Source organism: Aegilops tauschii, chromosome 1 (assembly GCF_002575655.3).
Source record: "Aegilops tauschii subsp. strangulata cultivar AL8/78 chromosome 1, Aet v6.0, whole genome shotgun sequence".
In the NCBI taxonomy this organism is placed as follows: domain Eukaryota; kingdom Viridiplantae; phylum Streptophyta; class Magnoliopsida; order Poales; family Poaceae; genus Aegilops; species Aegilops tauschii.
The window spans coordinates 213852118-213923211 of record NC_053035.3 but is presented as its reverse complement, the minus strand read 5'-3'; the positions used below and the strand labels follow the sequence as shown (position 1 = coordinate 213923211).

General features: G+C 47.0%; 4 protein-coding genes across 11 annotated transcripts; 2 read left to right on the top strand and 2 right to left on the bottom strand.

Annotated features, from left to right (window-relative positions):
* The first annotated feature begins 12113 nt into the window (after positions 1–12113).
* LOC109772400 (uncharacterized) lies at positions 12114–13963 on the top strand. Its single transcript, XM_020331085.4, has one exon. The coding sequence runs from the start codon at positions 12127–12129 to the stop codon at positions 13639–13641; it is 1515 nt and encodes a 504-aa protein (XP_020186674.2). The 5' UTR covers positions 12114–12126; the 3' UTR covers positions 13642–13963.
* Positions 13964–20328: 6365 nt separating this feature from the next.
* On the top strand, positions 20329–38922 carry LOC109772401 (uncharacterized). 8 transcript variants are annotated; one of them, XM_020331087.2, is made up of 4 exons: positions 20329–20353; positions 20405–20417; positions 20450–20594; positions 38399–38922. In XM_020331087.2, the coding sequence occupies exons 1-4, from the start codon at positions 20329–20331 to the stop codon at positions 38663–38665; spliced, it is 450 nt and encodes a 149-aa protein (XP_020186676.1). In that variant the 3' UTR covers positions 38666–38922. The 8 variants fall into 8 exon arrangements, 1 of the variants encoding a protein (XP_020186676.1); XR_012205449.1 differs by lacking the exons at positions 20329–20353; positions 20405–20417; positions 20450–20594; positions 38399–38922 and adding exons at positions 34324–34817; positions 34926–35063; positions 35685–35881; positions 36256–36404; XR_012205448.1 differs by lacking the exons at positions 20329–20353; positions 20405–20417; positions 20450–20594 and adding exons at positions 34549–34817; positions 34926–35063 and having other exon boundaries at positions 38399–38683.
* A 753-nt stretch (positions 38923–39675) lies between these two features.
* Positions 39676–47863, bottom strand: LOC109772402 (phytyl ester synthase 1, chloroplastic). Its single transcript, XM_020331088.4, has 13 exons — positions 47398–47863; positions 47170–47221; positions 46626–46681; positions 45390–45548; positions 45194–45298; positions 44817–44923; positions 42694–42815; positions 42480–42588; positions 42228–42361; positions 41783–42152; positions 41256–41369; positions 40263–40348; positions 39676–40157 (listed from the first exon to the last, which is right to left on the bottom strand). Exons 1-13 carry the CDS (start codon positions 47750–47752, stop codon positions 39857–39859), a joined length of 2070 nt encoding a protein of 689 aa, XP_020186677.1. The 5' UTR covers positions 47753–47863; the 3' UTR covers positions 39676–39856.
* A 6095-nt stretch (positions 47864–53958) lies between these two features.
* LOC109772403 (uncharacterized) lies at positions 53959–58540 on the bottom strand. Its single transcript, XM_020331089.4, has 2 exons — positions 55097–58540; positions 53959–54705 (listed from the first exon to the last, which is right to left on the bottom strand). Exons 1-2 carry the CDS (start codon positions 58383–58385, stop codon positions 54338–54340), a joined length of 3657 nt encoding a protein of 1218 aa, XP_020186678.1. The 5' UTR covers positions 58386–58540; the 3' UTR covers positions 53959–54337.
* Positions 58541–71094: the final 12554 nt, after the last annotated feature.

Genomic DNA, 71094 nt, shown 5'->3' with positions numbered 1-71094 from the left:
GCATATATGGTGGCTAACTTGCGCAAAAGAGAGCGAGAAGAGAAGCAACGGAACGGACGTCATCTAGCAATGACCAAGAAGTGATCCTGAACACCTACTTACGTCATACATAACTCAGACCGTGTTCACTTCCCGGACTCCGCCGAGAAGAGACCATCACGGCTACACACGCAGTTGATGTATTTTAATTGGGTCAAGTGACAAGTCATCTACAACCGGACATTAACAAATTCCCATCTGCCTCATAACCGCGGGCACGGCTTTCGAAAGATAATACCCTGCAGGGGTGTCCCAACTTAGCCCATCATAAGCTCTCACGGTCAACGAAGGATAAACCTTCTCACGGAAAGACCCGATCAGTCTCGGAATCCCGGTTTACAAGACATCTCGACAATGGTAAAACAAGACCAGCAAAGCCACCCGAATGTGCCGACAAATCCCGATAGGAGCTGCACATATCTCGTTCTCAGGGCACACCGGATGAGACATCCTACGAGTAAAACCAGACCTCGAGTTTCCAGGAGGGGGCCCCGCAGTCTGCTCAGTTCGGACCAACACTCGAAGGAGCACTGGCCCGGGGGGGGGGTAAAAATAAGATGACCCTCGGGCTCGCGAAAACCCGGGGGAAAAGGCTTAGGTAGCAAATAGTAAAACCAAGGTTGGGCCTTGCTGGAGGAGTTTTATTCAAGGCGAACTGTCAAGGGGGTCCCATAAATCACCCGACCGCGTAAGGAACGCAAACTCAAGGAACATAATCCCGGTATAACAGTAACTAGGGCGGCAAGAGTGGAACAAAACACCAGGCATAAGGCCGAGCCTTCCACCCTTTACCAAAATATATAGATGCATTAATTAAATAAGAGATATTGTGATATCCCAACATATCCATGTTCCGACATGGAACAAACTTCAACTTCACCTGCAACTAGCAACGCTATAAGAGGGGCTGAGCAAAAGCGGTAACTTAGCCAAACAACGGTTTGCTAGGAAAGGATGGTTAGGGCTGACATGGATAAAATGGGAGACATGATATAGCAAGTGATAGGTAGCGAGCATGGCAATAGAGCGAACAACTAGCATAGCAAAGACAGAAGTGATTTCGAGGGGTGGTCATCTTGCCTGCAAGATTCTCAGAGTTGTCGAAACCTTGATCCTCGTAAGCGTACTCGACAGGTTCCTCGTTCACGAACTCGTCTCCCGGCTCTACCCAAGACAAGAACACAACAAACGGAACCACAATCAACAACGAGAAATGCGCAAGCAACATGATGCAAAACATGTATGATATGCAAGATATGATATGCGATGCATATGCGTGCTCCGGAAGGAAAAAGATGAACATGGCAGTAACTTGGCAAACCAAGCATGCCACTGGAAAGATGAGGTGATTTCGGTCGAAATCGATATAAAGATCACCGGAATCGGATGCACGGTTTGCAAATGGCAAGCAAAACGAGAATGACACTAAGCTGCGATAAACAGCAAGATAGCACTTAAAATGCAACAAACAACAATGCTACAGCACCCCAACATAGCAACAAAGCACATGGCAGTAATCTACAGGAGATTCTTGACAAAAGATGAACACTGAGCTACGGCTAGTTCACAACAAATCAAGCTCAAACAAGCATGCCAAAAGTGCAAAAGATTACAGGTTCACAGACTTAGTGAAAAACTGGACATGGCAGAAATCATCATCAGGTAGCAATGTTTAGAGCACGAAATCAACATGCTACAGGAACTTCACATAGCAAAACAAGGCATGGTAGTGTTCTACTAGATGCACATGACAAAAGTCCCTTACTGACCATAAGCCAAAAAGGACCAGAAGATATGATGGCAAGCATGTAAACATAGCAAGTTTCGTTATCAGGTTTCAGACTTGGCAGAAAACAGAGCATGGCAGAAATAATAATATGTAGGCCTCTTTGTGAGCTTGATGCACTCACTACAGAGAAATGCATGACAAACCAAGCATACCTACAGTAATATGGCATGTTTATGAAGCTAAAAATGGCAAGAACAATTGCATAGCATGTATGGATCAACTACAATAAGCTTGGCCAAAAATGCATATCATGTTAAGAATCTGCCAGAAATATTTTATAGCAACAGTAGAGCAAGATGTAGTCATGCTATGGCACCCCATAATTGCAAACTATTGCAGGAATGGATCAAATACAACTATAGCTACAAAACATCCTTACTGAACATCTCCAAAATATGCATGGATCTCTCTGTAGCATCAAGTTTACATGGCAACAAAATTACAGCAGACAAGGACTTGGAGAAATCACTAAGTCCCTGAAATCAGAATTATTATGGGACCTACTTTGCATGCTTGTGCTAGTCACCACAGAGATCACAAAAATACATGGACTACACCACTGGAAAGATGGAATGGCATACTTCAAAACACATGTAGAGCTCATGCTCAAAAGATGCACAGAATAAATGATAGAAAAATGACAAATCTCCAAGTTCTGATAAGAACCAGAGAATAACAGCAACTAGCCCTCTTCCAACGAAGATTTGGGCATCAAGATGACCTCTAATGAACATGGTGCAATTGAACAAAATGAAGAGCATCACGAGACGAACAATTTGACATATTACACGCGCGAATCGGAGCTACATACACAGAGTTATAGCATCGGGAACAGAAGCACATGCGGATAAAATTTCAACACTTAGAGAAATTTTGAGGCGAGAAAAGTCAACGGGCTCATACGTTCAGATCGGATTGAGGCCGTGCTCCGGGCCGGCGAAGGGGAAGGAGGCGAGGGAGATGGCCGGCGGGGGAGCGGCCGGAGGAGGGGCCGGAGCGGCGCCGGCGGAGGGGCGCCGGAGGTGGGGGTCGCCGGCGGGGGCGGCGAGCGCCGGCGGAGGCGCGGCGGCGGGGGCCAGTGGCGGCGGCGGCGGCCGGCCGGCGAGGAGGCCGCGGCGGCGCGGGCCCGATGCGGCGGACGGGGCGCGGGGAGGCGGCGCGGTGGAGCGGGCCGAGGGGGGCGGAGACGGGCCTGCGGGCCGGCGGCGGCGGGAGGACCCGGCGGCGACACGTGGCGGCGGGGGGCAGTTGGACGTGTCCGGCTCCGCCCGGACGTGTCCGGCGGCGGAGTGGGACGAGGGCTAGGGTTAGACTGCGGTTGTAATTCGGGATGCCCACATATAAATAGGTAGAGGGAGCTAGGAGACTCCAAATGAGGTGCGGTTTTCGCCCACACGATCATGATCGAACGACCTAGAGCATGGAAGAGAGTTTGGTGGGTTTTGGGCTGGTTTTGGAGGGGGTTTTGCTGGACACTCAAATGGACTTTGCGGATGCCCGGTTAACCGTTGGAGTACCAAACGACCTCCGAATGAAACGAAACTTGACCGGTAGTCTCCGGGTGGTATATAAAGACCACTTGACAAGCCTCGGTCCATTCCGAGAAAGTTTGACACACGCACACGAAAGAAAACAAGAGGGGTGCACCGGAGGAGATAGGAGCGCCGGATTGCAAAACGGACAACGGGGAAAATGCTCGGATGCATGAGACGAACACGTATGCGAATGCAATGCACATGATGACATGATATGAAAATGCATGACATGACAAAATACAAAACGAAAGACAAAACCCGACAACGGAGGGAAAATCATAACACATAGCCGGAAATGGCAAGAGTCGGAGTTACAAATATGGCAAGTTACATGCGGGGTGTTACACAAACACTCTGATTAAGGACGGATAAATTGAATAGACTTAGGGGTACAATCGATGGTAATTTGATTGGTCGAGAATCAGCTCATGTCACAAGTGACGTCTGAGCCAAAGGGGCGAATTCTAGTTTCAAATGACGATTGCGATCATTCACAAATATATCGAATCAAAGGCTCAGAATGACGATGACAAAGGATACTAATGAATAGTGTTGGACATATGGGAAGTAACCATAATGCAAGCACGCAAGAATTTCAAGAGCAATAGGTTGTAGAGGATTTTTGGGAGATCAGATAGCAGTTCAATGTGTTCTGGAAAGTACTTGAATAACTGGGAATGAACGGACCCCGTGTAAGTATGAGGAATTATTCGTAGGTGTGTTCAGGCGGAAAGGAACTGCAAGGCAGTAGGTTCAGAGAATTCTCGAAATGTTGGATAGTATTTCGATATGTGGGATGAAACCCGAGAGTAACTGAAATGAATATATTTGACGAGTGTAAGTAGTTATCCATCGGAGTTTATCGGTGGTCAGGAACTGCAAAACAGTGGGCACAAGGGTCTCGGGAAACATCGAGGAGTATCTGTAGAATCTTCTGGCAAAGCAAGCGATCAACTGTAGTGAAGGGGCTCTCCGGCATGAAGTGGTTACGAGAACTTAATGTCAGAGTTACTAAAATCTTTAACCCGAGTAGAAGAGAGATCAGAATCCCAGAGTAAGGAAGAGGAATAAAAGATCCTAATACCACCCGATTGTGATGTGGGCCCGTAAGCCACACAACAATGTTAGAAAAATAGTTTTCAAAGACTAGACTCAACTTCGGCCAAGGAGTTGGAAATGGGGCTACCTACAGGCAGTCAGCTCTGATATCAACTTGTGACGCCCCCAATTCAAACATACACTAATCATACACGCAGATGTGTATGATCAAGATCAGGGACTCATGGGAAGATATCACAACACAACTCTAGACACAAATTAAAATAATACAAGCTTTATATTACAAGCCAGGGGCCTCGAGGGCTCGAATACATCAGCTCGAATACACAAGAGTCAACGTAAGAAACTATATCTGAGCACAGACATAAGTTGAACAAGTATGCCTTAAGAAGGCTAGCACAAAAGCAGCAACGATCGAAAAGGCAAGGCCTCCTGCCTGGGAGCCTCCTAACTGCTCCTGGTCGTCGGTGGCCTCCACGTAGTAGTAGGCACCCTCAGTGTAGTAGCAGTCGTCGTCGAAGGTGGCGTCTGGATCATGGGCTCCACCATCTGGTTGCATCATCCGAGAAGAAAGGAAAGAGGTGGAAAAAGGGGAGCAAAGCGACCGTGAGTACTCATCCAAAGTACTCGCAAGCAAGGATCTACACTACATATGCATCGGTGTCAATGAAATGGGTAGTATCTGTGGACTGAACTGCAGAATGCCAGACGAGAAGGGGAAAGCCTAGTCCTATCGAAGACTAGCATCTTCAAGCGGCTCCAAGCATCTTGCAGCACCAGAAAAGATAAGAGTAGCATAAAGTAAAGTAGTAGTAGTGTTATCAACCTCGGCCAGAGATCCTTTCTCGACTCCCTGCGAGAAAGCAATCCCAGAGCCATACTATCCAGTTATCACCTCAATGATCCAGTTCTAGTTATATCGATCGGGATACAATTCCAAGTGTCCGTTACCGTAGGACAGGCTATTGATAGATGTTTTCTTCCCTGCAAGGGTGCACCAACTTACCCACCACGCTCGATTAACTCTGGCCGGACACACTTTCCTGGGTCATGCCCGGCCTCGACCAAATGATACGCCGCAACCTGACCTAGGCCAAATAGAGAGGTCAGCACGCCGGACTAAACCTATGCCCCCAGGGGTCATGGGCCATTGCCCCGGGAACTCCTGCACGTTGCGTGGGCGGCCGGTGAGCAGACCTAGCTACCTCCTTAAAAGGGCAGGTGCTTACCAGTCCAACCCGGCGCGCGCCGCTCAGTCGCATGACGTCTACTAAGCTTCGGCTGATGCATACGACGCAGAACGCCCCACGTGATTGTTAGTGCTATCAGGCCAGAGGCCCCTCGGATCAAATATCCAAACCGTTAGTGTGTTGGTAGTGTGGTCACGAGCAGAGACTCACGAAAGATGTGACCCCGTCGCCCCGTCTCGAGGACTTGTGGCAAGGGCTAAGAATGCCCGGCCACGCCTCGTATTCAACTCTCGGGTACCCTCCAGGTCAACCCGTCTCCACATCACTCACGGGTACCCCTCAGGGTCGACCGCCTCTCCAAGTAACAGTTGTAAAGTCCAAGTAACCATGGTAACTGTGTGTCTAACACCAAGGGGAACCCTGAGGAACCACCCTCGGTGGATTCCACTCGATGTAATCATCAAGGTGAACGTAAGAGGAACCACCCTCGAGGTTCACACTTGAGGGGTTGCATGACAGAGTCGTATCGGAAGTGCTTAAGGAGGAAATCACCCTCGATGACCACGACCGAATAGCTACACTACAGAGATCTCATCAGGAGTGATGTATGAGGTTCCACCCTCGGTACTCGATGGTAACTCTGCAGAGTCGAGCAACAAAAGGGGCGTGATGTGATGTGAGGTGTCGGGCTCTGGTCGTCGATCACGTTGATCGAGTCGTTGATGATGAATCAGGGGCAACAAGGACCAGGTGGGGGTCACTGATGGATCACTAACCAACCTATACTAAGCAGTTTAAGATAAGCAGGTAGGTAACAATAAGCAGGTTACAAAAGCAAGCTATGCATCAGAATAGGAGCAATCAATTACAGTAGCAAAATCTAATGCAAGCATGAGAGAATGGAATGGGCGATATCGGGATGATCAAAGGGGGGGCTTGCCTGGAAGCTCTGCTGAAAAGGAAGAAGGGTCGTCGGAGACGTAGTCGATCACAGGGGCAGCATCGGTCTCGGGGTGTACCAGAGAGAAGAGGGGGAAGAAACAATAAATATAAAGCAAACAAGTGCAATACTATGCATGACAAGACAAAAGCAGTGCTAGGGGTGAACTAACGCAAGGTTACACGATACCGGCGAAGGGGAAAAACATCCGGGAAGGTTTTCCCGAAGTTTGGCATTTTCGGACAGTTGGAACGGAGGGGGACGGTTGCAGGTTCGCTATGCTAAGGGCGTGTGGCAGATGAACGGATTGCATATTTGGATTCATTCGATTTTTCTGAGCAACTTTCATATATAAAACTTTTTCACCTGACTTACGGATTATTTTCTATGAATTTGTTAAGTTTAAACAATAATATGAAATTATCTGTAATTACTAAATTCGATAGAAAAAGAATAATGATGTCAGCATGAGGTCAGAGTGATGTCAGTAGTCAACTTTGACCTATTGACCAGTCAAACTGACAGAGGGGTCCCACTGTCATTGACTGTTAGCTAATTAACTTAGTTAGCTAGTTAATTAGACAGGTTAATTAAGTTAAGTTAATTAACCTAAAACAATTAAGTTAATTAATTCGTTAATTAATTAATTAACCTATTTAATTAGTTTTAGTTCTCTTTGTTTTGGGGCTGGGCCCACATGTCATAGGCCCAGCCGGGAGCGGGTTAATGGGCGTGCGGGCATAGGCGAAAGGAGCCCTGGGGGCGCTGAACCCGGGCATCGCCGTGGGGCAGCGGCTGGACGGCGAGACGCCGGTGGGCGGCGAACGGCGCGAGGGAGGGCGGCTGGAGCCGCGACAACGGCCAGCGGGCGCGCGGGCTTGGCGGTGTGCGGCGAACCGACGAAGGGGCGGCGGCGGCGCGCGGGCAGGCGGGGAAAAGCGGCAGCAACAGCAACAGCAGCAGTCGCTGCGGGCTCGGCGGGGCGCAGCTGCTGCTGCAGCGACAGCAGCAGGCAGCGGGCGAAGTAGGTGGGGGCCGGGGAGGGGCCGCGCTCCGAATGCAGAGGTGGGAGGGCGAGCGGCAGCGGCGGGGCCGACGAGCTACGGCGAGGAGTACGAGACAGCGCGGGCACACGCAGCGTGGTGTTCAGCGGCGCGGCAACAGAGCAAGAGCAGCAGGCAGACGAGGGCGCAGGAGGGCGGCCATGCACGGGCGGAAAGCGCGGCTGTGCGCGCCGGAGTTCAGGCGGCGTAGTACAGAAGCAGGACGGGCACGGGCCCCGGTGGGCGCGGCCAAACTACGACGAAATCGAGGGGGAAAGGCGGGGAAACGTGGAGAGGAGCTCACAGTGAGCCTGTAGATGCACTTAGAGGGCTCGGGGGAGACGGTGAGGTAGGGACAGCCGGGGATCGACGGTGGAGGCCTCGGTGGCCGCAGGTGAAGAAGATGACGCGGTTGATGGCGGTGATTTCGAGCCTCCGAGCTCGAACGGTTACGCGTAGGCGACGTAGAGGACGACGGTGATCCATCCCGGACATCAGCTGGCGGCACGGGACGACGAAGAGCGCGGGAACGATGACGGCGGCGGCGGGTGCGTGCTGTCGAGAAGGGGGCGACCGAGAGAGAGGGGATAAGGCAGCTAGGGTTCGTCCAGGATCAAGGGGGGAGTCTTGTTGATGCCAGGGAGATCCGGATGGCCACCGCGTGGAGGATCCGCGGCGTGGACGCGACAAGTGAGGCCACCGAGCTCCCTGTGAGCAGTAGGAAGGAGAAGAGGGATAGGTGGGCTGGGCTGTGCACTGTGGACTTAGAGCCCAGATGTACAGTGTCAGTTTTCTTTTGATGCATTTCTTTAAACCTCTTCGTTTTGCATTTCCTTTTAGTAACAAATGAGTTTTGTTTTCAACAAAACTTGGCACATAATTCTAACACAATATAATGCGATGGAACAAAAAGTATGGGGGTCAAAAGGAGTTGTATAGCCATTTTTAGAAATTGAAAAGGCCAATTTCAAATGATGCTGGACCACTAAATAATTTCCAGGGGCACTTTCGAAAATCCAAAAGAGGTTGGTTCCAACATGACAAATACCCAGGGATTATTTGCCACACTTTGAACATTTTAGTTTTCATGTTTGGCAAATTTGAATGTTAACTTTAAATTTGAGTTTGAATATGAATAGTGATTTGGATCAAGTGAGGATTAGCAACAGTAATGTGATGATGTGGCACCATTAGCAGGGATTTACTGTAGCTTAATTATCCGGGCGTCACAATTCACAAAGTGGACAAGCGACTGTCTGGCTGGCTTGCAACCTTTCTGTCTTGGGGGGGACGCCTCACTTTGGTTAATGCAGTCCTGGCAGCGATCCCCAGTTACTTCACGGGCTGTTTTCTATGACCACAACAATCACTACACAAGGTTGAACAAATCCTAAGGGGCTTCTTATGGCAAGGGAAGAACCAGACCAAGGGAGGACAATGCCTTGTCGCTTGGGAAGTGGTCACATTGCCAAAAGAGCATGGAGGGTTGGGGGTAAGAGACATTGCAGCACACAATAGGGCCCTCGTCTGCAAGTTCATGGCAAAGATCTTGCAACAGCGTGACGCTCCATGCTACAGTTGGTTTGCACACACATACTTTCACAAGGAAATTTCCTGGTCTCCTCACAATCGGGACACCGCTATCTGGAGAGGCTTCAGGTCCACCTTGCGTCTGGTCATGGAGGCTACCAAATGCAGGGTTGGGGACGGACAGGGTACTGCCTTCTGGCACGACCACTGGCTCGAGTGTGGTCGACTCGTGACATGCTTCCCGACTCTTTTCTCCTTCTCCGCGTCCAAGTTCTGCACATTTGCGTCCCAATTTAGAGATGGCCAATGGAACATTCAACTTCATCCAAACCTCTCTTCCATAGCAACACAGGAGCTCGAGGACATGTCTGCGTGCTTGAGCAATGTTCAGCTACACGAAGGTACACCAGACATCATAGTGCCTCTTTTGGGAGACAAATCTGCTACCACCGCATACTTCTACAAACTGCTCACTTTTAGAGGGAAGTTTTGTCCGTCAGCTAAATACATCTGGGACAGGATCATATCGCACAAGCACCGTATTTTCTTGTGGATTGCCCTCCAGGACAGACACAACACTAGAGACAATATGCTAAAAAAGCATTGGGACAGACTTGTGTCACATAACGGGTGTGATCTATGCCCGGCCGCAGAGACAATGAATCACATCTTGCTAAGATGCAAGCTAGCTCAAGCCATATGGTCCAAGCTTGGAGTACAAGACCTTGCCTCATCTTCTATTGGAGCAGGTGATCTCTTGTGTTCGCAGCACTCGCGGGCTCGACACGGCACCAAGTGGCATGTCCTCTTCACAGCATGCGCAGTCGCCCTTTGGAACGCAAGGAATGCTCAGGTGTTTGATGGGTCCTTTTGGAATGAGAGGTAGTTATACAACAAGGTTGCCGATCTCGTCAGGCTATGGAGCCTACGCGCTAAACCACATGATAGACATAGCCTTTTTCTCTGGGCAAATGCTCTCGCTACTAATTAGCCTTTCCAGAAATCGCCCCTCCTTCTCCCACCCTCTGCTTTGTATCATTTTCAGGTCTGGTGATGGCCTGCTGCACACAATGTGCGGCGCTAACATCACCTTCATGTAAATGACTCCGGTCATCCGGGTACTTTTACCCGTTTTGAATGCATAAGGTAGAAAATGCTCTACCTTTTTATTCAAAAAAAAAGATTAATATTGAATTCATTTCAAGTAACTTTATTTCACCGATTACAAAAAACATATTTCACTCAACTAAAAGATATATTTTTACAATTAATGTGAGATTGAAATATGAAATTGGAATGCAACTAGTATATATAATGTGACACTGAAATATAAAATTGAAATCGCATTCATTTCAATGTTCAGACAATTTCAGTACCACATTGGTTACAATTAATTTGAGATTGAAATGTGAAATTGGAATGCAACTAATATATTTATAATCTGACACTGATATGAAATAAAAAATTGAAATTTTCAGATTGTATCCATTTCAATATTCAGACCAGTTTTAGTAACGCATCCATTTCAATTAATGTGAGATTGAAATATGAAATCAGAATGTAACTAGTATATATAATGTGACACTAAAATATGAAATTGAATTTTCCAGACCGCACGCAATTCAGTTTCCAGACCAGTTTCAGTACCGCATCCATTTCAATTAATGTTTCGAGACATATTTCACTCTATTGAAATAATTGTCACACATTTCTAAATAATCAGTTTCACAAGTTGACATCTTCAGTTTCATATTATATTACACTTTGAGAACCTACATTTCATTTTCCACTAGTTTGTTTCACAAAAAACACATATATTTCAATTGCGCATTTTTGAAATAACACATTTCACTCTTTGAAAATAAATTATTACACATTTTAAATAATCAGGTGCACAAGTTGACATTTCAGTTTCGTATTTGGGTTAAATAGGGAAAGGAAACTATCTCTACCTCTGTAAGCTTTATTCAAAACTACTGGGGGTCCTTCTCGTCCTGTCATACCAATAGGAAGATGGAGGTTACCAACAAAGGTAAGGAAAGGGTCGATGGGTTTTATGATACCATTGAAGTGAAAGAAAAAGTTGTGAATTGGCAGCCACCTGACCCGGAGTCCATTAAGATTCATGTTGATGCAAGCTTTGTGGAGGCCATTAGCTCTGCGAGTGTGGGTGTGGTTGCCAGGAATCATTTAGGAGAAGTGATCATTTTTTCATGGGATTATATTGGGGTTTGCAATAGCGTGGATGAAGCGGAACTTAGAGCGACCCTCGCAGGGCTTTACATTGGTATTACTCTATACAAGCCCATCATCTTAGAAACTGATTGTTCTTTTGTGGCTCCTTTCTAGGAAACGATTATTTGGACGGGTCTTCCCTAGTTGATCTGAAGATGAAAGCATTGAGCATTTTCTGGTTGATGACAAGTTTCAAGATTTCCAAGATTAACAGAAGGGCCAATAAGGTGGCGCATGAAATTGCTAAATTCAGTTTTGTTAATAGGTATGATGGTGTGAGTCTTAATAGTGTTCCGCCATGCATGGCTGAAGTTGTAATAGACGATTGTATGAACAATTTTAATTAATTAATATATGGGAGGGGTTTTCAAAAAAAAAAGGTTTACAGTGAAATAGGTTGGTTTCACATGTTTCTATTGAAAAAGAGATTATTTTTTTCTTCTTCACATTTTTCTAGTGAAATAGTTTGTGAAGCAATCGAGCGATCTCGTTCGCCGAGTTTCTGGTTCGATCGTTTTGGTTTTCGTCTGCTTCTCGTTCACCACAAACTCGGCGAACAGGCATTGGGAAGAATTATTGGGCGGGCCCACAACGCGGATACAGTCCACTGGTATCAACGACGAGCGGGCGCATGGCAGCGTCTCCCGTCAAAAAAAAGAAAGAAAAAGCAAGCATCAGAGTCTCGTCGTCCCCACGTGTAACTATCCCGAGTCTTTTACTCTTCCCGTCGGTCAGTCAGTCCACTGGTATGCCGTGTGGAAAACGCATGCCGCGCTCCAGAATTCCACAGAGTCGGCGTCGCTCGGTCGCTGTCGTCGACGTTTCGCTGCCGGTCGGCCCGGTCCTGCCACCGCCACCACATACAAGTGGGCGTCGTGCAGACCAAACAACTCGCTCCACTCGAATTCCAACCATGGCAGGGCACGCCCAAGCTTCAACAACACCTCTGCTGTGCCTCCCCCTCTGCCTCCTAGTACTGCTATCCTCTGCCCAACGGGCAACGGGCATGTACCTCGACGCCGGCGGAAACCACGAGACCTTCTCCGGCGGCACCGTGCCTGAGAGCTTCAGCGTACGGAGCCGCAACTCCTCCAACAGCTCCGGCGCCGGCGCGGCCTTCTGCAGGCTCCTCTCCCTCCAGATCCTCGACCTGTCCAACAACCAGCTCACGGGCGAGCTCCCCGACTGCTGGTGGAATCTGCAGGCGCTGCAGTTCATGGACCTCTCCAACAACTCCTTCTCGGGTCAAATCCCCGCTGCCGAGGCAAGTCACAACTGCTCCCTCGAGTCGCTCCATCTCGCCGGCAATGACTTCACCGGCACCTTCCCGCGGGTCTTGGATCATTGCGATTCGCTGACCACCCTCGACATCGGGAATAATAAGTTCTTCGGCGCCATCCCTCCATGGATAGGGACCCGTGTTCCATCGTTGAGAATCCTTAGCCTTAGATCAAACAATTTCACAGGAGAAATCCCTTCGAAGTTGTCGCGGCTTTCTAAACTCCAGCTGCTCGACCTTGCCAACAACAGACTGACAGGACCAATCCCTGTAGCATTCGGCAACATGGCCTCCATGAGGCATCCAGAAATTGTGTCGAGTCAGGCATCAGCGCTGGATGGGTCGAATTATCAGGATAGAATCGATATAATCTGGAAGGGCCAGGAGCTCATCTTCCAAAGAACGATCCGGTTATTAACCGGCATCGATCTGTCAGGCAATATGTTGTCTCGGTGCATCCCTGAAGAGTTAACTAGGCTGGAAGGCCTCCGATTTCTAAACCTGTCAAGAAACCATCTGTCATGCGGCATCCCTAAAGATATTGGTAGTTTGAGGAATCTCGAGTCTCTTGATCTATCATGTAATGAGCTTTATGGAAACATTCCACAGAGCATCTCGATCTTGTCCGGGCTCAGCACATTCAACATCTCGAACAATCATTTGTCAGGCAAGATACCTACTGGGAGCCAGATGCAGACGTTGACCGACCCTTCGATTTACCGGAACAATTCCGGCCTTTGCGGATTTCCTCTAGAGGATTGTCCAAATACTTCGCCTGCTTCGGATGAGAAAACCGGTGAAGGGGAGGACCAGTGGCTGTACTACTGTGTGACTGCTGGGGTTGTTTTTGGGTTTTGGCTATGGTTTGGACTGCTCTTTTCAGTTGAGACCTGGAGATGTGCTCTTCTCTTCTCTGTCGATGGCATGCAATCCAAGATTATGCAGAAGGTGTCGCATATTGACCAGTTTATTTCAAAAAGTAGTAATGATCAATATATGTAATTGTTTCTTGCTTTGCTGTAAAACACAAGAATGTATGTATGCTATGTTAGGCCTTGTACCATGGGAGATGCTTAGTAAAATAAGCCGAGTTCTTCTTAAGCACCGGTGCTTATTTCTATAGGACAGACGCTTAATTAAGCGTCTACCCTCTACAAATAAGCACCGATACTTAGAGAAAAACTGGTTTATTTCTCTAAGCACCTATCCCAAGCACCTTGCATTGTGCATGGCCTTATGAACTTTGTTTTGTAACAGGCAACTTTTCGTCCCATTTTCTCATGTAGTGGGGAGGGGAAATAATATCATACATATTTGGGCTTCACTTGGCGTCCTTTTACTTTAAATGTCATAGTTTTACTTTGTTCTACAAGTTTGCTAATTTTGTTCCACTAGTACCTTTGCAAAGTTCTTTTTTCACATAAACAACAGCCGCTCTACCATTTGCATGCAACAGCTCAAGGTGAACTAAATTACCATGTACTACTTGTTTTCGTTTATTGGACAAGTAAAACGTCGATCTAGGAGAGGGCGCTCTAGCAGGACCTTTTTGTTGATCATGTCATTGAAAAGGTTAGCATCTATCTGGTGGAGGTCATTTTCTCCACAAGCGAAACGAATTAGGTTGAAATCACCTAGAATGAGCCAAGATCGTAGGGAGGAGCAATTCATTTTCTTAGACAAGATAATGTTTTTTCTTTTATTAGTTAGAACACAATATTTACTTATAGCTTGGCTTGAAAGGAAGAAGAACAATAAAAGAAAGGAAAATTACAACAGTTTAGCTAGCCATGTGTTGAAAGCAATCTCGACTGTGAGCAATTGATTTGAGTTCATTACTCCTTTAAAGGATGTTGGAGTACCCACCTCCTGGGGTCATCCGTGCCCTCCGATCCGGCCACGACGCGCCCGATGCCGGCTTGCCGTCATATCGTGTAATCTCGTGCCTCACCGGTCCATGGCACGTGGTCGCGGACGCGCGCGGGGCCCACGCGTCTGGCGTTTTTACGTCGATCCGTCGTGTGTCGTCTCGTGCACTGTTTGTGTGGGTTGGGTGCCGGTGATTGTACGGTGTTTCTCTGGCTGCCTGCCCTGCCCTCTTTGTGCTCGCCTGGCTATTTGGTGCTGCCGGGGCTGCCCGGTGTTGTGGCTGTAAGCTGTATGTTTGGTGGTGTCTAATCGATCCACCCGACTGATAGACTCTCCGAGGGTTGCCCGGTTGGTCGAGTCTGCTAGATGGATGTTTCATGATCGGGTGGCGCAACTTGTTTGGTCAAGTCCATTGGCCATTTTATGATCAGGCGGCGCTTGCTTGGCACTGTTGTGCCCACACCCGAAGATGGGGCGCTGGCGAGGCTGCCAGTTTTGAGCAGGTCCCGCATGGCGGTGTGTTGGGTGTGCGAAAGGGTGTGGTCTCGTTTGACTCAGTCGATAAAAAGCATGGCTTATGCTCTTGGTTCGTATGGGGTGGGCGAGCGTGGGATTGGATGGGTAACATTCCTCTTTGTCACATCTTGCTCCGTACTCGGTGGGTTCACATGGGTTGGGACAAGTAACTTCACTCTCGTTGCTCACGCTGGAGCTCCAATGCTCATTCAATCATTCCGCGCCTACCGGGCTGCTTGTTGGGGCCGGGCTATGGTTTGGGTCCACCTGCTAGTGTGTTGGGTCGACGTCTTGAACAGGTTAACGTTTAGCTGGATTGGTGAAAACATGTCCTGTAATCGCTCGATTGGTTTTTTGATCTTGTTTTCCCCGTGCGCGGTGGGTGGCCGTGGGATGGTTCATGTAACGTCCCTCGTGATTGCCCACGCTAGTGTTTGGATACTCGTTTTCGGTCTACCTAGGTGCATGTTTGCATCGGGTTGGCATTTTGGTCCACATGCTAGTTTGTTGGGTTGATGGCTTGGATGGGTTAACCCAATGGTCGGAGTGTTTACCGTTTGTCTGGTTGGGTAAAAGCATGTCGCTTTCCTGGTCGTTTGGTGTTGCCTTGCTCTGCGAGTGTTTAGTGTTATCCTTCTAGTGGCGTGTGTCGATGTTTGTCTGGGTTTTATTTTTGGTTGGTTGCAGCACGCAGGGAGTGATTGTGGCATGAAGCCCTAGGCTCTCTTGTGGTACGCCGAGAAGGGTTGTGTCAGGCGGGGGTGGTCCTTCATGCTTTATCTTTCTGTGCCGACGGTGCCCTCGTTGTTCGTTCGACGTCCTTTCTGTGTTCTTTTTGGCTTCGTCTTGCTTACATGCAAGGAGGGGTACCTATTGGTGCTTCTTTCCCTGGTACTTGGTTCGCGTCCACGTGTGCGACTGCGTGTGGTCAGTTTTATCATTTCACTTGCTTATGTGGTGTCAGACTACTTTGCCTTGCCTCCTTCCCCATATCCTTTTCTTCCTCCTGCGACATTGTTCTTCACGCCCACCATTTCACATCTAACAAAGCACGGTAGGTTCCCTTCCCTTCGCTCCTCGCCAATGGAAGGGGTTATGTAAGCTTCTCATCGGTCCTCCTGCACGACTGCCTTCTATTTTCTTCCCTGGCTAACATGGTGTTCATAGCTTAGTCTAGATGAGGTTCGGCTTTCATTTCCTTGCTCAATGTGCGTGATTTCTTCTTCTCGCTGACCGTACATTCTCTTTGCCCTTGCGGCTGTAGATCCAGTGGGCTTCTTCGTAAAGTTTGATTATGGATGTTCTTGGATCCCTGCTTTTCCACGTGAGCTATCTCATCAGTCATCTCCGTGTACTCTGCCTGATGAAATGGTTGTATTCTAATCTCTAATGGTTGAGAAGGTTTGTTTGCTTTATGGCTCCCGACGGGCTCAATTGGCCACTGTTGCTATTCGATTAGGTGGACTACCATTCTCCTCGCCCACGTCTGCTTGCTTGTTTGATTTCTTTGTGGATGTCTCGCTGCCCTTTGCATGTCTAAAATGGTTGATTCTCTTCATGTTGCTCTACCCGTGCGTCGTGTTTCTACGTGTGATTTCTTACTGCAGCTTTTTGCATTTCTTTGTTAATTCATGCGTACAAAATGAGTTTTGTTGTGTTTTCTATAATCCCTATTTTGGAGAACATGAAGATGTGGTTTGCTTTGACGCGCTTTTCTATGTGTGTGAGCTTGCAGACTAACGGGTTGTGATGGCCGAAATAAAAACCGAGTTGCCTCGATATGGCGTCTTACCCTCGCCGAAGAGATTTTTTTCTGGAGCGTTGCTTGGCAAGGTGCCTTGATGCGTATGACTAGACTGCCTTGCAAGCCATTGGGTTTTGCAGGGACGTTTTGGCTTTGTGCTAAGGGAATATAACTACGATTCAATGTTGGTGTATAAGAAGTGGATCAGTCTGTTGTCATGCGTTATAGCATGCTTGGAGAGAGCGGTTGATTCCATGCGGCTTTCATCCGGGCACCAATGCATTGATTAGCTCCTTGACATGTGCTTCCTCTAATCTAGGAAGGTGTTGGGCCTCGACTGCAGAGGTTTGTAGTAAGCAGCAATTTTTCTCAAGTGAATGATCTTAAAGGTTTATCGAACACACATGAGCCCTGAATTGCTGCTAATGATCGGTCCTTGCACCCAAAAATACAGAATTTGCCTTGGCCCCAAGCGAAACTAGCCTTGCTAGTTACAAGAATTAATGCAGCTTATGTTTAGAAGTATTGATTACAACAAGAGAAATAAATTCAAATTGTAAAATTAACTGAAAGTACGTTGAGTGAGGTTGAAAGCAATAGGGATGAATGAATTGGGATCCATAGTTTCACCAGTGGCGTTTCTTTAACTAAAAAATAATATGATGAATTAATTACAGTTGTGTATCAATTAAATTGCAGTTAGGGTCTAGTTTGCTAGGACTATCAAATGAATAGGGATTGAAGATTTTGAGAGAAGCTGGGAAGAGGTTCGATTCTACGAGAATCGGCCAATAGAACTGGCCCTAAAAGGAGAAAGAATAGTTTGATGACTAGAAAGAAACAATGCTAGACACACATACCTAGGCGGGAACACAATTTAGAGTCTGCAACTGATTAAATGCATGAAGCTTAGCAACAAAAAGCTCTGAATCTATGCATTTATGAGTTTAGTTGTTAAGCCCTTTCATGCACTTAGCGCATTGTTTAAGCGCACACGCATTGGATGAGGCCTTTAACATTTGGACACACACAAGTTAAGAAGCTGCATATTAGGCACACATGTAATTCTCCCCAAGAAGTAACTCTGAGGTGACTAGGGTTTTCCCTCCTCCCGTTGGCATTGTCGCCGGTCTGCCCCGCTTTCGATGTCCTTTGAGTCATGGAGATGCGAAGGACCTCCAACCCCTCACCAGGCGGGAGGGACATAACTCCCGGTCTTGTTTGGTTCAACGTCTCAGTAAGGGTTGTGTGGCGGCGACAATGTCTCCAATGTCTGATCCCCGTCTGGATGGCGCGTCTAGCATCGTCAGAGGGTATGTGACAGTGTGTGTTCGTCGGATCTCGTGAAATTCGATCGGTGCTGGTCTTTGGTGGATCTGTTTGGATCCAGTCTTCGGTCATGTGTCTACATGTTTGATCTTTTTGATCTATGCTTTTCTTTATTAGACGCTGGTGTAGCACGACGACTTCACAACAGGTTTTGTCCAGCTCTGGCGAGGAGGAAAGGGTGATGACAGCGGTGCATCTTCGACTCGCTACAATATTTGATCATCACTAGTTAGTCTACGGACCTGCACATAAGTTTTGTTACTTTAATATATTTGTTGTACTACTGCCATATGACAAGTGTTAACTGATCGAAAGTTTTGTCAAAAAAAAAAGACACGAAGGTAAGCGTCACGTTACACAAGACCATCCAATCTTGCGGGTCAGCGAGGCAGCCCTCCTGGTCACGGACTCACGGGCCCTTGTGAGCTGCTTCTCTCTCCTTTGCTCTCCCTCTAACCCTAGCATTTCCATCTCCGGTACCGTATTTTGCTCAAAAAAAATAGAGTAAAATGCACTGGCGGTCATCGAACTTGTCGTGATAGCTTACTTTGATCACTGTACTTAAGAATACGGTCAATATGATCATTATATACGACTTAGGTTCGTTGTATGGTCGCTGGCTCAGCGTATAGCTTTGTATTTTGTCTAGTTGACCGGTCAAAGATTGCACATGCGCCTGGACAGCCCGAGGCTCTCTGTACCTATGCGGCCCCACCTGTCAATTGGTGAAACAAATAAATTAGAGAAACTAAAATTATGCATGGGCGAGGTTGAACCTGGAACCTGCCGTGTAAAAAGCCCCACAAGCGACCCAGTTGAGAGCGAACTTCTTCGTGTTAGAAGTGTAGAATGATACGAGTAGTTTATTACTGCAAAGAAGAAACGCGACGCACACTACGCGGGCACACCCAACATGTGACGCACACAACGCGAACAAAGCATGCACGCACGCGGCGGGCACGCACACGGACCCGACACGCACGCACACACTAGCACACAACGCACACGCGTAGACAGCACACAATACACACTAGCACCCACACGCACACACACACTCACGCTTATGATTGTGCTAAAATATGTTGTGTGAACTCATGGACATCAAGTCTTTGAATCGTATACGGCACGTACAGACAGCCGGGCATCCATGCAACCGTTCTCGTCGCTAGCTAGCCTTCGACAATCATCATGAGAGGCACACACAACCATGCATACATGTTCTTTCCATCATGGGTTGTCGGTTAGATATACGTATGAATAATGGATGGATCGATCAAACGCAATGGGTACAAAGGGTGGTATACATGAGTAAGTTACCGAGCCATGTTGTCGCGTCGTGTGCGGAGCCGTGGCTAATGTCGAGCAGCTCGGCGCACAACCATGAGTATGATGTTGGTGTTGAGCTAGGCGAATATATATATGATTGGCGTTAGCAGAGGCCGCGGACAAGCGTCCGGCGCAGTAATGTCAAACACCGCCTTAGGTGACGGGCTCGCCGCTGGGGCCATGAGCAGGACTCTGGCTGAGAGACGATGTGCATGCATTACCTAGAGGAGAGCGGTCATGTGTGACTGCATGAGCATGAGTGTGTGCACGCTTGCAACAAGTGCTAGTGTGTGTTCTGTGCACTGTGCATGCTGTGTGCCAATGCGGGCATCACAGGAGTAGGAGTATATAAATGGAGTTTGTGTTCAATTAGCTAGCTCGTGCACGCATAGATTGGTCCGTGGTTTGATTCCAACCGATACGAGTTAGCCTACTAAACACAAGCTGACAGATGGGTCTGCATAGATAGATAGAGACAAAACACAAGCTGATGAGGCGTATGTGGACTGTTTGACCTGTCAACTAGACAAAATACGAAGCTATACGCTAAGCCAGTGACTGTACAATCACCCTAAGTCATATACAGTGACCGTATTGACCGTATTCTTGAGTACAGTGACCAAAGTGAACTATCGAGATAAGTTCAATGACCGCTAGTGCATTTTACTCAACAAAAAAAATCTCCGGTACCGTATGTTAGGTGAATTATCCTTCCTAACTTGTTTCCTCTTCTATTCTAGTACTACTGTCTCAGTCTCTGAGTAAAACGATACTAGTTCTGTTAATTACAGTGATTCAAATCGCTTCACCGGCGGGCATACGCTATCTGTTCGACGAAATGCCGCACTAAAACCCTCTTGTCTTCACTTTTCTCCTATATATGTCCCGCAGCCGCAGGTGACGCGATGCTGCGCAGCTTCCCTCAGGCCCGTCCACTCCTCATGATACCTGGCTTTCCCTCTCCCTCTACGCACGGATTAGGTAAACTATTGATGTCGTCTTTGTTCTTGTTGCTTTGGGGATCAGGAGGATGGGGTTCGAGAAGAGGGATGCCTACTTCTTTAAGCAGATGGGCAAGGGCATGCTCTGCACCTACGCGCTTTTCGGCGCAGCATGGCTCTGGAATGACACGTCGCCGCTTGGTTGGTGGACGCTCAAGCCACGCCCCAAGGTAGGTACTATCAACTATGGCTGGTGCCTGGTGACCCTTGGTTGAGGCAGAAATGAATTGGTGCCACCTTTTGTTTTACTAGTACAACGAAGTGCATCTAGCTGAATGCTCATTTTTTGGAACTATGGTTCAGAACTGCCAGTAGATAATGTCAATGCATTCCACACTGTATCTTACAGTAAGGCACTTTCCGTGCCACAGTTTTTCTTTTTTCTTTTTAAGATCCGGTTTGTGCCGGCTTCATTGATTTAGCAGAGAGCATGCGGAAAATAGTGTGATCAAGTGATCATGGGGTACATAGAGCTGCGGAGAAAAGGAAAGAAAAACAAACTACCAGGATCATAGTTTGCTATCTCGCGGTCATCTCCCCAAAGGGGGTCTCAAACTCTCAATGTCTTTAGCACCCGCTAGCCTCCATTGTTCCATGTTGCTTTTGATTGCAGCAATGACATCAGAGGCCCTTGGAATGTTATCTCTGAAAACACTTGCATTCCTCTCCTTCCATAATTCCCAAGAGATCATCATGATTATGATCTTAATGCCGTTCTTGTGCTCTGCTGCAGTTCTCCTGATTATGGACTGACAAACTTTAATGGAAGACGAATGCACTCGGTCCATCGGTTGCAATGGAGAGCATCCTATCCAGGTTGCAGCCTCGCGCCAAATTTATCGGGAGAAGGGGCGGTACCATATGAGATGCATGGATGTCTCCAGGTTACGCAGACATAGTGGGCAAAAATATCCATTGGGCCAACCTCTCCGCTGAAGCCGATCGTTGCACCAGAGTCTATTGTAATGCAGCAACCATGCGAACATCTTCACCTTGACAGGGGCCCATGCCTTCCAGATCAGGGGTTTAAAACCGCTCGACGCTGTCGACTGAAACTGCATTTTGCAGGCCGAGCCTGCAGAACAGCAGCCGTCCTTTCCCCCCATCCATCTTATCTTGTCACTCTCATTTTCATTGATACGAAGCTCAGTGTTGTGCAGCAGGCGCCACGGTCTCAGGAAATCATTGGCGATGGTCGTGGTGTTCCCATGCCGCAGATCAAGTACCCACTGATCATTATTCAGGGCTTCAGCAACAGTTCTGTTTTTGCGCCGTGCATGACTGAAAAGGGCAGGGAAGGCCATGTTGGGAATCGTAGCATAATTTTAAAATTTTCCTACGCTCACCAAGATGCATCTATGGAGTCTACTAGCAACGAGAGGAAAGGAGTGCATCTACATACCCTTGTAGATCGCGAGCGGAAGCGTTCCAATGAACGTGGATGACGGAGTCGTACTCGCCGTGATCCAAATCACCGATGACTGAGTGCCGAACGGACGGCACCTCCGCGTTCAACACACGTACGGTGCAGCGACGTCTCCTCCTTCTTGATCCAGCAAGGGGGAAGGAGAGGTTGATGGAGATCCAACAGCACGACGGCGTGGTGGTGGATGTAGCGGTTCTCCGGCAGGGCTTCGCCGAGCTTCTGCGAGAGAGAGAGGTGTTGCAGGGGAGGAGGGAGGCGCCCAAGGCTGTGTTGCTGCCCTCCCTCCCCCCCTTTATATAGGCCCCCTTGGGAGGGGGGGGCGGCCAAAACCCATCTAGGGTTGGGGGGGGGGGGGGCGGCGGCCAAGGGGTGGAAAGGGGTTGCTTGCCCCCCAAGGCAAGGGGGAAGTCCCCCCACCCTAGGGTTCCCAACCCTAGGCGCATGGGGGGAGGCCCAAGGGGGGTGCCCCAGCCCACTAAGGGCTGGTTCCCTTCCACTTTCAGCCCACGGGGCCCTCCGGGATAGGTGGCCCCACCCGGTGGACCCCCGGGACCCTTCCGGTGGTCCCGGTACAATACCGGTAACCCCCGAAACTTTCCCGGTGGCCGAAACTTGACTTCCTATATATAATTCTTCACCTCCGGACCATTCCGGAACCTCTCGTGACGTGCGGGGTCTCATCCGAGACTCCGAACAACTTTCGGCTTTCCGCATACATATATCTCTACAACCCTAGCGTCACCGGACCTTAAGTGTGTAGACCCTACGGGTTCGGGAAACATGCAGACATGACCGAGACGCCTCTCCGGTCAATAACCAATAGCGGGATCTGGATACCCATGTTGGCTCCCACATGTTCCACGATGATATCATCGGATGAACCACGGTGTCGAGGATTCAATCAATCAGTATGCAATTCCCTTTGTCAAACGGTATGTTACTTGCCCGAGATTCGATCGTCGGTATCCCAATACCTTGTTCAATCTCGTTACCGGCAAGTCTCTTTACTCGTACCACAATGCATGATCCCGTGACTAACGCCTTAGTCACATTGAGCTCATTATGATGATGCATTACCGAGTGGGCCCAGAGATACCTCTCCGTCACACGGAGTGACAAATCCCAGTCTCGATCCGTGCCAACCCAACAGACACTTTCGGAGATACCCGTAATGCACCTTTATAGTCACCCAGTTACGTTGTGACGTTTGGCACACCCAAAGCACTCCTACGGTATCCGGGAGTTGCACGATCTCATGGTCTAAGGAAAAGATACTTGACATTGGAAAAGCTCTAGCAAACGAAACTACACGATCTTTTATGCTATGCTTAAGTTGGGTCTTGTCCATCACATCATTCTCCTATTGATGTGATCCCGTTATCAATGACATCCTATGTCCATAGTCAGGAAACCATGACTATCTGTTGATCAACGAGCTAGTCAAATAGAGGCTTACTAGGGACAGGTTGTGGTCTATGTATTCACACATGTATTACGATTTCCGGACAATACACTTATAGCATGAATAATAGACTATTATCATGAACACAGAAATATAATAATAACCATTTATTATTGCCTCTAGGGCATATTTCCAACAGTCTCCCACTTGCACTAGAGTCAATAATCTAGTTACATTGTGATGAATCGAACACCCATTGCGTCCCGGTGTTGATCATGTTTTGCCCTAGGGAGAGGTTTAGTCAACGGATCTGCTACATTCAGGTCCGTGTGTACTTTACAAATATCTATGTCTCCATTTTGAACACTTTCACGAATGGAGTTGAAGCGACGCTTGATATGCCTGGTCTTCCTGTGAAACCTGGGCTCCTTCGCAAGGGCAATAGCTCCAGTGTTGTCACAGAAGAGAGTCATCGGGCCCGACGCATTGGGAATCACCCCTAGGTCGGTAATGAACTCCTTCATCCAGACTGCTTCCTGTGCTGCCTCCGAGGCTGCCATGTATTCCGCTTCACATGTAGATCCCGCCACGACGCTTTGCTTGCAACTGCACCAGCTTACTGCTCCTCTATTTAAAATATACACGTATTCGGTCTGTGACTTCGAGTCATCCGGATCTGTGTCGAAGCTAGCGTCGACGTAACCCTTTACGACGAGCTCTTCGTCACCTCCATAAACGAGAAACATATCCTTAGTCCTTTTCAGGTACTTCAGGATATTCTTGACCGCTGTCCAGTGTTCCTTGCCGGGATTACTTTGGTACCTTCCTACCAAACTTACGGCAAGGTTTATATCAGGTCTGGTACACAGCATGGCATACATAATAGACCCTATGGCCGAGGCATAGGGGATGACACTCATCTCTTCTATATCTTCTGCCGTGGTCGGGCATTGAGCCGTGCTCAATTGCACACCTTGCAATACAGGCAAGAACCCCTTCTTGGACTGATCCATACTGAACTTCTTCAATATCTTATCAAGGTATGTACTCAGTGAAAGACCAATGAGGCGTCTTGATCTATCTCTATAGATCTTGATGCCTAATATATAAGCAGCTTCTCCAAGGTCCTTCATTGAAAAACACTTATTCAAATAGGCCTTTATACTTTCCAAGAATTCTATATCATTTCCCATCAATAATATGTCATCCACATATAATATGAGAAATGCTACAGAGCTCCCACTCACTTTCTTGTAAACACAGGCTTCTCCATAAGTCTGTGTAAACCCAAACGCTTTGATCATCTCATCAAAGCGAATGTTCCAACTCCGAGATGCTTGCACCAGCCCATAGATTGAGCGCTGGAGCTTGCACACTTTGTTAGCATTCTTAGGATCGACAAAACCTTCCGGCTGCATCATATACAACTCTTCCTTAAGGAAGCCGTTAAGGAATGCCGTTTTGACGTCCATCTGCCATATCTCATAATCATAGTATGCGGCAATTGCTAACATTATTCGGACGGACTTCAGCTTCGCTACGGGTGAGAAAGTCTCATCGTAGTCAACCCCTTGAACTTGTCGATAACCCTTAGCGACAAGTCGAGCTTTGTAGATGGTCACATTACCATCCGCGTCCGTCTTCTTCTTAAAGATCCATTTGTTTTCTATGGCTCGCCGCTCATCGGGCAAGTCAGTCATAGTCCATACTTTATTTTCATACATGGATTCTATCTCGGATTTCATGGCTTCTAGCCATTTATCGGAATCCGGGCCCGCCATCGCTTCTTCATAGTTCGAAGGTTCACTGTTGTCTAACAACATGATTTCCAGGACAGGGTTGCCGTACCACTCTGGTGCGGAACGTGTCCTTGTGGACCTACGAAGTTCAGTGGCAACTTGATCCGAAGCTTCATGATCATCATCATTAACTTCCTCTCCAGTCGGTGTAGGCACCACAGGAACATTTTCCCGCGCTGCGCTACTTTCCGGTTCGGAAGGGGTGACTATCACCTCATCAAGTTCCACTTTCCTCCCACTCAATTCTTTCAAGAGAAACTCCTTCTCCAGAAAGGACCCGTTCTTGGCAACGAAGATCTTGCCTTCGGATCTGAGGTAGAAGGTATACCCAATAGTTTCCTTAGGGTATCCTATGAAGACGCATTTTTCCGATTTGGGTTCGAGCTTTTCAGTTTGAAGTTTCTTGACATAAGCATCGCATCCCCAAACTTTTAGAAACGACAGCTTAGGTTTCTTCCCAAACCATAATTCATACGGTGTCGTCTCAACGGATTTCGACGGAGCCCTATTTAAAGTGAATGCGGCAGTCTCTAAAGCATAACCCCAAAATGAGAGCGGTAAATCGGTAAGAGACATCATAGATCGCACCATATCCAATAGAGTGCGATTACGACGTTCGGACACACCATTTCTCTGAGGTGTTCCAGGCGGCGTGAGTTGTGAAACTATTCCACATTTCCTTAAGTGTGTACCAAATTCGTGACTTAAATATTCTCCACCACGATCTAATCGTAGGAATTTTATTCTCCTGTCACGTTGATTCTCAACCTCACTCTGAAATTCCTTGAACTTTTCAAAGGTTTCAGACTTGTGTTTCATCAGGTAGACATATCCATATCTACTTAAATCATCAGTGAGAGTGAGAACATAACGATATCCTCCGCGAGCCTCAACACTCATTGGACCACACACATCGGTATGTATGATTTCCAATAAGTTGGTTGCTCGCTCCATTGTTCCGGAGAACGGAGTCTTGGTCATCTTACCCATGAGGCATGGTTCGCACGTGTCAAATGATTCGTAATCAAGAGACTCCAAAAGTCCATCTGCATGGAGCTTCTTCATGCGCTTGACACCAATGTGACCAAGGCGGCAGTGCCACAAGTATGTGGGACTATCGTTATCAACTTTACATCTTTTGGTATTCACACTATGAACATGTGTAACATCACGTTCGAGATTCATCAAAAATAAACCATTGACCAGCGGGGCATGACCATAAAACATATCTCTCAAATAAATAGAACAACCATTATTCTCAGATTTAAATGAGTAGCCATCTCGAATTAAACGAGATCCAGACACAATGTTCATGCTCAAAGCTGGCACTAAATAACAATTATTGAGGTTTATAACTAATCCCGTGGGTAGATGCAGAGGTAGCGTGCCGACGGCGATCACATCGACCTTGGAACCATTCCCGACGCGAATCGTCACCTTGTCCTTTGCCAGTCTCCGTTTATTCCGTAGTTCCTGATTTGAGTTACAAATATGAGCAACCGCACCGGTATCAAATACCCAGGAGCTACTACGAGTACTGGTAAGGTACACATCAATTACTTGTATATCACATATACCTTGGGTGTTGCCGGCCTTCTTCTTGTCCGCTAAATATTTGGGGCAGTTCCGCTTCCAGTGACCACTTCCCTTGGAATAAAAGCACTCAGTCCCGGGCTTGGGTCCATTCTTTGACTTCTTCCCAGTAACTGGTTTACCGGGCGCGGCAACTCCCTTGCCGTCCTTTTTGAAGTTCTTCTTACCCTTGCCCTTCTTGAACTTGGTGGTTTTATTCACCATCAACACTTGATGTTCTTTTCTGATCTCCCCTTCCGCTGATTTCAGCATTGAATATACCTCGGGAATGGTCTTTTCCATCCCTTGCATATTGTAGTTCATCACAAAGCTCTTGTAGCTTGGTGGAAGCGACTGGAGGATTCTGTCAATGACCGCGTCATCCGGGAGATTAACTCCCAGCTGAGACAAGCGGTTGTGCAACCCAGATATTCTGAGTATGTGCTCACTAACAAAACTGTTCTCCTCAATTTTACAGCTGAAGAACTTGTCGGAGACATCATATCTCTCGACCCGGGCATGAGCTTGAAAAACTAGTTTCAGCTCCTCGAACATCTCATATGCTCCATGTTTCTCAAAACGCTTTTGGAGACCCGGTTCTAGGCTGTAAAGCATGCCACACTGAACGAGGGAGTAATCATCAGCACGTGATTGCCAAGCGTTCATAACGTCTTGGTTCTGTGGGATCGGTGCATCACCTAGCGGTGCTTCTAAGACATAATCTTTCTTGGCTACTATGAGGATGAGCCTCAGGTTCCGGACCCAGTCCGTATAGTTGCTGCCATCATCTTTCAGCTTGGTTTTCTCTAGGAACGCGTTGAAATTGAGGACAACGTTGGCCATTTGATCTACAAGACATAGTGTAAAGATTTTAGACTAAGTTCATGATAATTGAGTTCATCTAATCAAATTATTAATGAACTCCCATTCAGACAGACATCCCTCTAGTCATCTAAGTGAAACATGATCCGAGCTCAACTAGGCCGTGTCCGATCATCACGTGAGACGGACTAGTCAAGATCGGTGAACATCTCCATGTTGATCGTATCTTCTATACGACTCATGCTCGACCTTTCGGTCCTCCGTGTTCCGAGGCCATGTCTGTACATGCTAGGCTCGTCAAGTCAACCTAAGTGTATTGCGTGTGTTCCGAGGCCATGTCTGTACATGCTAGGCTCGTCAACACCCGTTGTATTCGAACATAAGAATCTATCACACCCGATCATCACGTGGTGCTTCGAAACGACGAACCTTCGCAACGGTGCACAGTTAGGGTGAACACTTTCTTGAAATTATTATAAGGGATCATCCTACTTGCTACCGTCGTTCTAAGCAAATAAGATGCAAAAACATGATAAACATCACATGCAATCAAATAGTGACATGATATGGCCAATATCATCATGCTCCTTTGATCTCCATCTTCGGGGCACCATGATCATCTTCGTCACCGGCATGACACCATGATCTCCATCATCATGATCTCCATCATTGTGTCTTCATGAAGTCGTCACGCCAACGATTACTTCTACTTCTATGGCTAACGCGTTTAGCAACAAAGTAAAGTAATTTACATGGCGTTATTCAATGACACGCAGGTCATACAAAATAATAAAGACAACTCCTATGACTCCTGCCGGTTGTCATAATCATCGACATGCAAGTCGTGATTCCTATTACAAGAATATGATCAATCTCATACATCACATATATCATTCATCACATCTTCTGGCCATATCACATCACATAGCACTTGCTGCAAAAACAAGTTAGACGTCCTCTAATTGTTGTTGCAAGTTTTTACGTGGTTTGTAGGTTTCTAGCAAGAACGTTTCTTACCTACGTATGACCACAACGTGATTTGCCAATTTCTATTTACCCTTCATAAGGACCCTTTTCATCGAATCTGTTCTGACTAAAGTAGGAGAGGCAGACACCCGCTAGCCACCTTATGCATCTTGTGCATGTTAGTCGGTGGAACCTGTCTCACGTAAGAGTACGTGTAAGGTCGGTCCGGGCCGCTTCATCCTACAATGCCGCCGAAACAAGAAAAGACTAGTAGCGGCAAGAAGAATTGGCAAACTCAACGCCCACAACTACTTTGTGTTCTACTCGTGCATAGTAACTACGCATAGACCTGGCTCATGATGCCACTGTTGGGAATCGTAGCATAATTTTAAAATTTTCCTACGCTCACCAAGATGCATCTATGGAGTCTACTAGCAACGAGAGGAAAGGAGTGCATCTACATACCCTTGTAGATCGCGAGCGGAAGCGTTCCAATGAACGTGGATGACGGAGTCGTACTCGCCGTGATCCAAATCACCGATGACTGAGTGCCGAACGGACGGCACCTCCGCATTCAACACACGTACGGTGCAGCGACGTCTCCTCCTTCTTGATCCAGCAAGGGGGAAGGAGAGGTTGATGGAGATCCAACAGCACGACGGCGTGGTGGTGGATGTAGCGGTTCTCCGGCAGGGCTTCGCCGAGCTTCTGCGAGAGAGAGAGGTGTTGCAGGGGAGGAGGGAGGCGCCCAAGGCTGTGTTGCTGCCCTCCCTCCCCCCCTTTATATAGGCCCCCTTGGGAGGGGGCGGGGCGGCCAAAACCCATCTAGGGTTGGGGGGGGCGGCGGCCAAGGGGTGGAAAGGGGTTGCTTGCCCCCCAAGGCAAGGGGGAAGTCCCCCCACCCTAGGGTTCCCAACCCTAGGCGCATGGGGGGAGGCCCAAGGGGGGCGCCCCAGCCCACTAAGGGCTGGTTCCCTTCCACTTTCAGCCCACGGGGCCCTCCGGGATAGGTGGCCCCACCCGGTGGACCCCCGGGACCCTTCCGGTGGTCCCGGTACAATACCGGTAACCCCCGAAACTTTCCCGGTGGCCGAAACTTGACTTCCTATATATAATTCTTCACCTCCGGACCATTCCGGAACCTCTCGTGACGTGCGGGATCTCATCCGGGACTCCGAACAACTTTCGGGTTTCCGCATACATATATCTCTACAACCCTAGCGTCACCGGACCTTAAGTGTGTAGACCCTACGGGTTCGGGAGACATGCAGACATGACCGAGACGCCTCTCCGGTCAATAACCAACAGCGGGATCTGGATACCCATGTTGGCTCCCACATGTTCCACGATGATATCATCGGATGAACCACGGTGTCGAGGATTCAATCAATCCGTATGCAATTCCCTTTGTCAAACGGTATGTTACTTGCCCGAGATTCGATCGTCGGTATCCCAATACCTTGTTCAATCTCGTTACCGGCAAGTCTCTTTACTCGTACCGCAATGCATGATCCCGTGACTAACGCCTTAGTCACATTGAGCTCATTATGATGATGCATTACCGAGTGGGCCCAGAGATACCTCTCCGTCACACGGAGTGACAAATCCCAGTCTCGATCCGTGCCAACCCAACAGACACTTTCGGAGATACCCGTAATGCACCTTTATAGTCACCCAGTTACGTTGTGACGTTTGGCACACCCAAAGCACTCCTACGGTATCCGGGAGTTGCACGATCTCATGGTCTAAGGAAAAGATACTTGACATTGGAAAAGCTCTAGCAAACGAAACTACACGATCTTTTATGCTATGCTTAAGTTGGGTCTTGTCCATCACATCATTCTCCTAATGATGTGATCCCGTTATCAATGACATCCTATGTCCATAGTCAGGAAACCATGACTATCTGTTGATCAACGAGCTAGTCAAATAGAGGCTTACTAGGGACGGGTTGTGGTCTATGTATTCACACATGTATTACGATTTCCGGACAATACACTTATAGCATGAATAATAGACTATTATCATGAACACAGAAATATAATAATAACCATTTATTATTGCCTCTAGGGCATATTTCCAACAGGCCATGCGCAGCGGCGCGCCTTCGATACACGAGCTCTTCCAGAATTTGGTTGTCTTTCCATCGCCTACAGTCACCGCCGTTGCATTAGCGAATATGGCCTGATCCTGCTCGTCACACGGCGTTTGGAAACCCACCCAGGGCCGTAGTGGTCGCTGCCATGCAATCCAGAGCCATCTTAACCTGAGAGCTCGACTGAAACGATGAATGTCGAGGACGCTCAGCCCCCCTCTCTCCAATGGTGAGCAAACCTTGTCCCAGTCCACCTTGCACTTACCGCCGGCGATGTCTTCGTCTTTTGCCCAGAGAAAACGGCGCCTCGCCTTGTCAGTTTCCCTGAGAATTTTCTTCGGGACTTCCAGAACTGTTAAAGCAAAGGTTGGTAGAGCAGTGAGCACACATCTGACGAGGACCCTTCTGCCTGCTATGTTCATTAGCTTCCCTTTCCAACCGGCCAAGCGAGCTCTTATTCCGTCGATGATGAACTGAAGATGCACAATCCTTAGACATGTTGTCGAGATGAGCAGCGCAAGATAAGTCACCGGGAAACTGACTAATTTGCCCCCAAAGTTCTGTACCACTTCCGACAATAGCAACTCCTCACATCTGATGGGCGCCACCGAGGATTTTTACGGGCTTAGTTTCAGGCCTATTGCATCTCCGAAGAAACGAAGATGTTCCATCAGAGTGTCAACCTCTTGCTTGATCGGGTTGGCAAATAAAACCGCATCGTTCGCGTATAAACTGATCCGCATGCTTGTTCCCCCGCCAGGAAGGGGAGCTAGAGTCCCATGTTCAGTAGCCGCGGCAAGCAGCCGATGCAGTGGGTAGATTGCTAAAATAAAAAACAACAACGACAAAGGGCCGCCTTGCCTCAGACCAGGGATGTGCCAAATTTGGTCCACTGGAGTCCCATTGAGCAGACAAGCATAGGAGGCTGAGGAAAATAATATGGCGATCCAATCACGTCATCGTGCACTGAAACCCAATCTCTGCAGAAGCTCCACAGTATATTCCCATGAAACTGAATCAAAAGCTCTTGCGATATCTAATTTGAATAGCAGAGCAGGCTTTTCTCTCGATGAAGTGCCTTTTTTCCGAAAAGGAGGTTATCCCCCGGCCTCTGCATCAGAACGATGCATACGGCCATATTATTAATAAGCAAAAGGTTCAACAAAGTCTTCAAGTCTCATAATAGAAGAAATGCTCACACAGAGCAAAAACATAAAAGATCAGGATAGCCACAACCTGCAGGCAAAAAGAAGATAGGAAACTAAACACCTATCCTATTACATGACCGTCATCCAAACCAGTTGAAGATAGCCCGTGCTACCGTCTCCCACCGGATAGACCCAGTAACCATACGCTCCCTGGCATCCGTCGGAGTGAGTAGCGACCACATACGGATCAATGCAGTGACCCGGAAAATAACTTGCAAGAAATAAAAGTTTGTTGTTCTGTTAAAAACCATATCGTTCCTGCAGTTCCATACTGCCCATAATAAAGCACATACTCCTACACGGATATGTCTCGCCGTTTCTGAATCTATTCCATCTAACCACGTCCCAAATAATGTGTTGATAGTATTCGGAGGAGTAATATTAAATGCTATGTGGACAGACCTCCATAGTATTTTTGCCATTGGGCAGAGTATCTATTCTCGATGAAGTGCCTTGACACAACTTTGCATGTATAGATAACCGTCATGGATGCATTTCCCTTTCTGAAAAGCCGTGGCAAGCCTCATCGACAGCACCTTTGCAATGAGCTTTGCAATTGAATGAATCAGGTTGATCGGCCGATAGTGGTTAAGCTCCGTGGCTCCATCCTACTTTGGTAGCAGGGCAATGAACGCCTTGTTGATTTGAGCAAAATTCTCACCGGCAAGCTGATAAAACTTGTGAAAAACACCCATTACATCCCCCTTGATTGGACTCCAGCATGACCTGAAGAATTTCCCGATGAACCCGTCTGGTCCGGGCACCTTCTCAACTGGCAAGGCCATGATCGCAGCCTAGACCTCTGGTTTAGTGAATGGAATATCCAGACCCTGCAAATTGACCGATGGTAGTTGCAGCTCCTCCCAATTGAGGGTGCATTGCCGCAGTTGCTTCTCGCCCAGCACACTGACAAAATGGTCATGCATAGCCTTGGCCTTCTCAGAATGTCCAGTTACTTCTCTGTTCGCAACCTTGAGAGAGTGTATGAATTTTTTCCTTCTTCATGAGTAAATTTTTTGTGTTTGCATCGCTAGCCCGCAGTCATGTGATCCTGGAAGCTTGCCACTTCCTCGCTCTCTCTATAGCAGCCAAGCCTCTGACCTTCAGTTTCAGCTGCTTCCTCAGTCTGAATTCCTTGTCAGACAGTTTTCTGAATTCTTGCGCCGCGTCAAGCCTGAGAATCACCTCATTTGCTATATGAAATTGTAGCTTTGCCCCCTCCCCCCCAAAAAAAGAGTGTTTTTCTCCATGTCTTTTAAGTCCACTGCCACCCTATACGTCTTCTTAATTCTAACAAAGGGACAATCATGCTGCACTGGTCTTTCCCAAGCATGCTGAACCGTTTTATAGAAATGAGGGAACCAAGGCCAAAAAATTTCAAAACAGAACCTGGCCTGCCTAATTGGAGCTGCTGCATTTGCTAGCACAAGGGGGCAACAATCCAAAAAAGATGTCGATGCTGCAGCAAGCATGAACGCCAGATGCATTGCCTCCCAGGCATTGTTGCCGTCGAACTTATCAATGCTGCGTAAGGTAGGATCTTCTCTCTCGCCGCTCTAGGTGAATATTCTATTCTTGCACTTAATTTCTCTTAAGCCAGCAACATCAATTGCCTTGCGGAATCGCCCCATCATTCTTCTATTTAAATTTGTGTTGTTTTTGTCCCTCGCTTCGTAAATCATGTTGAAATCGCCGTTCAACATCCATGGTTCAATCGGAGGAGGAGCCACCGCAGCCAGCTCTGTCAGAAAGTTCTCCTTTTGCTCATCATCAGACGGGCCGTAGACAGTTGTCATCCAGAAAAACTCGCTACTTCCAATGAGCTCTACTCTAACCGTGATTGAGAAACTGCCTAACACGTGGGAGACTACATTCACTAACTGCTTGTCGAAATCCACATTTTTGTTGTATGACATCCATCCATAACTGCATAATGATAGCCAAGGCTGCAACTACGTGGTGATTTTGGCTACGCAATTAATAAAAGGCATGCCGTTTTCTTGACGAGATGCAATTGATACAACTTTTTGTGTGGTTGATCATGCATGGGTCGTATCTTGCACATGCCTTGGGTTTTACTGAAACAGTATATTGTGGTCGTTGATTATCATTCGACGGGTTCTCCTTATATGTCACCTTCAACACTCAAACATGAAATTATAATGAAAAGGACCTTCTATGGGATGCACTAGATTATATATCTTACGTGGCACCAAAATTATCTCGTGGAGAAGTATGATTATCTATAACAACCGCTGAAGGTGAATATGTCTACTCCTATAAAAATGCGAGTTGGTGATGATAGTATGTCTGCCTTTGGGCGATATGTACCGTCGGATCTGTAATCTAAGGCTGAGATTGTGACTGAGATGTGCAACAGCCGAAACACCCTGGTCTCTGCCTCTCTGGAGGTTTCTCTTTCCCTCGTGAAACAGATTCTTCTAGAACCCCTTCCAATTTTCACGTTGTTGGCCCTTCCGCTCTCCTCCCCGGCGACCGCTGGAGTTGAGTTGGACGGAGTGTCACGTCCCAGTTACGGTCTCAATAAAGCAGATTTGGATTTGATATTTCCCCGGCGTCACTCCTTCGTTCTAGATCTGGCGTGCAGCGGTGCAGGCTGTTGGAGAAGGAGACATGGAGGTGGTTGCTGCCGTATCCAAGTTTGACCTCGACGCGGGCGCGAAGACCCGGTTGGCCATGGGGCACGCGGATCGGGATGACAAGGTTCGGCGGCTCCGGGCGCTCAGACATGGGCACCGGTCGCTCTTGCTGCGCGCACGCTCCGATGTTCAAGTTGTTGTCCTCCGTCTTGTCTGGTAGCACGGCTGGTGCGGGACGAAGGAATACGACAGCCTTCTGGCGGGTCGCTCATCCAGTACAACACCCCGCCGACGCAGGCGAGCAGCGTGTCGTCCGCCACTGGCAGGGGCGGCGGCGGCACCGCGTACTCCCGGGAGTGGTACCTGAAGTCGTCGCACTGCAGCACCGCGCACAACTGCACACCGCGAAGTACTCGCGAGCAGGGCCGGTCCTGAGGGCACTCCGCGCGCGCAGTCTCCTCGGCCTCTACTCCTTCTCTTCCCCGAGATTGGCGGAAAATCAGGCAGGTCCACGGCGCCTCGTCTGCTTAGTCTAATTGTGATTTTTGGCTGTTGGCGTGATTAATGGAAGAATCTAATGCAGTTTGCAAATCCCGTCTCTCCCTTTACAGGCTTTTCTGATTGTTCATTTGTTCGTGAAGGCAAGGTCTTGCGTGAAGGTCATCCTCCTACATCGCTGTGTCAAGCACTCTGATTGCTCGTGTTGATTGGAGTTAGAAAAGAGGAACCCAGATTTTTGTCCGTGAACTGTAAGCAGCAACAAGATCTTGCAATTTCTAATTTTCTTTTCTAGCCATCTACGTGATTCAGGTGCCTGGTTCCATGCCCTCCTTTGCATTTTTTTAGTTTAATCAGCAGCGTTTTTAGTTTCTTCTATCATATGTTTGTGTGCTAATTCCATGCCTTGCTCCAGTAACTAACAAGACTGCTCTTAATTTACCAAGATGTCATCTAGAATGTATCCATCTGCTAATGACTTGATGGAGTCATAGAAATGAACTATTGACACTTTTTTAGAACAGATGCAACTGCTTATAATTCTGAATAATTAGCTTTAGTTACTGTTAAAAACAACCTGTGAAAAATTAAGGATGATAATAACTTGAGTGGGTACGAAAGTGTACCGAATTTACCTAATATTCCGCATATAAGTGTCGATGGACAAGAACGAACAACTTTTACCTTCAATGTTCATGATCTCGTTTTTTCGTACTCTAGATCAGAATGCAACATAGATTATAGTGTACTGACTTTTTTTTTTGCAAAAAATAGTAATATGAATACTCAATGCAACATAGATTATAGTGTACTGAGTTTTTTTTTTTGCAAAAAATAGTAATATGAATACTCATATGTTTATGTGGTGTCAGGGCCCCTCTGTGTTACTTGCCCCGGGCCCCCGAAATTTCTTGACCGGCCCTGCTCACGAGAGCCGAAATCCCTGGAGGCTGGAGTGGTAGATGATCTAACGCGACAGTGGGTCGAAAGTGAGGTAGACGCTCGTGCCGCCGGTTTCGAACGCGTGCTGCCGGTCGGCTCCTTGTGTCCTCCAGTGGCTTCCATTGAGGTAGGCTTTGTGGAGGCATGTGTATGGGTTGTAGTCTGTAGAGTTAGTCGTGCGTCGGTGCTCACCAGGTTCATCCTGTGGCATTTCTTGGAGGAGATGCGGTCGACATGTATGCTGGGAGCACGCTAATGGGGGCACCTAAAGTGTTCGACGGAATGGCTATCACATTGGTGCTTTCCCATCTCACCTCACCACCACGTGAGCAAAACCACCTACCAGAGCATCGGGGTTGATTTGTCTGGTTTTAGAAAGTAGAGGGGATTAAGATCCCTGTTTTAGAGGTCAGGGCCTCAGGGGGGCTATGTGGCCAAAATGTAATACTTATGGGGTCATATACACTTTTTTTTCTTAAATCTAATAGGTTTCTTCCTCAGTGATATCCCAAATTATCCCACCAAGAAAGATGGCCGCGTCGTCCTGGCCTGCGCTCCCGGCCACCCGGCGGGATGTCCAGGCTGTCGTTGCCAAGGACGTGGAGCTGTACTGGCCTCCATTGGTGCACCGTGCCCAATGTCAGTGCTGGTGTGTACGCACATATATTTCATCCCCAATATTGCTTATTTGATCAACTTCGGGTCTGCAATAGTTTAATCAGCTCTTTTTAGAGATATAGACTAATCAATACAGTAGCTTAATAACTTGTAATCACTAGGGCCAATTAGCTGATGGGAGACAGGGAGAATGATGGTTGAAGAGGCTTAGGCAGTCTGCTGACAAGGAAATGCAATAGTGATTTCGCAAGAGAAATGGAGGTGATGGCTAGGCTCGGGCACGACAATGTTGTCCGCCTCCTTGCTTACTTCAGTGAATGCGATGAGCGGATACTCATCTGTAGCTATATGTCGAACAACAGCATGGATCTCTGCTTATACTTCTATATTTTTTCTTGCCTATGCTCAGAATTTGGATCACAATAGTAAATAGATCATTAGGTTCTCTTCTATAATTGTTGGTTGTTGTTGTTGTGTGCTCCAACACATATGAGCAGCTCATTGTTGCACGGAGAAAAGTTTCATGCACATAATTAAAGTTCCGGATAATCGAAGTACAAATCTGTAAATACCTTTAGAGGAAGCTTGTATGCTTGACATGCTTGACCATGTAAAAGCTCATGCATGAGTAATTATATCGTCAGGTTATTCTTTTTATCTGCAAGGTGAGCTTCAAAATTCTGTAAACTAGCGTTTCCAATAGTTCAGAGCTGCCACTTTACTTTCAGTATTTAGGTGGATGATCTCTGTTTAAATTCCTAATACAAGTAACGCACTCCGGCAAGTTCTATTTATTTGTGTCCTTGCTGCCAATAGATGTAATTTCATCACGAGCACCCAAGTACAGCAGCACTATTGTCGTTCATTATTGTTGGCTTATGCCCTAGAGATAAAATAATTAGCATTTGCCTCTGTGTGCCGGACTGTAGTGGTACCATATGCCTATTGTATCATTTTCATCCTTGATAGATGCAGCGAGTAAATTGTCACTGAAAAATGTTGTGGTTGCAGCGTTTGTTTTGTTAATTCTGCATTCCTTCCTTTATGAGAAAAGTGTTACTTCTGCGTTAGTTATATGTTATGTTTCTCTATGTCCATTGCTTGTATTGACTTCAGATTGTGCATATGTGGAGAAGCATGTCTGCTCCCAGTGGAGAGGACTTTCAGAAAGACAACTAGGCACTTGCTTTAGCATTCACGATTACTATTTTTGTAAAAGTATTCATACGTGTGTTTGAATTGTTTCTAATAGCTGTCTTTATTACTCTCTCTGATTGAAAAAAAATCGGAGGCTGCCTACAGCAAGTCTCTTTGTCATCAGCGCCTTTCTTTGCTTGGTAGCTCCACATCCAATCTTTCAAGCTACATCCAGATGTAAGAAAGTTACAATTAATCCTGTACTAATAGTTTTGTACGTACGTATATGCGCACTCACTCCTATATACATATGATTCAGGAGCAACTTTTACTAGCATTTTGTTTCATTGCCCCATACAAAATGTATGTAAGTGACGTCTATTTTTTTTTCCTTTGTCTAAATATACTACAAAAGCATGTGTTAAATAAAAGCTGGTTGGCGTCGTCGCAATTGCCAAATGTGTGTGGACATATTTTTCATCTTCCGCATGTTCTCTGTCGAGAGCAATGAGAAAGCTAGGTAGGGAGAACAACAAGTCTTCTGCAAGGTGAAAATTGAGAAGAAAATATTTGGGTTGGACGACAGGGTTCATCGGCCGGAAACCATATGTTTGATTTTGCTCGATATGTACTTAGCAACAATATGGCATCACTTTGATTGATATCTTGGTGCATCTTTTATTGTTCAGTAGGCTCCACTTATTGAGTAAACATTGTCCACCCGATCTTTTGTGACTCCCTCCGTAGCGTAGCACGGGCATCTTGCTAGTCTCTTCTACAAAACCGTGATAGATTTTCTTGGATGTTCTATTTGCTAATGTTCATCCTTCCACTGATTCACGCCCTTCCAGTTTATAGTTTTCTAAAAACTATCTTTAATATTTTCCAGGAAGAAAAAAAAATGGCACATCTTTATGAGCGCAGGGAGTTTCCCTACCCTGGTGATGAAGAGGCAGTTGAGGAGTTCATAAAAAGTGGGGGTGCTCTAGGTACCACGATCGGGCCCAAAGGTTTTGCGGATACAAACGTGGACTCTGATAACATGCAGAAGCAACTGCAGTCGAAAAAGTTCGACCAGGAGGCACAAAAGCTCTGGTTCCGAATGAGGAATGAGGTTGCACATGAACTACAAGAGAAGGGATTTGATGTTGAATGAAGTTTTATTCTTATAAAGGAGGAAATGGTGTCATGCTAGAGTTATCTTTGGACCGGTTCAGCTCTGCTGATTGACACAATAGCTAGTAACTTAGAATAAAATGCAAATATTAAACATGGAGCTTATGATACGATTATCCTCTTTCTTTCTTTTTTCCCGCTGCCTGCCTGGGCTATATCTTACTCCGTGGCAAATGTCTTTGCAGAGCATCTACGTTATGTTGTGTCCATGTCAATATAAATCTTGTTGGCTTGTTCCATTTCTTCTGTTACTGATTTATGATCTTTAAGACATGTTATCAACCAGTCGTTGAGCCCTTATTTTCCTGTTTTCACAAACTTAGAGTTATTTTCTGGTGTTTACAAACAAGCCGTTGTGCCCTTATTTTCCAGTGGCTTTCTGTCAAACATTTAAGTTTTATTTATTTTTGACGGTGTTACGGCGGGCTTACGCTGGCCTGAACCATTTCATTAACATTTAAGTTTTATCATTCACCAGTGAAGAAATAATGGTGGCGCTCTTGTTTTCTCGGGCTGCTGAGACCACAGCTTTTGCCATCTTTTTGATAAATCATAAACAGGTCCATGTAGTGTATAAATGTTGAAGTGTGGAACAGTGGAAGTCCCAAGGAGTTCTCTAAAGTTATTGCAGTAACTTGCATGTTTTTTTCCTTTTGAAATCTATGGTATCTTACTGTGTGTCAAACCACCTTTTTTCGATAAAGGTGTGTCAGACCACGTACATGTGAAATCTTTTCAAAACATGCCAGGTAGCCAGCAGGTTCAGGAAAGCCCTAGGTCTAAATTCCTATTTTGCCTCTGCCTAGTGCTTTTTTTTAATAAATAAAATCGTTGGTAGCCAGTATAACATCTTCTCCTAAAAGAAGTTGTCACAAAGGTGAACACATCTGATGCACCTGTCACTTTAGGTGGTGTGCTTTCACATTGACTACATAGTAGAGAGATAAAAGAGACCCTTTATTGTGAACAAGTATCAAATAATCAGTAACATTTTGGTGTTAATTAATCACTATTAACGAGTAAGTAACATGTACATTCAGAACATAATGCAAATATTCAGATACATCTGTTAGCTACACATTATGTACTGTGTTATACTCTGCTATAATGGATACCTACTATCTGCCAATGTGCAGTCACACTATCACAGGAATATATTTGCACCTAGTCTTCATGGTTCAAAAGTTGGGACTCGAGCAGAAACACCCTGAGTTGCCTGGTACACAGCACGCTGAGCTATACTCCTGTAAGGGTCTTCCTCCCTCTTCCTCTGCAAGTATGCCATTGCGTCCTCGACTTCTGATTTGATATGTAAATACACTTCATTTGCGCTCTCCCTATCCGTCAGAACATTGTTCATCCCTTCCATTTTGATTGGTTTGCCAAAAAGGTAGTAGAATCGTCCGGGTACTTTGGGAACAATAGCAGGTATGTGCATGTCCTGATTCCCTTCCTCTCCTTTGACGCTATCTCTGAAATGACAAATATTCACAGCAGAATGAAAAAGAGTCCAAGTAGCAATTCCACAAAGGTAAGATCAGAACACTTGATTCATTTGTTTGGAAATTAAATCTGACCTCACTCTCTGGCCATCTTTGTTGATTGACTCTATCCACTCCCGAAGGTACGGAATGTTCTTTTGATCATTGTAATCCAGAACCAACTGCAGAAAGAAAACACAAATACACTTGCTATAGCTTTCCCCAAAATCTGCTACTCAACCTTGGTTACAAATGTTTTATCACCACACATGTCCTGCGGAGATCTCGAGTTTGTGTCTTGTAAATCTTCGAAGTCATTTTCTGTGCCATGCTTTCATGTTATTTTTCCTTGAATAAAACATGCTTTCATCTTTATGTAATCGGTAAGTTGACTTCTGAAGACTACAAAACTTCAACTTGGTTGGGGCTATAGCAGTATTTTGGTCTATTTGGCTATGCATAAATGATGCTTTTTAAAGCAACCAGCAGGAGCGCTGCCTTTTCATTACGATGTTTGTGACAGCAAAAAGTTCAATCATGTATGCAGGTGTTACTCTCGTGTACGAGTTGGATGTAGTCATGAGCGTTGTTACAGAAGGCACAGCACAAGGAGTCTATGGAGCTTGGCGCCAAGTGGCTCAAATGTATTACCGAGGGGTTTATGTCCCGGTTTGGATGGCATGCCATTGATAGGTTTCTTAGTCTTTGCCTTGGTCGGTATGTTACTACCTACTTTCATTTGATTGTATTGATATTTTCGTCTCCCCCTTTTCTCAGCGAAGTCAATTTTTTTTGTCTCTGTATCTATGATGGAGAGGCCGGGGGTAATAAGGCTTCCATTATCTAAAAGGGCAGCCTAGTGCACGTAGCTCCCGCCTGCGCGGGTCCGGGGAAGGGTCTGACCACTTTGGGTCTTTTTGGCCAAAAACTGGCTCCACTGAGAAAAGGCTTCCATTATTATCTAATAAATAAATAAAAGTTCAACTGGTCAAGATTTCAAATGATATGTTTTCAATGATATTTTTAGAAATAGAGATTTAACAGTGTTGATTTCTCCTATAGAAACAAAAGAAGGATTAGGAAAGCTACCTCTAAAATATCATCTTCTCCGACAAACCCAAATGGAACGACTGTAACACCAAACCTTGCCGCCATCCTTACAAATTCTGGCTGATCTGGCCAAAACAACTTGTATTCTTCACCCTGCCAAATCCAGCTCAATTATTACATTAGAAAAAAAAGGTAAAATCTACTATAACTCTGAGATACCATTTTTTTGTCTGTATTTTAACTTTTAAGTCGTGGTCCTTGTGGAATACTTGTTAGACACTAGCCTTGATCATACTATTTTTGTACATGTGAGCACACTCCTAATAACAAAAGCTGATGTGCTAAATTAGGTGTTTGCAAAAATAGTTCCGTGTGGCGAAACTCCAAGAGCATGTTTGGAAGAGTGGTATTCTGTGGTAAACTTCAGGAATTTAGTCAAATTTGACTTAAATACCAGTCCTTTACCAAGAAATATCATTCTCCTAAACTGCCCATAATGCCTTTTCAGAACCTGCCCCTAATGGTTATGTCAAGGCTTAATAGAGATATGGAGACATCAAGCACACCTTCCTATGTAGAGCTTCCCGAGCACCACCAGGATAGAGGAGAACATATTGATTTCTCTCAAACAGCCTGTACATATTGATTGGAGTGACTGGTAATCCGCCATACATAGAGACTGTATCAAGCCGAGACGACTCCTGGCGCGAGGTCTCATATTTTGATCCAAACAACATTGGATGAGCCATGCCACGAACAATCGTGTTCTTCTCCCTCAAAAACTCTTCATACAATGGGCTTAACTCAATCCCCATCAGTGCATGATAACCCACAAACAAGACAGGACCTTGGTCAGGAACACCAGCAAGGCCACGGACAATTTTTCCATTTGTCAGAGTAGACATCATGACTGGGCTCAGTGCAAGGTGAAACAATCTGCAAAAGGTTATAAGTTTTTCACTTACTAGATCTGTGCAAGTAGGGAAGCACTCTCAGAAGTTGAATACGTACTTGTGGTCTTCATCAAATGTTTTCTTGAACTCACTTAGTGTAGGGGGAAGGTAGTCGGTCACAAAGTCCCGTTGCCTGCCACGGCGGTACATGTTTGCACCTTTTATAACAGATAACAGATTCACACCATCCTCCTGTGCAATGAAAATATGAAGTTCAAAATTGTACTCCAAAACATACAGTGGTTGGCATGAATATTGAAATGAAAACACCGGACTGGCTCCGAAATGCTTTGATGAATTGTGAGTGTACCAAGAGTAGTGTATGGCCATTTTCCTTGAAGTATCGAACTCTGCAGTTTTTCAGTCCCTTGAAGAGTCGATCTGCCTCTTCTCCACTCGGCAGAAGATTGTCTTTGCCACTAAATAAATTAATTAATATGGAGAGTATCAGATCAAACAGTTAGACATAGAAAGTCAAACAAGACTAGAGAATGAGGATTAGGCAGCACCATTATAATGAGTACCTGGCAAGAAACAGAACTTCAGCTTGTACAGCATGAAGACGAGAGTTGGCATAGGCTGCTCCTGACTTAAGAAGCTTGAGCTTCCACAGAAGAGCATCCCTTGGTATGATATCTGCCAATTGCTGATAAATGAAAGGGATGAAATCTAAAACAATAATAAGAAAATATATCTAGGTGATTAAATAGCTCTATAAAAGGTTGTAACCGATTCTTCTGAGGATTAAGAGCACAAGTACTTCTGAAAATAGTGGTTAAAAGAAATGGATACTTCTCCTTTCCGACAAATGCAACTGTACGTCTGTACTCTATATGCTTTTCTAGACTTGCAAAAATAAATAAATAATCATTTCTTAAAGTAGAGATCTCCTAAAAGATGTACAAATCAAGTCTTTTTTATGAACGTTGGCGGATAGAGTTACAGCAGATCAAATAACATTTAGGAAGTTTATAAGCATATATGTTTCTTGCACTATTGGCAGCATAGAACACATCAATCTTGTCAGGTTGATTGGGTTTTGCCCCGTGTCGCGCCCCCCCCCCCCCCCGGGCGACCCGCGCACCCAACCCTAGCCGCCGCCGAACCCAGCCCCCACCTCCTTCCTCTCCTCCCGCCGCCGCCGGCGGGCACCGCCGGGATCTCGTTTGCCCTCGCCTGGAACAGGGGCCGCGGGGGGCTGCTTCTTCGGGCGCGGCGGCGGAGCTCGGCGGCCGGCGCGTCGGGTGGCGCGCGCTGGTGGTGTCGGTGCGGGGCGGCGCGGCCTGCTGGCCGGTGGCGGCACGTCACTGTGGAGCGCGCGGGCCGGTGGCGGCGTGGCGTTCTTCGCGGCGGAGCTTGTGCTGGTCAGATCCGCGCCGGCTGATCTGAGGCGGCGGCCTCGCTGGTGCGGACGGCGCTCCTCCGGCGGCGGGGAGTGCTCGTCGGTGAGGTAGGCCGGATCCCCTCGGCTGCGCGGGCAGCGAGGTCCCGGTGGGCGCTGGTCATGGCGCGGGGAGGCCCCGGGCTCCCCTCGTCAGATCGGAGGCGATCTGGTCCGCTCGTGATGCATGACCTCCAGCCGGCCTGGATCTCCGGCGTGCTCGCGCCTGCTGATGTTGTGGCTGGTTCGGAGGTGGCGGCAGGGTGCTTGGCCGGGGGAAACCCTTGGCCGCCGGTGGCGGTCACGGCGTCGATGGCGTCCCGGACGCCATTCCCTCCTTGGTGGCGGCGCCGAGGCTAAACCTCCCCTGCCTCCCCCCTTCCCTTGCGCCCGGGTGAAAACCCTAGCCCCGGTGGCTAAGCGGCGGCGGCGCCACAGCGTCGTCACCTTCTTGAAGGCGCCGACTTGGGCATGGGGATGCTGGGTGTGCATGGCGAGCTTGTCTGGTTCCTGGTGGCGGCCCGTCTGATCTACCGCGTCGCAGCTACGGGCAGTTCTCGTGGCTGCGGTGCTTCTCTTCGGCCGTGTCTCCGATGGGGACCTCGCCCTTCCTCACCTTGTACATGCCGTGGTGGAGCGGTACTTCATCTCACTCATTGATGGCGGCGAAGATCGGCGGCATGGCGCTGTGGAGGCTCGCCGCCCGATGCGCGGAGATGGACTCGCGCAGGAGGAGGTAGCTGTCTGGCGTCATGGTGACGTCGATGGCGGAGTGGCCTACACAAGGTAGAAGACTTAATATATTCTGAAGGCGGACCTGTGGAAGATGGCTGCGACGACACAAGAGTGTGTCTGACCGGATTGTGCCCCAGACCCGGTATGTGGCTCGGCTGGGGCTTCCGGCTTTTGATGTTAGGTTTAGGTGAGTGGTTTGGGTAGTGGCCCAACTAGCATCCCTTCATCATATGGATAAGAGTAGCGGCATATGTTGCCGAGATGGTGGTTTCAGGAATATTGTCTGTAATACTTTGTAAGGTCCTCGAGAATAATTAATAAAGTGGCCGTATGCATCTCCCAGATACAGAGGCCGGGGGTCATCCTCCTTTTCTTAAAAAAAAAATGTTTCTTGCACTCCATTTTTTTTTTTGTAGTCTATATGGATTTTTTTCTTGCACTCCATATGTTTGAATAGGAGGTCACATAAAAATGAATGTATGGGATAGATAAACATAAAACTTAAAAAGAGGAGGAGCTATGGAAACATACTGAAAGCAAAGGCAGCAAAGAAGTGAGACTTTCTGACAGCTTTTGAAGAGTTTCTGGAGGAGAAAGGTTGTTCTCAATGCTAACCATAGCCATCTTCAGAGGGTCAGCTGCGCATAAACATCCTTGGCTCATAAAAAATAATTGGAACAAGATTTAAATTTTAAAAGTACATACAGTGAGGTAGAATTCTGCCTGGATGCTTTTATTATCAAGCAATAACTCAAAATCAAGATCATGTCTTCCAAGTTCTTTAGTTCATATGAAATTAACAAGAAATTTTTGTGACAAGCATATCAGATTATACAGTTGGAAAAATGATGCACAGAACAACTGGAAGAAAGCACAGGCCAGGGTAATTAACAAGCTAAGAAGTATACCCATAACAAAACTAAGAAGATACGGAACTGTAACATGAAGGTCGCTTGGCATTGCTTCCAAAAGAGGCAATATTGGCTGCAGTGGAGTCTTTGCAAATGATGTTGCTGCAGAAAAAAGAAGAAAAACCATCAAGTTATTTTATAACTAAAGAAAGAACTATCTCATCACATTCTAAAATACAACATTTTCACTTGCCTGGGTTTACCAGTAGGAGGACCAAATCGATGTGTGGATTACGAGCTGCCGCTGCAAGCGCCAGGCATCCACCAAAGGAATCTCCAACAAGATATATCGGTCTGTTTGGTGATAAATCATGCTCATATTGGATAGATTTTTCGACAATTTGTAATAGCCCTGTAAGCATTTATGTTCATTGCTGTTAGATCAATAGAAGCTTTCGGGGTACTTATCCCTGATTTCCCTTCATAATTCATAACAGTAATTTTATTTTGTAGTCCTACTTCTGCGGTGAGGGCTCTACAGGGGCAACATGGTGCGGCGGACAGAAGACCTCACCAAAGAGGACGCCCGGGAGACAAGACCAAGCAAGTTAATGCACATGTAGGAGATGAAGTTGGTGTAATTAACACCGAAGAATTACCAGGCATTGGGAGATGCAAAAGAAGCGCGACGATGACATTATGCATTTTTTTCTTTTCTTTTTTTTGGTACAGACCAAAACTGGCTGGTCAGAAGGATGCCACCGTTGCCTCTGTCCTCGGAGTGGCATACTTGTGGGTTGATTTCCGCGGGGCTCTCTTGGTGAATCTAGTAGAGTGGAATGAGATCATACTGAGAGTCGCGGGAGTGCAACAAACTCAGGAGCAGGACTCGTTTAGGTGGGATCTCCACACCACCGGGTGTTTTCTGTATTTGGCATTGGTGGATACGCTGGTCAGTTTTAGATCAAAATGGTTATGGCGTCTAAACTAACTTTAAAAACGAAAGTATTCCTCTAGTTCCTCTGCACGAAGTCGTTCTTATAAAGGAAAATTTTATTAAGCGCAAATAGCAGGGGGAAACAAAACTAGACTTGGATGAAACTGTAGTCCTAATGAGATACATATATATCTCTAGAAACAAAATTCTAAGAACTGCAAAACTTATGAGTTGGTATGAAACTAGTTTTGTGTCCTAAACTTGTCCTAGTTTTGATCTTTATACCTTGTGCAAATTTCTGAAATTAGACTTGAATGAAACTGTAGTCCTAATGAGATACATATATATCTCTAGAATCAATGCATATTTCTACATTCTGGACTTTGTTATAAGATGTTTTCAGTATGAACCAATACGGACTGAAATGAGTGAACAAACGCACTAACATGCCTCTATGTACATCCAATTCAGAAAAAAAGTTAAAAACATCTTATAATAATGAACGGAAGGTGTAATAGTGAAGCCTAGGTGAATAATGACGACAAGTCGTACCTTCAAATGGTGTACGATCATTTACTGGTATATGCAAACAACGAACTTCAAAGGCCCTGCAAACGAGAAACGTGAGGTTTTATTAGACTTCAATGTAGAAAATGAGAAACAAAAGGAGGCAGTCTAGTTTTTGTCACGTTGTGCAGTTTTAGACTAAATAAGAAGGAACATGTAGACGAATCATAGGTCACATTGGGTAGGCTTATTCCCTCATTTCCGGTTTATTGGACTCATCTTGCAAATAATATCAACCAAAGAAGACCCCTACTTAAGTACTGGACAACATATTAATGTTATATGCATGGCCCACATACAGGTCTTCTAAAAGTCAACTTTATGTAAATTTCATTTGACATCAACATAGATTTGACTTGTAATATTCTTATTATATCTAGGCTTGGTGAGTCTTTGCGTCCCTATTGCTTTGGCCTTGATTAATTTGATAGATAATGACTTCATGGAGACTACTACAATAGTAGTAACGCTGAAAGCAGGCTTATAGTATTTCCCTAAAGGAGTACATAGAAAGCAACAGCATACTCACTTGCCCAAAGACTTGTGGTGCAGAATGAGCCCCATCCCAACACCATCAGTTCCTGCAGTCAGGTAAACTCTTAGAACAGAAGCAAACTGAGCACTTTAACCATTCAGGTAACCGCGAACATGGCGGTGATCTCGCGCTGATGAGCTGCCTCCATCATGCAGTGGCCAAGGGTGGAGCGCACAAAGCACAGAGTTATATACTATTATTGCTAAAGATTGGACGACCAACCTGGCAAGAAGAGCAGCAGGGGCGCGTCCTCCACCGCCGGCTGGCCGCACTCGACGGGGCTGAACCACCGCGGCGGCCCTCCGTCGTCCTTGCACAGGGCCCTGGCAGCCGCGAAGTAGTCCTTGACGGTCACGCCCCCGAACCCATCGTCGTAGAGGGGCTCCAGTCCTCTGTCCTTCTCCTTCTTCACCGCGTCCTCTTTCTTCCTGCTCCTGTTTCTCAGCCCCACTTCCCCGTTCACGGCGCCGGAGCTGGCCCGGAGGCCGCCGCCGAGCCGGGAATGGTGTCGGACCAGGCGGGCGGTCGACTTCACGCCGTAGACGGCGGGGAAGGAGCGGAGGGCGGGAATGGACATTGCTGGAGATGGATGGTGCTTTTGGGTTGCAGAAACGGAGGAGTTACAGAAGAAGGCCAGGCAGGGGCGGGGTCTGTGGAGGGGATGGGACGGCGAGTGATTGGGGTGGCAGCGGGGCACGTAGGAGAGATCAAGAGCGATGCACTCTCGGGGAAACAGACAAGGGAGACAAGCTCAGTGCTGACCGCACCCACTTTTCTTTTTCTTTCTTTTTTCCCGACTGATAAGTGTGTGACACGAAATAACACCGTCCTGACGCTTCTATGACTAAAATTGTCATTAAAAAAACTCAAAAAATCTGAAACTTGTCATCCAAACCCATATATTAGTGAGGTTTTTTATTTAAAAGGCCATGTGACAAGCTTTATATCATTGCATCAAATATGGTTACATCATCAATCAGTTTGCTCAAAATAAAACCTTAGCTTCATGGACCCAATTACAAGAAGTATGCCTACCAATACTAGAAATAACTTAAAAAGTCTTCCCAATTAACGTAATCAGGTCCACTCAATCTGCAAAAATAACTTGTTGAGTCCACCAAGTATCACTTCCTTCTAATGCTCGAATCGTTTTCCAAGGAGTTTGATTCTGCTTCAATCATGAACACCCCATATGAATGGCCGCCCCATTTCCATTTCGCATTGTTGTCACTTCCCCCATTACTGTAGTTGTGTTAGCAACCTAACTCCGGCACAGGCGACAACAGACGAAAACGCTGCTATGGAAGCCAAATTCGAAAGCGTTGTCATGGCAGCAAAATGGGCAAGCATCAAGTGCAAGGCAAAAGTGTTGCCATGTCAGCCAAACCCGTTGCCATGGCAATTGACGCAACAGCCGCGTTAAATCAGGGAGAGGGTCTAGTCATCAGCCGTCGACGTCGGATCATCCAACCTAACCGCAAGTACGTGGGCGCGTCGTGGGACAACACTACTTAAAGAGAAGGAGGACTGGAGCGGAAGACATCCGGCCTTGGATCACACCAAACAGCATGACTGTTTACTTTCACTTTCTTCTTTCCCAATTAACGTAATCAGGTCCACACAATCTGCAAAACTAAATTGTTGAGTCGATCCACAAAATGCATCACTTCCTTTCAAGGCTCGAATCATTTCGAAAGAGTCTGATTATGCTTCAATGTTGAACACCCCGTATGAATGGCCAATATCAGCCCATTTCAAATTGTTATCGCCTCCGCAATTACTGCACTTATCACATTAGGAAGAATTTCACATGATGCAGCTATAAAAATACCTTTATCATCCAACGACACAGCTCCCGTGACTCTGATACCATCTTCCACATAAAATGTTGCATCAGTGTTAAGTTTCACCCATTTTATTGACTTGCATATTGATCCCCTAAGCCACAGCTAGGGTTTCTTCCTCTTGGGCGTTGATTGCGATCACCTCCGGGAGTCCTACCGTGATCGGCCGCCTTGCGGACTCCCTCCTCCCATCCCCTGTCGGGTGACCGTGCCCCACCCCATCCAAACCCTAGTTCGATGGAGGTGCCTTCTGACGTGCAGTCAGCAACGAGTGGCAGAGCGAGGGTCGATGATCCGAGTGATCTAGGATACTTCTTCAACCATCTTAATCTAGAAGGCGAGGGCTTCGATGGTCTCGAAATTGATGTTGATGATTTGGTCTTGAACAACGGTGTGCGTTGGCTGGCCCTAGCTGGGGTTCACACAAAGAATAGCTTCAGCCAAGCCGTCTTCTTCAAGGAGATGCGTTTGGCTTGGAATCCAATGCATGAGGTGTGCTTTCGCCCGGTTGGTCCTAGCCTATTCGTAGTGGAAGCTTGAAGCCTCGACGATTGGGAACGAATCATGGAAAGAGGACCATGAATATTCAGGTATTGGGTAGTCCTTCTGAGTCCTTATGATGGTTTGAACAAAGTTGAAGAGATTGAGATAGTTCGCATGCCTATATGGCTACAAATTCTCACAGATGTCTACTGCAAGAAAGAGTTGGTGGAAAAACAGGTTAAGAATGCCGGCAATGTACTGTATATAAGGCTCAATGGAAATTCTCGGGGTGATTACATACAGGTGCATGTTCGGCATGATGTCAGGGGACCATTAAAAAAGTTCATTAGCATAATCCATGGAAAGGAACGATAGGTTTTTGTTGTTTGGTATTAAAAATTGGTAACTTATGTGGACGAGTTGGCCATGAATATAAAGAGTGTGGGGATGGTATGCACCAACCTAAAGACCTCAAGTTTGGCGATTGGCTATATGCCAACCCCCTACTCCCCCCCCTCCCGCGCCTGCCTAGGAACCATTCTGGTTTTGATGGTAGCCGCAATACAAATGTTGTTGCATATATGCCAAGACGTCCACAGAAAGAAGAGGTGGATGATGATCTTAAGGACACGGGTACAAGCCCTAAAAAGACACGGGGATGTGGTCATGACTGGTCGAGAAAAACTGGCTCGTAAAAGGTTGGCAATGGACGCTGACTCGGCTAGGTCGAAGGCTTCTGGCCACCCGTCAAAGCCATCAGTGCCCTGTTGTACTGATGGTACTGTTGATGGAGGTGGTGACCCAGCGTCATCCACTAGTAGTCAGAGCAGTAAAAAAGTAAAGTTGGTTGGTGATGGAGAAAACTTATATAGCAAATCGGGGGGCTCCCATCTAGAGCGTCGTCGGGAGCAGTGAGTCAACTAGTTTAGAACTCAAGACAGTTCGTGAAGTTATGGTTCTTGTAAAACCAATTCCCGAAATTTTGTCTTACTGTCATCAACAGGACAAACTTCTGTTAATGTTGAAAGACTAAAGTGGAGATTGGGTCTTAAAGGTTTTGCGGTGTGGACCGTGATGACCATGGAGGGGGGCTAGCTTTGTTGTGGGATGATTCCCTCCAGGTGACAGTTATGGACTTATGCAAGCGGTATTATTGATGTTAGTGTGTTAGATCATGGCTCAGGTAAATCATGGAGATGTACATTTGTTTACGGAGAACTAATTGTTGAGAATCGATATCTCATGTGGGAGCACTTACAAGACTCAAGGGTTGTTCAGATTTGGTATGTGGAGACTATAATGTAGCATGTGGCAACACAAACATTTTTCAAGATCTTTGCCGGGGGGGGGGGTCAGATGGAGGCGTTCAAGGTTGACTTAGGCTTCTCGAGAGCGTCATTTACGTATGATAATCGCCATCGGGGCCAAAGCAACGTCCAGGTCTGGTTGGAGCAGGCCTGTGTCAACGAGGCATGGAAGGAGCTCTTTTCGTTTGCATGGTTGCAACACCTGATGTCACCGCGATCGGGTCATTGCCCCTTACTACTACATGTGGAGGAGTCCGAGGACGCCTGGGGTACGAGATCATGTGGGAACGGGACTCGTGGCACCCGCGGTTATAAGCAACGCCCGGGCCCGATCCCGCCCGTCGGGTGACCTAGGAAGCGTTGAAGATTCTCTTAAATCAGTTATGACCGAGCTTTGGGAATGGAGCAAGGAACACTTTGGTCAAGTGGAGCGAGAAAATTCTTCCCCTTGGCAGGAGCTTAACACTCCCCGGCAAAACAGTAGTGATCGGCTTAATTCAACAGAGGATGTAGAGGCTTGTGAACTCTCATATACAGGGAGAAGATGATGTGGCTGCAGCGGAGCAGAATTGTGTGGTTAAAAGAGGGGGACAGTAACACACAATGCTTTCATAATAGGCTATGTGTGCGTGCACGAAAGAACGGTATAAGGAGGTTGCAAAAGGTTGATGGTTCCTGCAACAATGAGCCATCTGAGATGGAGTGGATGGCCCAATCATATTTCTAGAAAGTATATACCAAGGACCCCATCTTGTTGGCTGATGAAGTGTTGGAACCGATTGTTCCACAAGTGACAGCTGCTATGAATGAAAGGTCGAATGCTCCCTTCCCACATGAGCAAATATCAGATGCTTTGTTTTCAATAGGACCATTGAAAGCTCTTGCTCACGGGATTCCCATCGAGATTCTATCAGAGGAATTGGTCCTGTTTGAAAGTGGAAATTCTTTGAGACGGGAACAAAATGTAGTGTGAAAATCTAAGAACTAAAGATAGCGGCATATTCATTTTTTTTGGAAATTTTCAACCATTTGTTGGAAAAATTGTGATTTTTTTAACAAAATGCATATAATGTTTGAAATAGTGAACAAATTTTGAAATTTGAACAAAAATTTAGAATGTGAACAAGTTTTGGAAAAGTGAACAAAATTTAAACACATGAACAAAAAACATGAACAAAAATGTTTAAAAAAATGAACATTTTGGGAAAAAATAAAAATCAACAATATTGAAAACATGAACAAAAAATTCAAAAAAAAGATTTTTTTAAATTGCGAAAAAATGTCTAATTCGGAGCAATTTTTTGAAATGTGAACAAATTTTAAAAAGTGAACTAAATTTGAAAAGTGAACAATTTTCTTAAAAAATGTGAATACTTTTTTAAATTTTGAACAAATTTTAAAAAGGTGAACAAAATCAGAAAACGAAAACCTTTTTAAAAAAATGTGAAATAGTTTGGAAAATTGCAAACAAATTTAGAAACTGTGAATAATATTTGAAATAATGAATTTTATTTTGGAATCCCAGATATTTCTTAAAATAAAGGATAAAAGTAAAAACAAAAAGGATAAAATAGTAGAAAAAGGAATAGATAACAGAACTCCCCCTTCGTCTCTCCTTCAAGGAAAAAATGCGGCTAGGATTTCTGCTTCCCGTTGGCAACGCTGCCGATCTGCCTCGTTTCCTGTGGCCTTAGGGCTAAGGGGCATGGTTGATCCCAGCCCTTGTCGACGAAAAAACTCCATTTTTAGATGTTTTTTAAGTTTTGTTAAGGTTTGTGTCCGGCTGGGGTCGTTTTTCCAGAAATTTGAGACCCCTGTGCGAATTCCAAGATGGGGCACTACAATTCAAAAATGGTGTGCGCCATAGCCTCCTAAATAGGGATGGAACACTAGTAGAAAACATGGCTTTGGTCCTGGCCAGATCAGAGCATTAGTCCGGGTTCTATTACAAACCGGGACCAATGGGTGCATCAGTCCTGATTCGAGCGGCCAGGGCGTCGGCCGGGCCTCAGCAGGCACTAGTCCCGGTTCGTGGCAGGCATCCGGGAATAATTTATGTGGATACTATATTTGGGACTTCATTCGCCACTCGACCTCTGAGCGGGGCTTCTCTGACAAACAATTTGAAGTACATAAACAATATTCACAATTTTATTTTATTACCATCGATTGTGTGTTGACTTTCATTCATATATATGTATTGACCCATTTCTTTAAATTAGATCTGGGAGAAGTGGAATGAGCTCCTACCAAATGATCGGATAATAGCAATTCAAGAGGAATTGACGGGATTCTTTGTTGACCACGTCATACCTGAAGACGGAGAATACCATGGGGAATTGCAATGCGATTGTCGGTACATGATGTTAGGGATTGTAAGAGATGTTATATCGTATATATGCATCAACGTGTACTATATGTAGTAGCGTCGAATAGATATACGGAAACTTGTTATTTGACCACCAAGCAAGGAGAAAGAGAGGTCACTTCTCTCTATATATTGATCATGACGATGTTGTGTAATTAATGGTTTCTTCATTGCTTACTAGTTAGCGTCGAGATCTCTCTATATGTAGTAGCTAGCCTCGATCAAGCACGGAGAAAGAGAGGTCACTTCTCTCTATATGTAGTAGCTAGCTAACACAATATGAACCCCTAAACCCTCCAAAACCCCTAAACCCCTCCTTTCAAAAAAAAAAACCAGCGTCTGGCAGCTGCTGACGCGTGGCTGTCTTTTAATCTCGGGACTAAAGGTGCTCCTGCCTGGGCGCCCCACGTCGGCCACATGGAGCCCCTTTAGTTCTGGTTCGTAACACGACCAGGACTAAAAGTGGAGTTCCAGTCCGGTGCCACAAAATCACGAGAGATTGACAAACCCTGGATGTCAGGCCCCTTCTGATTTGTCAATCAAACGATCGACGAGACCATGGATCATGGATGGGACTCTTGTGATGATAGTGTCGTTGATGGAGACGAATGATTGATCAGCAACAGCGAGGGTTACAGAAATTGCTAGGAAATTGTTTTCCTGAATCTAGGTAACTCAAGTTGTGGCATGGGATCACTTTCCACAACACTTTTTTGCCAGTGGTTTTCTTAATGCAATAGCACATTAAACGATTTCTCTTCTTTAGGAAGCTATAAGAAGATTTATCACATAAATATATCCATTATCTATTTGGACAAGATCTTTTTATCCATTTTCAGAGACATAATACTTGTTGCCTTTTTATTGTCTATATGTTACACCTTACTGCTTAGCCCTTCACAGGAAATAGCATAATGAAGTACAAACTAAAAGAGAAATACAAACATCACCGGCGACATTGTTTCAGTCATACAATCTTCAGGATAGTTTGGCTAGCTATTTTATCACAGAGTTATCGCAATATGCTCTCCTAATGCTGGTCTTTGGCAGTTAAACTGACATACAAAGTACTTGAGGATCTGAAACTGCATTTTACAGAATTAATAGGTCTGCAATTTTCACCTTTCTGTGTAGGTTCACAATTTCTGCGCAGAGGTACGTCACTTCTGGTAGTCTGTTAGCTTGCTTATTGTGATAAGTCGGAATGCTTCGGAGAGGTAGGCCTGGGTATGTGCCGCTATCTCTTGTGCTACGGATCGCATTGCAGGCCTGGATTCAGGTTTTGCCCTGGTGCAGGCAAGCGCTATCCTGACGATGAACACAACCTCTTCTGCAAGCTGTTCCGTTGGAGGATCCAGCCGTTGGTCCAGTATGTCCTTGAGGAGTAAATCGTCTTCTTGTGATGAGGATATCGCCGGCAGAGAGGTTAGCAAGTCACCTGGGTGCTTTCCCATCAGGACCTCCAGTGCAACAACGCCGAAGCTGTAAACATCACACTTCTCTGTCACCCTCATTGTGTATGCAAATTCTGCAACAAAACAACAAGAGCCATCATATGTTAGTGTGCTGCTCCAATATGACATTGCTAAGTAGGTAATCTGAATTTTGTGGGATTTGAGCATATACAATGACACTGATCCAAATACACATATTAGCAAGGCAGCAGCAACTACTTCTGAGTACTTGACTCTTTGATGGCAATTGCTCAACTAGGATAGAAGTGTCTTTGATTCACTAGGTTCTCATGAACTGTGAATAGAAATATCTAAAACATAATATTTCATGTTATTGTCCCACACCAGGGGATCTTCGTATTATTGAAGTTGTTTCGACAAAGCTTACTGTTACCGGGTAATTAATGAACATTCCATTTATACATCTCATTAAAAAGTCATATATTGTATGCATAAGATGTGTACCTGGAGCCATGTAGCCATACGATCCTGCCACAGAAGTCCAGTTCGTCGAAGCAGACCCGAGCAACTTTGCGGTGCCAAAATCACACAACCGTGGCTCAAAAACAGATTCAAGCAGGATGTTATTCAAAGTGATGTCGCGATGAACGATGGGTGGGTTGCAGTCATGATGCAAGTAGGCAAGGGCATGAGCAACCCCCTGTATCACTTTCATCCTCACGTCCCAGTCCAGCTTCTTCTTCCCTTCCTCCCCGTACAATGTCTTCGCCAAGCTGCCCCTTTCCAGGTACTCGTACACCAGGTACATGTAGTCACCACTAGTGCAGAAGCCATGGAGCTTGACGATATTCCGGTGGCGGACCTCAGTCAGTGCCTTAATCTCATTCTCAAAGCTCTTTTTGCTAACATCCGATATGTCGCCTGTTTCGGCGACATGGAATCGCTTCACAGCCACAACCTGCCCACTTGCAAGCTCGGCCCTGTACACGGTCCCGAACCCTCCTTTACCAATGCAGAAGGTTTCGTTGAAGTTGTCTGTGGCATTCACGATATCGAAGAATGTGAACTTTCCCTCCTTTTCCCAGATCATGGACTCAAAAGCATCATTGGTGTTAGCCTCCAGCACTTTCTGCTCACGAGGCCTCCTTCTGCATATCAGTATGAGGCAAGCAGCAAGAGCTGCAAGTAACACAACCCCAACAACTGACACAACTATTGCGATGACTATTCTCTTGTGATGCCCTGAAGATGCACCGCCAGAACCGAGGTCACAAGAAGTTATACCTTGCACATTACCACAGAGCCCCAAATTCCCAATGTAGGCATCAGCTGATGTGTTCTGGAAAGCATTCCCTGATGGTATCTTACCGGTGAGTTGATTGTAAGAGAAATCAACTGTATCAAGGCTTGACATGCCAGAAAACCCTGCTGGTATTAAACCACTGAGATCGTTGTGTGACAGGTTCAGTTTCTGCAAATTCGTCAGCTTCCCAAGATTTGAGGGGATCGCACCTGACAATGAGTTACTGCTCAGATCAAGAAGCCTCTGCAGCTGAACAAGATTGCCGAGCTCACCTGGTATCTGCCCTGACAACTTGTTCTTGCTCATATCAAGAAAAATTAGATAACTGAGCTTGCTAAGGCCAGCCGGTATCGTCCCCGTAAGCGAGTTCCCAGACAAATCGACTGCCTGTAACTTGGAATTGTTGCCCAAATTTGCCGGAATTGACCCCGAGAGGGCATTATGGCTAAGATTGAGACTGAATAAGAGGCTGAGCTGGCCCAGCTCAGGTGGAACACTTCCTGTGAGATTATTCTCAGCCAAGCTGAGGTCCTGCAAGCTTGCCATGCTCCCAAACGCCGCTGGAATGCCACCCGATAAACCATTGCCGTCCATGTGCAGGCGGGTGATGTTGGTGCATTTTCCCCAATCGGAAGAGAGCCGGCCGGTCAGTTCGCTCCCAGAGACGTCCAGGTAGTCCAATCTGGGGTGGACACCGAACGCCTCTGAGATGTCTCCGGTGAAGTGGTTCCCTTCCAACCGCACCCGGAACAGATTTGTGCAGTTCTTGAGGCACGGTGGTAGCGTGCCGCTGAAGTTGTTGTGGTTCGCCGTGAAGTTCTGCAGCACGAGGCCATCACATAGTCTCTGCGGCAGTTCGCCGGAGAAGCTGTTGTTCGCAAAGCTTGCGTCGGTCAAGCTCAGCCCCTTCCCGAGGTCCGGTGGTATGGTACCACTGAAGTTGTTGTCGAACAGGGCAAGGTATTGAAGATTTCTGAGCGATGTAATGGTGGCGGGCAGCTCGCCTTCCAAATTGTTGGTGTTGACGTCCAAGACTTCCAACGCCGTCATGTTGCCAATCTCCAGCGGGATCGTGCCGGTAAACTTGTTGAAGAAGAGCGCCAGCCTCTTGAGCTTCGTGAGCTTACCGAACGAGCTGGGGATCGGCCCCGTGAGAGAGTTCACCGACAAATCCAACTGACTCAGGCTCACCAGCTCGCCGAGCTCTGCTGGGATAGAGCCTGTAAGGTTGTTGCTGAAGAGATACAAGATATCCAACTTGGTTGCCTTGCCGAGCTCCGGCGGAACCTTCCCAGTGAACGAGTTGTTCTGCCCTTGGAATGATATAAGCTCTGGCCAGTTCGTGAACAAATCTGCCGGAACCTGACCGGCGAGTTTGTTTGACGATATGCCAAACTCCCGCATTTTGCGCATCCTGGCGAACGCCGGCGGCAGGACACCCGTGAGCTGGTTCATGGACAGCTCCATCAAATTGAGATTGCTAAGGTTGCCCAGCTGCGGTGGAATAGTGGAATTCAACCCGGCGCTCTTGAGGTCAAGGCGTTGCAGCATTTGGAGCCGGCCAAGAGCCGGCGGGATCGGCCCGCCGAGCGGGTTGATCCCGAGTTCAAGAACTCTCAGCTGGGAAATGGACCCAAGGAAATCGGGGACTCCTCCGGTCAGATTATTGTTTAAAACCCGCAGGTCCCGGAGATTCCTCAGCTTCGACAGCGACGGCGGTATCCGCCCGGAGAAAGCATTGATGGACAGGTTGAGGTACATGAGGTTGGGGAGCTTCTCGGCCAGGGAGCCCGGTATCGGCCCGGAGAAATTGTTCTGCGACAGGTCGAGGTAGGTGACGTTGGCGCTCTTGAGGATGAACTCCGGGAAGCCGCCGGTGAGGTAGTTGAGGTAGAGCGACATGAAGGTGACGGTGGGCATCGGCGATAACTTGCGGTAGTCCGGGTCGGTGAGGAAGTTGGATCCCAGATCGAAATGCTGGATCCTGGGGAGCCTGCTTAGCTGGTGGGGGATGGCTTCGGCGAGGTTGTTGTTGTAGAGGCGGAGCTCGACGAGGCCGGAGAGGTCGGCGAGCTGCGGCGGGATGGAGCCGTTGAAGCTGTTGCTGCCGAGGTCGAGCCTGGCGAGGGAGCGCAGGCGCGAGAGGCCCGGCGGGATGGCGCCGATGAAGTTGTTCCCGTTGAGGTCGAGCGCGGCGAGGGCCGGGAGCGCCGCGGCGTCGAGCTTGTCGAGCGTGCCGGCGAGGCCGAGCCCCCGGAGCGCGAGCGAGTCGACGCGGCCGGCGGCGTCGCAGGACACGCCTTTCCAGGAGGAGCAGAGGCCCGCGGGCTTGGCCCAGGTGGCGAGCGCGTCCGGGAGCGGGCGGTCGAGGCTGGCCTTCCAGGCCAGCAGCGCCTCGGCCTCCGTCGCGGCATTGGCGGCGCCGGCGGAGAGCAGGAGGACGACGAGGAGCGGGAGGAGGATGAGGGCTCGTGCGCCTGGCGTCGGCATTGGCTGGCGCGCCGTCGGTATGGCAGACGGGGAGGGACCTCCGGCGAGAGGAGGGGGGATTTCAGCTCGCGGCGCGGCTGGTCAGTGGGACGCGGGTTGACTCGAGTAGACAAGTACTGCTACTAGTACGGCGTCCATGTGTGTGGTTGGGTGGTGCGGTGCGGTGCGAGTGTGTGTGGGGAAGCCGGGGTACGGCGACTTGGAGGCATCGTCGTCGCGTACCGGAATTCCAGCGGCGAGAAAGGAGGGTTTCAGGGCCGACAGCCTGTGCTTTGCTTGTCCATGATACCAGCGGCTTGCCGTGCTTTGACCTCTTTTTTTTTGTTCGATGTAAAAATGCAGTGCTTTGACTTGAATAAGATGGCCCGGCATATCATGGTGGACGATTCCATTCCTCTTACCAGAATAGTTGATTGATCCATCGTGATCGCGGTCCATTCCAAGCCGGTCTGGATTCATTAGCCGCAAATTTAGAAGTTGGACCGTGAGCTGCTGCCGGACGGTGACAACCGCCGGGGGTTCCTCCTTTCGCCACCCTGTCCGTCCGTCCGTGCCTCATCCATGCCGCGGGTTCAGTTTTCAGTAGCTGCACTCCAAACTTGGACAATGTATGGGGTCCAGAGTGTCTATCTACATAACGCACTCTATCTATTAGTAAATGAACTCATTAATTAAATTTCAGTTATACGTTCAGCCATGAAAACCGTGTTGCCAGCCTTATTTTGGATTGAGTTAATTACATGTGCAGTACAATAACTTGTAGGGAAATAACAAAATCATACAAAAACTAAAAAACCCCAGAAAAATGGTACACTAACTTAACTAACAGCACGTTTTGGTACAATTTCCGTCAATTATAACGGTGCATGGTCTGTCGCTCTTAACTGCCGCTACGTTGCCCTTTTGATCTCCCTCTGTCCTATGTGGGTCCCAGTCGTCAGTGGGACAGAGAAATAAAGAAACGAAAAAACAAGGCGATGGTGCCAGCCTTATTTTGGATTGAGTTAATTACATGTGCAGTACAATAACTTGTAGGGAAATAACTAAATCATACAAAAACTAAAAAACCACAGAAAAATGGTACACTAACTTAACTAACAGCACGTTTTGGTACAATTTCCGTCAATTATAACGGTGCACGGTCCGTCGCTCTTAACTGCCGCTACGTTGCCCTTTTGATCTCCCTCTGTCCTATGTGGGTCCCAGTAGTCAGTGGGACAGGGAAATAAAGAAACGAAAAAACAAGGCGATGGTGCCAGCCTTATTTTGGATTGAGTTAATTACATGTGCAGTACAATAACTTGTAGGGAAATAACTAAATCATACAAAAACTGAAAAAACCTCAGAAAAATGGTACACTAACTTAACTAACAGCACGTTTTGGTACAATTTTCGTCAATTATAACGGTGCACGGTCTGTCGCTCTTAACTGCCGCTACGTTGCCCTTTTGATCTCCCTCTGTCCTATGGCTCCACGCCATTCACCATGTATAAATCGAGGCAAATAACTTTGTATACTTACAGCTTCAGACACGTGCTGGCCTTGTTCGGTTGTTTTCGTTTTTTAGTATTCTTTTTGTTTCGTTTTATCTTTTTTCAGATCTTGGGATTCTTCGTTTTTTCGGTTTTTTGCACATTATATGCCTTTTGTAATATACGGTGTACTAGACAAATACTGTACAGGTTCTACCCCATCTTGAAGATAACACGCCTCTCGCGTCGGCGTTGTACGCCTCGTCCGTGCAAACCTAATGCAGCCGCCGATGCAATCCGAGGCCATGTCACGTGGCGCAATCGGAACAGAGTAGGGCAGTACATGCCCAGTAGGCCAGTAGACCCAATTGAACGTAAGACACCCAAAAAAGCCACCGGAGCAGCGGCCCGAAAAGGCCAGCGCAGCCTAATGCTTGAGTCTAACGCGCGAGTTAGCCTGCAGACGAGATTTAGGTGGGACTAACAATGAATCTGACGGCCAAAAACAACTACAAGTGGCGATCCAATGATTAGAAATGCCGATGGTCTGAGAGGGCTCGGAGGGTGCTCGGTTATAATGTATCTAAATTTCATCTCATATGAAGAATTCACGATGTAATTCATTCATGGGATATCAGACCCTTAAAGAGATGAAAGTTTCAAGGTTTTGTTCGGGCTCTATATTTCATCAAGTTTTTGAAAATTACGTAAGATACTGGAGTTGCTCTAGGAAATATGTGTGTTCTTTTTTAGTATGTGTTATGTAAACAAAGTTCTGATACAGTAGAAAAAATTATTTTAGAAAATTGTCTAGTATGTGTTCTATAAAAAAAGTTCAATATAAGCGTAAAAAGGTTTGATATACATTAATAAATTCATCATATATAAAAATGATTTGTGTGTATTTAATAAATGTTCATTGTATAATTAAAGAAAGATCACCGTATATTAAAAAATGTTCAATATATATAACCAATTATTCATCGTATATTAATAATGTTCAGTGTGAATTTATACAATAATGATCAGTGTGTATTTACAAAAAAAAAATCATATATGAAAAAGTCCAGTGTGTATTTGAAAAAAATGTGCACCATATATTAGAAAAAAGTTGACCGTATTGGAAAAAAAGTTCACCATATATTGCAAAAGGTGTACAAAAAAGAAATGTGTAAAAATAAAAAAGGGGAAAACCGAAGAACACAGAAAAAACGATAACAGTCAAAAAAGGCGAGTACGTGTCTGAAACTTAGAGTATATAAAGTTGTCTCCTCAGTTTTTTTATCACGAGGGTTGTAGTAGCGTTTTGGTCAGCGAGTGCTCTGTACATTGGTTGGTCTGCAGTTCGAATCCCGCAGAAAGGCATTATTTTTCGTTCCTTTTATTACTCTGTCCCACTGACAATTGGGACCCGCACAGTGTAGAGGGAAAGCAAGGTCACGTGGACGCAGTTAAGACGGTGCACCGGTATGATTAACGGAAACGGTATCAAAATGTGCTGTTAGATAAGTTAGTGTACCATTTTTTGGGTTTTTTAGTTTGTGTATGATTTTGTTTGTTCGCTGCAAGTTTTTGTACTGTAGATGTAATTAACTCTTTTGGATTTCTTTTTCTAGACTAGAGTAATTGTATAGTGGCGTGGAGCGCATGCGAATTCATTTTCTCTTGTCACTACCTATCTCATGGACCTTGAGATTTAGTTGCTACATGATTTTTTTTCTTTTGTTGCATATAGACCATGATAGAGTATATCACACCCGCAGTCTATTTCTTTTGGACAAAGTACAGACGTAAGCGCTCATATATACGCGCATATACTCAACCATATAAACGCACACACGCATACCCTACCCCTATGAGCACCTCCGAGAGACTGAGCCGACATATCATCTTGAGATTTTACGAAGTCACCGTAGGCCATCGAATGTGCATCGCTGGAAATCCTGTAATAAATTCAGGATACATGCGAGCACCAGGACTTGAACCCTGGTGGGCTAGGGATACCACTGTCCTCCTAACCATCCAATCACAGGTTGGTTCGCATCACGCCCGCGGTCTTGCAGCTTATCACGCACGTGTTGAAAAAGTGTATGACGGATCTGCATGGGGATTGGGTCGTATTTTTCGTGAATACGCAAGAGCTTGCATATCTTTCATTGGTTAGTAGAAGATAGAGGTTCCTAAAAAAAGTAGAAGGTAGAGAGTACATATAGTACAAGGTGCCCTAGCAGCGTTCCAAAACCGGAGCGGGAGAGGATCAGGAGGAAGGGGGTTACAACGAGGGGAAGAGAATGAAGCCTCATGAGGACTATCTCAGGAAGAATGTTGGCCAATGTTTACAAAGGAGGACCGGAGGTGGGCCTCACCGATGATGAGGTTGGGTAGACTATGAAGGGAGGGTACCTCGCCACCGAACACGATGTTGTTTTAGTGCTTCCAGAGAAGCCAGGTGCCTAGAAGTAGCAAGGAGGAGAGCCCTTTGTGAGCAGCCACGAGCGCGCGGCGCACGAGGTCACACACCAATCTTGGAACCGGTCATCTCGTTGCGGTGGCCTCGAAGTGCATCGGCACCACGAAAGGAGCTCATGCCATAGTTGTCTCGAGAAGGAACAACCGACGAGCAGGAAGTGCATGCTCTCGGGCTCTTAATCATGGAATAGGCAGAGGAGCGCGTGAGCAAGCGCATGTCCGCCAAGCCACTCGGTGGTCCAACATTGATCGAGCAGAGCGAGCGAAACGAAGATCTTGACATGTAATGGAACCCTCGTCTTCTAGGTAAGGTGCTAGTTGGGATCCTCAATGGAGCCACAGAACATGGCGGTGTAGTATGTCGCGACATAGTAGACAATGGACTCACTCCATCTCCAGGTGAGACAATCGGGGGCCAGGGATAGGGTGATATGATGCAGAGTACGCCATAAGTCAATGTATTGCACCAGCGCAGCGGGCCCAAGCGCGTCGGAAATGTCTCGAATCCAGGCGCGCTGCAGCAACCCCTCCTGGATAGTCCGCAACATGTGGCACCTACGAGAGACCAAGACATGGACGAGCGGGGGCAATTCTAGTGATGCAGAGCCCATCTAGCCAGTGATGCCAACTTGAGCCATCGCCAAGATGCCAAGCAGTGGAAGCACGCACAATTGTCAGCGCGTCTGGGTCGTGCGGAATCGATAGACGAGCCCAGGGGCGGACATCATTAGTCCGTTGTAGCCACATCCACTTGGCATGAAGAATGATGGCGACGTGATGGAGGTCTCGAACAGCAAGTTCTCCAAGCTGGATAGGGTGGCAGACCCACGCTCAGTTAACCTTGCATTGCCAACCATGTGCATCCTTGCGGCCAACCCAAAGGAAGTCGCATATCACCTAGTTGGCGCGAGCCAATGTGGACTTGTTGAGGGCGGTGGTGGTCAAGATGTGGGTGGGAACGGCGAGAGCACGTGGCGAACAAGGGAGAGCAGGTCGGCAAGGGAAAGCATCAATGCGCACAAGGTGGAAAGCTTCTTCTCAAGCTTGTCGATGAGCGGTCTCAAGGCCGAGGAGTGCAGCTTACATATCGACATAGGGAGGCCCAAGTATTGCACCAGGGGAACACCGAGACGGGACAGGAAATGTCGTTGGGGACCACCTTTACATGCTCTTCCTCACAGCAGATCGAGGGCCGTGCAATTTGCGATGTTTGTATGCAGCCCAGATGCGGTGCCGAGGAGAGAAAGGCTCAATTATCGTCTCGATGTCGTGCTTATAAAGGTGGCAGAAGATGACAACATCGTCGATGTTGAGGGACACACTCGAGGCAACGTGTGAAGCGGTGAGGCAGTGAAGCAGACCGACCTCCACAACGCGCTGGATCTTGGAGTTAGGACATCGATGACGAGGGTGAAGAGCATCGGGGGAGAGTGGGTCCCCCTGGAAAAGTTCGCACATATGTGAGATGGGGTGCCCGGGAAGGTTGTTCACGAGCACGCAAGTGGAGGCCGTGGCGAGCAAGATGGAAACCCACTCTCTCGAGCGTGGTCCAAACCTAAGATGCCGCAGTGTTTCAAGGAGAGAAGGCCAGGGTACGGAGTCGAAGGACTTGTCGATGTCAAGCTTGAACACGATGCGAGGAACTTTGAGGTTGTGGAGGAGGCGTGTTGTTTGTTGGACTAATAGGAAGTTGTCATGAATTCTACGACCAGAGATAAAAGCGCTCTGATTGGTAGAGACCATCTAGCCAAGGTGCGACATCAAATGCATAAGGGTAATTGGCTGGAAGTCGAAGAGTGTGTCAGCGTCGGGATGCTTCGGGAGCAGGGTAATGAATGCCTCATTGAGCTTTTGAAAGCCTCGCGCGTTGAGGGAGTAGAATTTGCCAAAGGCTCGAGGACAATCCTCCTTGAAAATGTTCTAACAGCTAATGAGGAACTCTGAGGTGAACCCGTCCGGCCCTGGGTCTTTGCCAGAGGCGAGGCCTTGACAGAGTGCCAGATCTCAACCTCAGAGAAGGGCTCATCTAGGACGTCAAGATCAAAAGCGCCAGCATGCAAATCATGCAGAGAGATGGAGAAGTCACAGTCCTCGGAAGTCCCCAAGATGTTGGTGAAGTGGTCATAGGCAGCACCGCTGAGGGCCTCGGGTTTGGAGATGACGCAATCATCGACCTTATGCTCGAAGATACGGTTCTTCTTTTGGCGATGTGACACATACGTGGAAGCATTGTATTATTAATAAATTTAGAAGGGAGGGCCAGAGTGACAGAATAACTATTCCCTGAGTTTATGAGGTATAACATGGCGGGTGAATAGGGAGCCTAGAGGATAATGTTATGGTTGGAATTATGTCTTAAATTCACATAAGAAACACGATCGGTTTGTCCTTATCACAATTAAGGGATGGACCACTAGTTGCACACTTTTACATTTCTTGCTATTTACATTTTTGTAACTCTCTGGCAACAAAACACAACATGATTATGCCTTTTAGCACTTGCAATAATCTCTTGTTATTTTATGCACACTAATTTCTTCTACTCCATGTTGGCTTTGACATTTTTATCTATCGAAGCGGTACACAATTGGTCTCCTAAACTTGTGTGATATAAAAATTATACCCATAATCTGGCAATTTATTAGTAGGTTATTCGAAGAAGTTATAAATTGTTGCATAAAATGATATGAAACATTTATGGAAACTTCTAAAGTTAGCTATACGTTTTGGATGTATCAATCATCGGAGACCCCAACGACAATGTATTCAGGGATGTTGGTGGTGAGGCATGGGAAATATTCGAGTGCCTGAAAAACGAGGAGCCTGAGTCGGGGATGTCGTTGCAAGAGATTAAAGATCTGTGTATATGGGGAAATACATAGTACACAAAACATGAAAGTGGGCGCAATACAAGGATCTTTTCGACGATACTCGAATGAAGAAGTAGATGATAAAAAACGATTTACCTAGGTTCAAACGCTCAATGTGGATAACAACCCTAGAAATAGCACCGGTGCCAACAATAGCCATCGGTGATGGAGCTTGAGGAGGTGGTACATGCACACGGTCACGACCGCCAAGTGGCACTAGTTCCAGTAACCACCGCGGTTATGGTAACCACCGTGTTCGTAGTAGCTGTTGGCACCGTATTCATCAAAACCAGGGCCTCCAGCGTAGACAGTCGTCGCGGTAACTCCGTTGAATCCACCACCTTGGCCATTGTAGCCGTTTCCCCACTGATGTCACCACCGTTGATCTTCTGGCCACCAAGGAAACCACCTCTGCATCTTTTGAGACCCTCCAACACTAGTACTGATGGCATGCAAAGATCACCCCCCTTAGGAATAACTTCCACACCTACATCCTCCAACATCTCGGTTATGTCCCCACCCACCCTATCCACCGACGTCACCACACATCGGAGTTTCTTGCCCTCCATCAGTGTCGCCGCAAAGGCACGTCGATCGCCACTGGAAATGCACGTCCTGGTTGTCGGTGCTAGATGTTCAGTTTCTTGGATGTGTTGTCGTACTCGCTTTGTTTCATAATATAATAATATAATGCACATCTATTTTCTCAAAAGTCAAACTTTAGAAACTATGACCAATTTATAGTGAAAATTATCTACATGTATGTTCCATTTTAGGAGGGAACGGGAGATAGAGCTAGGGACAAAATATACATATACCATATTAGAATATATTTCTTGATGATTTAGTATCCTTTTTCTCTAGAATATGCACAAACATGAGTATCATATATTATAAAAGAAAGGGCAAAAAAGCCCATCCACTTGAAGTGTTACAACTCTGGTATACACTCCAGCCACCTGAGATCCACCTAAGCTAGCAACTAACTACACATGGTTCGCCCACCTAGCCATGCCCACAAAGAAGGAATCCCATTCCATCTTTAGAAGCCTTGTCTGCTTCCATATTCGCACTTTGGAGGTGATCCTACGGAGAACTCGAACTGTCGACGCTGACACGTTATCAAAGAATCGTCCGTAGTAGGCGTTCAATCTGCCTTGCCCATCGCCTGCAAAATCTACGTCCAAACGGTTCAAGCGAAGACACATGTAAGAAGGATGTGCAAGATCGTGTCCTCCCGTTGATCATAAAACGGGCAAGCCGCCTGGTGGGGAAGGCCACGACGCGTCAATTTGTCGGAAGTCCAACATTGGTTTTTAGGGCCAACCAAGCAAAGAACTAACACTACACTCTCGAACTCCACATGAAATCCGCCGCCAGGGCAACCGCTCGGTTAGCAAACTTAGCCGCATAAGCCGATCTGACCGAGAACACACCATCACGTTCCCAGGACCATCTGATCGTGTCCTCCACTCCAGGAATCAGTTGAACCTATTGTATCCCTGGCCATAGCACCAGGAATTCATGGAGTGGCCCCAATTTAGATTGGGCCCAAAATCACAAGCCCAGACAGCCTCCACGGGAATCGAAGAAATCATCTTAATCGACCTGATCCTATTTGGTACTCAGTCATACAACGATGGTGCCAGCTCCTATATACGCATCCCATCCAACCATCTATCCTCCCAAAATAATGTGTTATTTCCTTCGTCAACATCTGATCTCGTGGCCGCCTAAAAGTTAGCCTCTTTTGGAATAGCCTATGCAAACTCCTGCCATGGCTTAGGGTCGTCGGTTCTCCAGAGCCACAACCACCTCGCCTGAGTAGCAATACTAAGCCAGCCCAGGTTGGGGATTCCCAAACCACCAGCCCATCTCGACATACAGACCGCATCCCAAGCCACCTCGAGCCTCTGATTTGGCGCACCACAAGAACCCACGACAAATCATGTTCGTTGCCGACCGTCTTTGGGGGAATGCCGAGAGCAAGCATCGCATGAATCGGAATTGCGCATGGCACTGATTTCACCAACAGTAGCTTGTTGCTCTTCGGAAAAGAGGCACCTCTCGGCAGTTTTTGTGCCAGTTAATCTACCAATGCACCAAGTTTAGTATCCTCCATGCTGATAATTTTCCCCATATAATAAAACTAATCAAGCTATATAAAATTTGTTTGAAAAAGCAAATATGCACTGCGTTTTTGAAACGGAGGGATACTATCTGTGCATATACTTTAATAAAGTCAGATTGTAGTTTAAAAATGTTTATTAATTTGACAGCACTGCTGCAGTAAGAACCAAGTACGGGCGTCTGCTACACCTGGAGTGGCTATATAATACGGTATCCACTAACCACATCGAATAATACAGGAGTGCGAAATCTACTACCAAGTCAATTACATCAAGTCACGATCGTACTGTGGACGATTCATGAATTCCTGTGCAGTCACATCAAGCAATCCAAGTCTCGCTTCATCTGCACGGCCGTCAGTAGACCTCTTGCGTTCAAAGCCTTGAAACGCGCCTTGAAACGTGCCCACCTTCTCTTTTTTTTTCTTTACTTGCAGGAACGTGCTCACACTACATGCATGCGTGCAGCGTCGGCATGCACATACAAGGTCAGTCAACGAGAAGAGCGACGACTACCACCGGCCTTGCGCCCGGGGTCCCCATCGTACAGGGTACTGCCGCACTGCCGGTCAAATGAATGAAGCAGCAAGAGAATACACAAAGGGCGTGTTTGGTTGCCTGCATATGGCTCAGCCTGATCCGCATGGGAAGAACTTGGCCCGTTTGGTTGCCTGAGTTTACTGTGTGGCCCGCATCGCACGGAACTTAAAGCACGTACAAGCCAGGCCCAGGGAAAACGCCCAAATCGACAGTAGCTCGCGAGCCTGGCTTGGGCGAGGCAGGGGAGGGCGACGCGCTTCTCTCCTGGTGTGACCAGGGAGAAGGCACGAGCTCACCCGCGTCGCCGAAAAATCAGCGGGAGGATTTTGGCTCACCTCCCGCTGAGTCCACCCCTATTTAGCCCCCTTCCTCACCGCCCCAACTCCCGCCACCATTTCCCTCCATTCGAACTTTCCCGCCGACCCGCATCGGCATTGACGAGTAGGTAAGCGGCGCATCTTCATCGGCTGGCGGTCGACGGCGTCGGTGCTCCTTCACCGGCCGGCATTGCTCTTCTACGACCGTCCCCCCTCGTCCTCAAGCTGCAGCCATGGCCTCTGTGAGTTCAATCCCCCGTTCTCTCTGTCCCTTCTAGCTAGATCTGAGCTGCAGTTAGAGTTTGATCTAGATGCATGGTTGATTAGTGGTCTGATTTGTGAGCTCATATGGTTGATTGCTATGTTGCGGTTGCAATTTATGCTAGGGCTAGATGTTCAAGCATGTGGTAGGCTAGATTAGTAGTAGAGTTTGAAGTTGAACCTTGTGTTTGTGTTGATTCGTGCTTAGATCTGTGATTTGTAGCTATTGATGGTCCATTTGTAGCATGTTGTTTGTTGTAGATGTATGCGATGCGCTCATAGATTGTCCGGTATGCTTAGTATGATAGTGATGAACCATATGTGCTTAGCATGATAGTGATGAAGCATGTGCTTGCTATGATAGTGATGAACCATGTACATGTATGCTTCTGCTTTCACGGATTGTCCGGTATGTTGTGTGCTATGCTTATTGTCAATGCGTGCTACGATTATAGGACATGACCACGCAGACGCAAGATCTTAGTCAGGCCCTTGTCCTGTCCGACAGCCAGTTTGCTCCATCGTTTGTCGAGGACTCGCAGCCTATGTCCCAGATGGCACCTGATTCAGAGGTGTTCGCGTCTGATTCCCTCTATGTGCCAGTAGTGCTCGTTGAGCCAACTCCTGTTGTTGTTGCTGCCGTTGCACTCAAGGTAGCAAAGCAAAGGCAAAGATGGATGGTAGGTCGAACAACATGAAGTGGCAGCCGTTCATGTCCACGTTCGTGGTGAACAAGATGTGTGAGCTCATCTCTAATGGAGTTAGGACTGACAAGGGCTTCAAGGAGGTGCACTTGAACACCGTTGCGAAGCAAGTGTTCGAGTTCTGTGGGCAGGAGATGTCTGCCACCCAAGTGTATAACCACCTGAGGAAGTGGAGAGGTCGATTGATCCAAGTGTCCAAACCGAGAGACCTTAGCGGCGCCTCATGGGATGAGAACACTTGCTCCATAGTTCTGGAGGCAGAGCACTACGCCGGCCATGTCGCGGTTAGCACACAACCCTCTTCCTTTTCATACTGTCCACCATTTCCTACTCCTAATCGCAACTAACAACACTTGTGTTTCATTCTTAGGACCACCCAAGGGACGCTGAGTTCCTCAGCACACCCATACAGAACTACAGCCATATGCAACACATCTTCTCCTTCGGGCTGGCAACTGGGAAGCATGCCATGGGCTCAGGGGAGCCTCTTGGTTCTCCCATGCTAGACTTCCGGGACCTCGGACGTCGAGGTCCTTGATGGCCCTGCCAAGCCCTTCGTGAAGCCCTTCGACAAGCCATTTGACCCGTCCATGATAGGAAGAGGAAGAGAGGAGGCCTGATGGAGGAGGAGATCAATGTCTTTTGCAGCATGACTGAGGCAGTGAAGGAGGTGGCAACAGCCATCAGGGAGTGCAAGCCCCTCGACGTCCACCCTGACCTGTATGGCGCTGTCATGACCTAGGGTGGCTTCAGCGACGAGGCTCTCATGGTAGCTCTCAGCCACCTGCTTGACAACAAGGCCCAGGGTGTTGGGTCCGTTGCCATGGCAGACGCTCACAGGGTGATGTGGCTCAGGAGCTGGCTGGGCAAGCACTACTACTAGAGTAGTGCTGCCTGTGAGCGTGCATGATCCCCGACGGCGATGGCGGTGGCGACGACGACGACGATGACGATGACGACGTACATTTTGTGTAGCTAGGGCTCAAAAACTATTTGATGGTCTATATACTTTGGTGTGGTGGTATATACTAACCCCTCACGCTGATGGTGAACTTGCGGTGGTAGGACAACACCCTCTTTTGGATGTGGTGGTAGGTTAACACCAAGGTAGTGCTAGGTAGAACTTGCTATGCAGTATGATCATGCATGCTTTACTTCTTCTCTTCTGCCCCATTGTTGTTTGTGTGCTTCTTTGATTGCTACTTGTCTGCTTCATTGATTTGCTGCTTCAACTCTTGCTCTTGTGCATTGCTACGGCAAGTGGTATGCCGTGTTCATCGGTAAGGCTCCAGGGGTTTACAGTTCATGGGAAGAAGCCAGTGCACAAGTGGCATCGTATAGCAATAGCAGCCATAGAGGGTTCAAGACTAGGCAGGCAGCAGAACAAGCTTACTCTGACTAGGTGCAAAAGCACGGAGGCAGCAGTGTTGACAGTGGCAAGGTTGGAGGTGTCAAGGTGGATCGTCAGTTTGGGCTGAAGCTGAAGAACTTCATCATCTTCACCCAGTTCATCGCCATTGCTGTGTTGTGGCGTTGGTGTGCTAGGTGTGATCATTGTGGGTAAGCTCACCAACTAGGGTACAAGGTAAGCACAACATGTACGCCGTATGCAACCAAACGTCATGTACCCGCTCGGGCCAATGCAGGCAACCAAACAAAGTGCACTTGCGTATTACCTAATGCAGGGACACTAGATGCAGGCAACCAAACAACTTGCAGATGGCGTATTAGGGCCTGTTTTTGCTCAACCAGGCTGGGTTGAGAAGTGTATGCGATGCAGGAACTGTTCAAAATGTCAACCAAACACGCCCAAAGAGCACACCCGCACAGGCAATATCAACACATGCACCTAAATAATACGCCGAGTCGCCGACAAATAGCAAAGATACATAAGGCATCTGCAACGCATCCGTTCGCGGACAGGGAAACAGTCCAAGAATACGGAT

What these genes read in the sequence shown, in the direction of transcription:
- LOC109772400 (XM_020331085.4), top strand. Translation starts at nt 12,127, where the DNA reads ATGCCGCGCTCCAGAATTCCACAGAGTCGGCGTCGCTCGGTCGCTGTC.
- LOC109772401 (XM_020331087.2), top strand. Translation starts at nt 20,329, where the DNA reads ATGCTGCGCAGCTTCCCTCAGGCCC. An exon ending in CGCTCAAGCCACGCCCCAAG is followed by an intron (nt 20,595 to 38,398) that starts GTAGGTACTATC and finishes AATATTTTCCAG; the next exon opens with GAAGAAAAAAAAATGGCACA.
- LOC109772402 (XM_020331088.4), bottom strand. Translation starts at nt 47,752, where the DNA reads ATGTCCATTCCCGCCCTCCGCTCCTTCCCCGCCGTCTACGGCGTGAAG. An exon ending in CCTCCTACTGGTAAACCCAG is followed by an intron (nt 45,299 to 45,389) that starts GCAAGTGAAAAT and finishes TTTTTTCTGCAG; the next exon opens with CAACATCATTTGCAAAGACT. An exon ending in GGGAAGCTCTACATAGGAAG is followed by an intron (nt 41,370 to 41,782) that starts GTGTGCTTGATG and finishes TGGATTTGGCAG; the next exon opens with GGTGAAGAATACAAGTTGTT.
- LOC109772403 (XM_020331089.4), bottom strand. Translation starts at nt 58,385, where the DNA reads ATGCCGACGCCAGGCGCACGAGCCCTCATCCTCCTCCCGCTCCTCGTC. An exon ending in GTATGGCTACATGGCTCCAG is followed by an intron (nt 54,706 to 55,096) that starts GTACACATCTTA and finishes GTTTTGTTGCAG; the next exon opens with AATTTGCATACACAATGAGG.